General features: G+C 47.9%; 1 protein-coding gene across 12 annotated transcripts; it reads right to left on the reverse strand.

Annotated features, from left to right (window-relative positions):
* Window positions 1-11,410: 11,410 nt before the first annotated feature.
* Window positions 11,411-55,553, reverse strand: Kcnj15 (potassium inwardly rectifying channel subfamily J member 15). Of its 12 annotated transcripts, none has more exons than XM_040750414.1 (5): window positions 55,395-55,553; window positions 54,853-54,995; window positions 17,029-17,115; window positions 15,712-15,854; window positions 11,411-13,257 (listed from the first exon to the last, which is right to left on the reverse strand). In XM_040750414.1, exon 5 carries the CDS (start codon window positions 13,235-13,237, stop codon window positions 12,110-12,112), a length of 1,128 nt encoding a protein of 375 aa, XP_040606348.1. In that variant the 5' UTR covers window positions 13,238-13,257; window positions 15,712-15,854; window positions 17,029-17,115; window positions 54,853-54,995; window positions 55,395-55,553; the 3' UTR covers window positions 11,411-12,109. The 12 variants fall into 12 exon arrangements, with proteins under 12 accessions (XP_040606348.1, XP_040606347.1, XP_040606351.1 ...); XM_040750413.1 differs by having other exon boundaries at window positions 17,017-17,115; XM_040750417.1 differs by lacking the exon at window positions 15,712-15,854 and adding an exon at window positions 18,681-18,867.
* Window positions 55,554-71,669: the final 16,116 nt, after the last annotated feature.

Raw genomic sequence — 71,669 nt, forward strand, 5'->3', positions numbered from 1 at the left:
TGATCTTTCTTCTGGTGTTGCTTAACTCTTGTCACCCCATGAGTTGTCTTTGGACAAGCATTTGCCTCTCCCAAGATGACCACTAGAGTTGAGTGTTCTCTTTTGATCTTGGTGACTGGCATCCATCCGGCCATGTACTGACTTTTTTCTTTTGCTTATGTGCTGTATGCTTGTGAGTGTGTGTGTGTGTGTGTGTGTGTGTGTGTGTATGGGGACCAGAGGTTGACCTGTGTATAACCCTCAGTTGTTCTCTTTATTTTTCTTGAGAACAGTCTCTCTCACTGAACCTGGAGTTACTAACTAGCTAGATGGGCTGGACCTCCAGAGGTCCACCCGTCTCTGCTTGCCTAGGGTTGGCCCTGCCCAGCTTTTTGTGTGGGTGATAGAGTTCTGAATTCAGTACCTCATGCTCTCTCAGCAAGCAACTCACCTACAGAGCTAACTCCCCTACATTCCTGTGTGCTTTTTAACTGACCACTCTGCCTTCTCTATACCTGGGTCCTCAACCCATGCTTCAGGTCCCCGAATAGCACATCCCTTTGAAGATTAGAAGGGCTTCCAAGAACTCCATCCAACTTCCAACCTCATGAACTTACTGGGTAATCCATTCTGCTACCACATACCTCACGTTCAATACACCTCACATGGAAATCTGCCCCACAAGTAGAAGTACACAGCAAACTTAAGTGTCAGGATAACAGGCGATGAGGGAAAGACATGGCCGACTGCCTGTGTTGGTTTTCTGGATTACTCTGGATAAGTGAATCTCCAGGGTCTTTTACAATATGCAACCAGACCTGTCGTACTTCCTCCGCAGGATATAGGATGTGTGTGGTTCCCTGGAACCTTTGGGGCTATAGGAGTTTATTATTTGGGAGCTGGGCAGATGGGTCAGTGCTGAAGAGCACTTGTTGCTCTTGCAAGAGGACCCAGTTTGGTTCCCAGCGCCCTCAAGTGGCTCACAATCGTCTGTATCCCCAGCTCCATGGAATCCAACACCTCTGGCCCCTAAGGAGACCTCCATACTCACCCACCCAGAAACACACACATATTCATAGTTAAAAAAATACACATACAGTTTTAGAAGAATTACAAATAATAGCATAGTGCCAAACTTGAGTAAGGAACAGGTAAGCTTCAAAAAGAATTGATTTCACAGGCCAAGTATTTCCTGGCAAAGTGTGGACTTTTTTTTTCTTTTCTTTTCTTCCTTTCTCTCTTTTTTTTTTGAGACAGGGTTTCCCTGTGTAGAACTGGCTTTAGCTCTTGTAAACCAAGCTGGCCTTCAAACTCACAGAGATCTGCTTGCCTCTGCCTCCAAAGTGCTGGACTTTTTCATTACAAATTTGACAATTGGACCTCTTTGTGATTTTTATTTTGCTAATTGTTATTACTTTGTGTGTGTGTGTGTGTGTGTGTGTGTGTGTGTGTGTGTGGACATGCACGTGCCATGTGTGGAGCACTCCTGCAGGCCAAAGGACAACTTTGTAGGTTCCCTCCTTATGCCTTTCTGTGGGATTGGAAGATGGTGCTGGGATTACCACGGTGGCAAGGCAAGCACTTCATCCTGGGTCATCTTTCTTCCCAGCCTTTGTGTGTGATGTTTCAAGGCTGAAGTCAGGTGAATGAAATCGAGGTTTTCTGAGAGGAGAGCTACCTCTTGGGACTCCAGATTCATTAGACTCAGTACAGGTGAAGTGAAGTTTGTACGGGGAGATCACACTTACACAGGAAACAGATGACTGCTGCAGGTTTCCGCTCCAAGGATGCCGACCCTGCCACACGAATGCTCTGAGCAGGAAGCAAGAGAGAGCTCTGAGCTCAAAGCTAATCCTTACTACTGGTCACTGTTAAGAGAAGCTTTTTCTTTTGCTAGCTGCTTTGGTTTATCCCCCGCCAGTCGCCTGGGCTCTGCTGCGCCAGCCTGTTTCTAGACCCGCATGAGTCCCAAATAAACACACAGGAGGCTATATTAATTATGAAGCTGTTGGCCTTGCTTGTCCCTTACTGGCTAGCTCTGCCTTAAGTAATTACCCCATAATTGTTAATCTAAGTATGTTTCATACCGGAGAATAGTTCCCGGCGTCCTACCCCCATGGCGTCACATGTTGACTCTCTTGTGTTTCCCCTTCCCAGAATCCTCCTCGACTCCTAGTCCCTCCTATCTAGGTTTTCTATTGGCCAGACAGTACTTTATTGACAAATGCACAGGCAAATAACAGGACTTCCCCAACAGGTCACATCCTCACCTGTGACCATGCCCCTTTGGACGTGGTCAATGCTACAGGTGTGGAGGTAGGTATCATTACAATTCCCCTTTTAGTCTAAAGAAGAAGATTTAGACTTGATACAAAATCTTATACAATGATAGCAAATACCAAGTATGCTGTAAGAGAAGGAAAGGTAAAGCATACAGTTTAAGAGCTACTACCAGTGAAGCAACGTAGAGCAATTGGCATGAACTACATATCCAGTCCTAGGGTAAAGGCATAACAGAGATGATTATGAAGTTGTCCTAAACTGGAAGAGTGTGGAGTTTCCAGATTGCTACTCTAGAGTCACAATCTCACAAATTCCTCATCCCCTGTCTCTCAGGGAGGGGTGTATAAAGGAAAATCTCTGTGTCTCGTGTGGGCAAGGGCAGCCCAGTTCTCAGCCGACCACTGAAACAGTAGAGTAGAAAACAGAGTGAGAAATTAGGTGAAAATTGCAGCTCACAGCCTAGCCTCATGACCCTGCTGTGTCCTGTAAAACAGTCTTCGTCCCACTCCAAATGCAGTCCTCAAATTTAACCTACCATCTGCACAGGCTTATTTATTTCCAACAGTCAAATATTCACACCAAGAACAAGACCTCCTCAGCACTAAGAAGTCACATCAGACAAGCTAAGCCTCCCACAGAGAAGCCTCCTGACAGGGACTCACAGTCTCTTTGTTGTGTGTGTGTTTAGTTTCCATGGGAGACTGCTTGGCAGATAGCTAGCAGCTGTCTAATGGATGCATACCCCCGCAATGTGGATTTTAAATAGGTGTGTTGATCCCCCGCGATGTGGATTTTAAATAGGTGTGTTGATTTACAGTTACACCAGTATCCAAACCTTGAAGATGTCTGTCAAGAAGTGTCTTTCTTTAAGTCTATCAAAGAGCCGTGAAACATTAAGGATTTGAGCAAGGGACTCCATGATGAAAGTGTGTCTCAACAAAATGATTGGGTGGATCTTTGATCATAGAAGGAATTAGAAGAAAGAGACGAGACACGGGTTTCACTTTCTGCTCTTGCATCAGAAAGGCAGCAAGCACATTCCTTTAGGCTGATATAAAATAGCACCTTGCACATGTGGAGGGACCCTCCTGGAATCCCAACTACGTAGGAAGGTTGGGAAGTTCAAGCACACTCTGGGCAACTCAGCAAGACCTTGTCTCAAAATAAAACAGACAAACAAAAGGGCTGGTGATAGAGCTCAATGGCATATAAAAAGGAAGAAGAAAAGAAAGAAAGAAAGAAAGAAAGAAAGAAAGAAAGAAAGAAAGAACTTAGAGTGATAGAATGAGTGGGTCCCTGGTTCTGAGCATTGGATAACAGCCCTGCCTTAAATAGTCTTTAGTAACCCATCACTTCCTCATTTCTGTGACTATTATAACTAGGAGCAGTTATTTAGAGTAAGTTTATTCCTGATATTTCTGAGGACAAAATAGAACCCTCTCCACCGCATCATTGACATCCAGTGAATGAAAACAAAATACTCTATAGCATCAGGTTTTCATGGGTAACAGTAACAGAGACATAGGTAACAGTAACATAGTAACAGTGACATGAGTAACAATAACATAGTAACAGTGACATGGGTAACAGTAACATAGTAACAGGGACATGGGTAACAGTAACAAGGACATGGGTGACAGTAACAAGGACATGGGTGACAATAACATAGTAACAGGGGCATGGGTAACAGTAACATAGTAACAGGGACATGGGTAACAGTAACAAGGACATGGGTGACAGTAACATAGTAACAGGGACTTGGGTAACAGTAACATAGTAACAGGGACATGGGTAACAGTAACAAGGACATGGGTGACAGTAACAGGGACCTGGGTAACAGTAGCATAGTAACAGGAACATGGTGACAGTAACATAGTAACAGGGATATGGGTAGTCAGTGTGGTCTTTCCGTTGTGCACTAAACAATGGCCCAACTTTGAGAAACATGCCTTGCTATTCTACTACAGTAAACGCCACCTTCAAACTGGAGGAAAGTGGGGCCATTCGTCTTGGGGCACAGTGCAGAGGTCACGTGTCTTTCTACAGATAACAAGAAACTGGGGTGTCATGATTCGAGAGACAGTGTACACTGGCAGTTGTCCTAAGTAGCATGCTGATAGCTCCTAAATCAGAGTGTCCTTTAGGACTGGATCCCCATTAGCTCCCTGTGGATTTTATTAAGCAGTTTCCTGGAATGCATCCTTTTGGATTACATATTCTGTGTACCAAAGTCTTTTTGTACTTTAGGCTTCCTCAACAGTCTACCGAAATAATCCCTCAAAAATAGACCTGGCTGGCTATCATCCTGCCTTCCTCTCCTAACTGCTGTTTAATTCTCTGTCCGCACACAAACAGAGCTTCCTTTTGTCATCTGGTGGCTTGTTTTTGTAAAAAGCTCCCACGCAGTCATGCTTCCTGTAACAATTCAGTTTAATTCAACATCCTCGCTCCTCAGTGGCATCAGCAGATAGAAGAATGGAGTTAAACTCTGATGAAAGCACAACAGCCCCTGGACTTCCCTCCAGCCCTCATGGTGGATCTTTGCTTTTCCACAACATTAGATAAATGTGTAACTGCTCTTCATGGTATTAAAAAGCAGTGTTGTACATTTTTCATTCGTAGATGGTAACTTTTGAGTTTTTAGCTTGTCAGGGTTAGGTGCAGCTTCACCAATAGTTGTTCCCTTGGAGATTGGCTTTGAGTGAATTCTAACTTTTATTTGTGTGTACATTTTGGGGGAACCAAATTAGATGTCACTAGGCATAGGGAGATAACGTTACTAAATAAAATTTGACCCAGAATCAAAATATAGCAATAGTCAAGGGCTGAACCATATGGAGTAAGCAACTAAACATAGGGAATTTGATTACAGGATTTTACGATAACCCCGTTCTCAAGGTTTTAAATAATTTTTTGGCTACTACACAAATAAATGTGTTTTACTGTGACATTTTAATTTCTTGCATGGATGAAGGTTGATTCTCTGTAGATCTGCCCCTCAAGGGATGGTGAGCAATCTGGAAGCATAGGTCTACTCCACAGCCTGAGGTCTGGGTTTCCCACAGATGTGGAACAGAGACTCAGTCCTCATGACTTAGGGCTATAACCCGAAAAGGCTCCTCACAGCTAAGCAGTCTCCACGCTGGCTAGAAGAGTCATAAGTGGCTCCATTGAAATGCACTTTTTGATGACTGAACGGGCCAGGGAAACATGTTTTTTTGGTTGCCCACTTCTGTGGTAGTGGTGATGTGAACACTCCAACCTCTAGGAAAATGACACAAATTTATGTCCTTTCTAGGGAGCATAGCCTGTAGTTGTGTGAATGCCCTCCATGGGCTTGATGCGTTGGGTAGAGACTTCCAGTCACTCTGAAGGCTTTAAAGTTTATTTTTATTATTTTAAAATCATGAGTCTGTGGGTATGTGTGCAGATGTAGGGGGCTCTGTGTGCTTTAAAGCAGACGTCCGTAGAGTGCAGAAGAGGGCGTCCGATTTCAGGGAGTTGGAATTCCAGGTGGTTGTGAGATGCTGCATGAGATCTGGGAACCAAATTCAGGTCCTTTGCAAGAGCAGCCAATGTTCTTGACTCCTGAGCCATCTCTCCAGCCCCAATTTTTTTCAAAGAAATTGTCTTTTTATTATGATGATCATTAAAACGTATTAGAAAATATTTACAACGTATGGCAAGTATTCTAGCCTCTACATTTGAAGATGTTTTTAAGGTTGACTAGGCAGTCTGGTTGCGTTGGAGAACCACTGAGTACAGGACTTGAAGGGCATCCTCACAGGACAGAATGACCAGATATGGGACACGCCACGGCAAAAGATGTCCAGGCCACCCGGCATCTCCCACTCTATAGTGTTAAGCGTTCTGGGATATTACTGTATTCGCCTTCCTGGGGCAGCCTCTCCATTTGTCAACTTTACATAACTGGGGATCAAACCCCATGACTTCTTGTATAAGCCAGGCACATGCTGTGCCACTGAGCTGCAGACCCAGCCTCACTGGAGGAGGCTTTTATATTCATGTCTCCATTACATCCTCTGATTTTCCAATCTTGGAATTTTATTAGTAGTTGACTATTGACCCTCAACCCCAGTTAACTGCCTTCCTTGGATCTATTCTTTTTTTTTTTTTTTTTTTTTTTTTTTTTTGGTTTTACAAGACAGGGTTTCTCTGTATTGTTTTGGAGGCTGTCGGTCCAGCCTGGCCTCGAACTCACAGAGATCCGCCTGCCTCTGCCTCTGCCTCCTGAGTGTTGGGATTAAAGGCGTGTACCACCACCACCCCTGGGGTCAAGCTCTAGTATGTTCTTTTTGTTTGTTTGTTTTGTTAAACCCATAAAAGAATGACCTAAGTGGGATGGACAGTGTATCAGGTGCCAAGGACACAGAATGTGACTGCAAACAGAAGTTGGGGTGAGAAGCTTAATTTTTACCTCCTCCTCCTCCTTTTATTCTTCTCTCATACATCACATCCCTACTGACGTTTCCCCTCCCTCCCTCCAGCCCTCCCACCTCCCCTCTTCCCCAGGCCCACTCCTCCTCCAGTTCCCTTCAGAAAACATCAGGCCTCCCAGGGATGCCACCAAACGTGACAAACCAAGTCATAACAAGACTAGGCACACACCCTCCTAATCAGTGTTGGACTAGGCAGCCCAGTAAGCGGAAAAGGGTCCCAAGAGCAGGCAAAGAGTCAGAGACGGCCCTCACTCCTACTGTTAGGAGTTCCATCAGCATAACAGGCTACACAACCATAATGTTTATGCAGGGGACTCAGCTCAGACTCATAGTAGCTCTGTGATTGACACATCCATCTCTGTGAGATCCTATGAACCCTGCTTAGTTGATTCTGTGGGTTGTGTTCTCATGGTGTCCTTGGCCCCTCTGGTTCCTACAAACCTTCCTCGAGGGTTCCCCCGAGCTCTGTCTACTGCTTGGCTGTGGGTCTCTGTGTCTGATCCCATCAGTTGCTAGATGAAGCTTCTCTGATTCTTCTATGGCTTGCACACTGACAAAGCGTTGGAAAGAGCCTGGACTGTATCCATTGGTGTTTCTAGGAAAATCCTGGAATTCAGAAGGGCTTGATGGCAGCTTGCTGTAACATGACAGCAAATAACCGTCTTGAGTGGGGTGGGGGTGGGGCATCTGAAGAATGGACGCTGAGGTCAGACTTCTGCCTTGTTCTTTGAGATAGGGTCTCTCATTGGCCTTGAATGCACCAAGTCAGCTAGGCTGGCTGACCAGTGAGTCAGAGATTTGTCTGTCTCTGCCTCCCTATTTCTAGGACTACAAACCCATGCCACCACGCCTGGATCTTTCATTCCCAAGTTGTAGGGATGGAACTCAGGTCCTCATGTAACAGGACCAGCACTGTACTGAGTCATCTCTCCAACTCTCCAGTGCGTTTCTTACACTTTCCTGGCTTCCTTTCTTAGTCTGAAGCCAGAGACCATGTTTCCCATTCCTGTAAAAAGTAAACAAAATGATGGCTCAACCTGAAGACCGGCTGATGGTAGCAACTCAGGAAACCAGGTAAATCCTTTATTCTTTAAAATCCCAGCCAAGTTCCAGCCCCTGTCATTTTGCTACAGATTTGAACTCCGGAGACTTCAGGGCTGCCCAGATGCCATCGTTCAGAAGCAAGTAACCACCCACTGCCAGCCACAGACCTGAAGATCGGTGGACAAGCAATCCGGTTTAAAGGCAACATGGCGGCCACATGGACAGAGTGTGTAGTTAGCCTCCAGAAGTGAAAGGGAGAGCTCTAGGCCTTAAAGGGATATCTTAGAGGGGTGAGAAAACTCAAGTGCACCTCATGGCCGGTCACTGTCCCATGCTGCCTTACAAGTATGAAGGAAGTATGAATCAAGACTTGAGGCAGAGTAGATTTAGTGTTTCAAATCTCATCAGGGAAAACCAGGGTGAGCCAGTCTGAAATGACTCTTTTGAGCAGTGTATATGGAAAAAAAAAACTCTAGGAAGTAGGATAGTCATGCATCCATCCATCATAGCCCATGGTCACCAGGCACAGAATCAACACCTAAGATGAGCCAGTGGCGAGGGTCCTACAGAAACCCACCCCAACCCCAAACCTCTCCCAACACACCATGTTCCCTCACTTTCTCTCCCCATTTCCATTCTTTCTAGTCTTTCTTCTTTCCATGTGTTACAAGGATGTGAGAGAGAATTACATTAGAATAAGAAGGCGTCTGCACACTGGAGTGAATGGCATATATAAATATAAATAAATTATATATATATATATACATATATATATATACACCAATATACCAATTTTACAATTCAGTGATGTCAAAACCAGAGCCAATTCAAAGTAGAAATTTAATTCAAATAAAGATCAAACAAAATGGATGTTTACATTTATCTAAATATTTGGTTCACTAGTGAATACTATTATTTTTTCTTACCATTATGCATCAATTGTAGATATTCAAAGACTGCATTGTTAATCTCCCCATGAATGAAAAGAGAAAAAAAAAGAATCAATTTTTAGCTCCCACCCTCAGCCCAAGGTGGCTCGTTGTGCGGGGCAGAGGGCGCATCTCTCCTCTGGCTTCTGGGGTCACAGGCAGCGAGGCGGAAGAAACGGCTTGTGGTATACACCGATCCGCCGTGGTTGGTCCTGTGGCCTCCAAAATGAAGCCCATTTTGAACAGCCATCGAGAAGGTGGATGCATTGGGTTTCTGCAAATTGCAAAGCTACCCACTCCATTGTTTTGATGACTCATTTACGAGTCTGCTTCTATCAGAAACCTGCCTAGGTAGCATCCAGGAAGTTTACCACTTAACTCTTCAGTTAGTGTATTAACACGAGAACGTGTGAGTCAAAGCAGTAATAACTAAGTGATTCTGGAAATGTTGTTTCGAACCGGTCAACTCCAGAATAATTTATTAAATATGATGTGACAAAATGATTCTTGATCTGTACATTCTTACTGTTTTTTTAAATAGAGGAGCTCATACAGTGTAGGCGTTATGTCATCAAGGCTGGCCTTGAAGTCTTGATTCTTGCGCCTCTATCTCCCGTGTGCTGGGACTATAGGCATGTGCCAGCACACCTGGTCCATACATGGGTTTTGAAGGCACTACATATGTTTGTGTGTATTGAAAATAAATCAAATAATCAGATATTCCAAATATGGGTGAAAATAATATCCCCGGTGATTATACAGAGAGGATTTTCGAGTCCGATGCCATCATTGTACCGTATACAACAGAAATGAGCCACGTTGACTGGTGTTAGTCAGATTCAGATGGCCACCACGGTAGATTTTGGGTGAGGAAGTTCCTAATGCAATAGAAAAGCCACCACGAACAACTCTGTGGTGACATTTTTCCTATTGATCCTACTGTAATATACAATTCAAATGCAAAGGACTAGTAGATAGGGGGACTAGTGTCTAAACAGGCAAACATCCAATAGTTTTTGAAGAGTGGCAACCTAAAACAGCCTGCCATGAAATCAAGAACAGAAAAATATTCTCTCTCTCCCTCCCCCCCAGTTGTTTGTGTGTGTCAGAGAGAGATACAAATGTATGTATGAGACAGAGAGGTGTGTGTGTGTGTGTGTGTGTGTGTGTGTGTGTGTGTGTGTGTGCCTGGAGGCCAGAGGAGTAGGTCACTGTGTCTGTCCGTCAACTCTGCCTTATTCCCCCGAGGCCGGGTCTCATACCCAGCCTGAGGCTCATCTGACAGCCAGTAAAGCCCCAGCGTGCTTCCTGTTTCAGCTCCCAGCAGCATGTGGGTTACCCGCACGTGAAATCCTCCCTGGCTTCTTAGATGGGTATTGAGGATTTGAACCGGTGACCTCATGCTCTTACCACTGAGCCATCTGCCTGCCCTGAACCCTGCCTTTGCTAATAGAAACTATTCCACAAACGTTTCCTCCATGAGTCCCCGACTTTCACTTCATTAGCTCAGCTCCAATCCAAAGATTTTATTTCCACGCATCATTGTTGTTTAAAGGAAGGAGACTTGCAAACGTGGCCACGTGAAGATACGGCCAGATGTGCAGCGGTTCACACCAACAGCTGGATCCAGTTAATGTCTCCCCAATTTCTCTGAGCCCGAGTGTTCATTTTCTTATAGAATCAAATAAACACAAAGGTAACTGTGGTGGACTTTCCTAAGTGTTATGTCTGACGGCTTATGTCTACAAAGCCAGGACACACATTAGCCTATTGTATGAAACTTGTGTGTCTGCGTGCACACATACACACACACACACACGTGTGTGTGTGTGTGTGTGTGTGTGTGTGTGTGCTGACTGCACATTCATGGTCACATGGTGCTTGAGTTAATTTACAGTTTGTCCTGATTTAAACAAAGGAGCACACACCTTTTACATATTTAGCCAACTCCTGGCCACCTACTCTCTTTCCTCAAAAAAAAAACCGAAGGCCTTACACTAGGTTTTTTTTTTTTTTTTTTTTTTAGAGGCAAAGCGTTCCCCTGTAATGCTGGGTTGTATGAGGCATGTTTGGATACTCAGAATGTGCTTTAGGCCCTTGAACAAGGGGTCCTCTCCCTCCACAACTCTTCTTCCCGTTGTCACCCAGCCTCCACAGGCAGCGTCACCTATGCAGACGTCCTATATTGTGACACAGTTTCAATTTTCTTTTGTGGTGACTATAATCAACGAGCCACGTACTTATCATGGTTGTGGCAATCACAGCTCTCAGAGAGCCTAAGACATCAGTAATTTTGCGCAATTTCTTTGTGGCCAAGGTATGGGGGGGTCACTGAAATGTCTGAGAGTTAACACTGACTAACAACACCGACAGGAGTGCAGATCTGGCCGTGTGGATCCTGGGACCCACACAGTCATTTTCCCCATGTGGATCTAGAAAATTGACATTGACAGCATCACTCAGAGCAGAGCTCATGGTACCATTGCTCCACAAGCCTGGCTGGAACCTGACTGTGTCTGCCGCCAATAAGTCCCTAATCGGTGCTGTTGGACTTGTCTGTGAAGGACATTTTGAAGGGGGAAAAAAAAGAGGCTAGTACATGCTTCCCCCAGAAAGGAATGAGGACAATAGGATCAAGACATGGACGTATTTTCAGAGCTCCTAGATCCCGATGTGGTTACTTTCCCTCCACACAATTAAGTCCACGGAAAAATGTAAAAACAAAGTGATTGTATTTTTCAAGCTGGAAGTCCCTGCTTCCCCAACACGTTTTGGCCATTACCAGACAATCATCATTACACACACAGCTTACATACTTGAACATGAGAAGGAGCAGCAGATTCGTAGGCAGCGACAGAAGTGGGTAGTGAATCATGCCTCCCACCTGGGCCACTGGTGACGCCCTTGATATGGGGGGTTAAATAAATACTTTGCATTATAAGCTGATGTTCTACAGACATACATTTCGTTCGCTGTTAACATTGCCGCACGCCCGTCACCGGGGCAGGGATCCTCTCCATCTTTTACATTCAGCTCTTCGATATAGAGTTCCATTTTAGTGGTGTGTGTGTGTGTGTGTGTGTGTGTGTGTCTGTGTGTGTGTGTGTGTGTATCTGAATTTGAGTGTTTATCTCTGACCAGGCACTCTGAAGAAATCCTTTTATATTTAAAGATGCCTGTTCAGCCAACAGAACGAAGAAGAATATGGGCCATGGGTATCTGTGTGGTTTGGTATCAGGTTCACCTATGCCAGTGAATGTCCGTGTGATTTGGTATCAGGTCCATCTATCCCAATGAACATCTGTGTGGTTTTGGTATCAGGTTCCACCCATCCCACGTTCACAGCAGCCACTGCTTTCGAGAGGAGCCCTGGGGGAGGAGACAGCTCTGGAGGTGCCCAGAGACAGGCCGGGGTCAGACATTGCTCTGCTGTAACAGGAGGCTCCTCAGCTCGCGGTCCCTCTGGTCCTCCTGCCTGTACTGCTCCTCTAGCTTCTGCTTCTCAGAATCCGCACAGTAGAAGGTGCAATCCGGGCTCTTCCGGATCTGTTCAAACTGACTGAAGTCAGCCACATACTTTCCGTTTTTGGAGAGGGAAACCACGGGCACAAACTCAAAGCCCCAGTAGATCTCCTCTGGGATGTACGATGTCCGGCTTTGGCAGACGGCGCTGGTGGATTCCACGGTGGCGTTGAGGAGGACCACCAGTTCAAACTCCTTTTCTTTGAGGTTCTGGGGCGTGAGGTCCCGCAGGGGGCTTGTCTCATCCAGCACGTGGTAGAAAGTCATGGGCAGAATGAGAAAGGGGCTCTCAGAAGAGGAGTCCACGTGAAATTTGACGGTGGCCTGGTTGAGGAGGATGCGCTCTCCCTCTTTGGTGATGTGCGTCTGGAGGAGCTTTCCCGAGAGCTGGCACTGGATCAGGAGGCTCTTCCTCATGTTGGCCACCTGGATGACCAGGCATAGCTTCCCGTTCTGCTTGCTGATGACAGCACAGTGGCTGAACTTGATGGTCTCGGCTCGCTTTTTGGGTCTTGCAATTTTGGCCAGGAAGGTCCCGGTAATGAAGATCTCAATCAACGTGGTAATGACCAGTTGGGCAACCAAGAGGAAAATGGCGTGAGGGCACTCCTCCGTGATGGAACGGACCCCGTAGCCAATGGTTGTCTGGGATTCCAGGGAAAAGAGGAACGCCCCCGTGAGAGAATCCACTTCCATGATGCAGGGCGTGTGGCTCGAGTTAGGCTCCCCAAGCTCCAAGTCACCGTGGATGAAAGCTATGGCGTAGTAGACCACTCCAAACAGAAACCAGGTCATCACAAAGGTGGCGGCAAACAGGGTGAGCTTGTATCGCCACTTCATGTCAATGACTGTTGTCCACAGGTCCTGAAGGTAGAGCAAATAGATGCCATCGACCTTGTCAATTCTCACATTGCTGTGCCCACTCTTAGACATGACTCGAGGCCTGTGGGCCTTGAGTCCAACCCCATTGGAATGTTTCACCAGAGGGGCACTGGACATGCCAACGTGCATGGTGTCCATTTTCAGGCTCCTTGGAGCACCTGAAAGAAACAGCAAGGATGTGTCTTACAACTTTTCTTTGGTGGAACTTCCAGGAAGTAGAAAAAGGTAACAGCAGAATCCTTTCATTACATTTTGACTATGATCTACCACATGCGGCAATCATAATTCTATTTACCATCAGGTTGTGAATGCTCAATTGTCCCTTGGTATCTGTGTCCGTTTTAAGTGTCAATTCAACACAATCTGAAATCACGTGGGAAGAGAGTTTCAGCGAGGGATTGTCTGGGACAAGTTGGTCCATGGGTATGTCTATGGTGGACTTTCATAATTATCTTAATTGGGGAGGCAGGAAGACCCACCCACTATAAGTGTCGCCATCCCTTAGGCCGGGGATCCTGAACTGCAGAATACTAGAGAAGGGGACCTAAGCAACCATACATTCCTTGCTCTCCTTCTCCAGGGCCCACCTGACGTGACTGGCTGTACCAAGCCCCTGCGTCTCTGACTTCCCCTCAGTTAAGACTGTAATCTGGAACTCTGAGTCCAAACGAGTCCTTTCTCCACTTTCTTATACCCGGGTGGGGGCAGAAAGGGAGTCAGGTCCCCAGAGCTGGAAGAGTTACCTGTGACTGTGAGTGTGTGACTTGGGAGCTGGGAGCTGAATTCCAGTCCCCTGCAAGAGCAGCTGGCTGTCTTAACTGCTGAGCCCTCTCCCCAGAGCCCCACTCCCACCCCACCCCAAAGTTGCTTTTGTCAGGGTATTTCAACATAGCACCAGGAAGCAAAGCTAAGTCAGTTTCCAGGGACCTCCCCTGTTTCTAGCCCTCAGCGCCCCCCACCCTGCCCTCTGCCCCGCGGATACAAAACTCTGTAGTGGATTATCTGCAAATTATCTGCGTGCAATCTGTGCGTCTCGTTCTCAGAGCTTTAAACCTTGCCTCGATGACTCACGAAACTTAGCGCCATGCGCGTGGTATGCAGAGAGGTAGCTGCTGTGTTGTCTGCTTGGGGGGGTAATCGCAAGAAGATTGCGTGCGCCCAGGACAGGTGCAGCTGTCCCCGTATCTTCAGCCCCTCAGTAGTTCAGATGGACTGAGGAGAACTCAGGAGGGAGAAGGGAAGGCCAGTGTGGACTTAAGAAAGTGGAGCTGTGAAGTCAAGGCTAGCGGACTTGTGCCAGTGTGGCGAGGGCAGCTGAGTAAGGGACCGAGGGCTTCTCGGGAGAGCTCGCACGGGTGGAGGGGGGACCGCCGATTCGTCAGCTGATTAGCTGTGTGACTCAGCTCAAGCCTTCCACCCCTCTAGACCTCGACTCTTTAAAATTTTAAAGTGGGAGCAAGCCCTTTAACGCCTGCGTGGGTTTTCAGCCCACTCTCAGAACCAACTCCTGCCCTGGCTTGCTTTTTTTGTCACTTAAGCGACTAAAAGCAACCTTTTGCAGGAACGGGCTTATTTCATCTTAGAGGTTACAGGCCACCACGAGGGAAGCCTGGGCAGAAACGCAAGGCGTGAACTGAAGCAGAGACCGCGGGGAAACTCTTGTTTACTGGTTTGCTTCCTCTGTCTTGATCGGCTGCCTTTCTCACACAGTTCAGGCCCAACTGCCTAGGGGATGTCACTGCCTACGGTGGGATGGGAGCTCCAACATAAGTCATCAGTCAATAAAACGCCTCACAGATATGCCTACAGGTTAGCCTGGCGGGGGCAATCCTCAGTTGCCATTGCTCTTTCCCAGGTAACTGCGTTTGTGTTAAGTGGACAAGAGCTACGGTTGCCTTACTCCTATATTGCAAGGTTTTTTGATGGTTAGGTTAGCTTCTAAACAAAGCCTTATTCTAAAAAGCAAAATTAGTTACTTTTCTCTTGACTATACAAAAGGTTATGCAAATGTCTTGCAAAATGTTACCCGTATCTATTCATAGTTAGCTTTAATGATTTACCACGATAGTACTTAAAACTTGCTTGACCAGATCCAGAACTGATTTTGCAAATGATCTTACACATGTTAGATCAGCCACCACTAAAACAGTTTTGGTATAGCAGTAGAGAATATTACTGAAAGTCCTCAGAGCCAACGTAGTATTAATAAATACATTTTTAGACCTTCCTTTTGACTAACATTCTTTAGAGCAATTCATTTGCCTCCCCCATCCAATGAATAATTAATATCTATGGCTTCTCTTGGTTCTGATGGCATTTGGGGAAAGTCAAATTATCAAGCAACCACAGCCCCACTAATAGCAAGTAACTAAACTTTCTTAAGGTCTCAGTTGCCATGCAGGTTATTCTTAGACAAGCACCGCCGATATCATTTTAGGTGTGATATTTAGGTATACACAAAATTCTGCCCCGTTCTTCAGATCAAAATAGAACCAGGCGGCGGAGTCTATTTTAAGAACAAACGAAAGGGTATGTAGTGTATCTAAAAACGAAGGGCTATGTAGGGTAACTAATGTAGTCGCAGGGAAAAAAATGAATAAATAAAAACCTACCCAGGAGCAGCCACTGCGTTCCCAGCTCGGCCCCTGGGAGGCTTCACCCCGCATCATTCGTTACCCAACAGCCAGAGAAGAGCTGACTGCGAGGCCACAGAGCATCTTATAGCACCCCGGCTGACGGAGACGGATGATCATCCCTACATTCCCCGAAAAAGATAATGTTGGCAATTGCAGAGTAACTCTACCCGGCTGGCCGTGTCTTTTACCCTACCTCACTGGTATCTTAAGAATAGGTGGGTATTCAGGGGCTTCAGACTCAGACGCTAATCTTCCTGGAAGGGTGGGGAGGGGACATTATGCCAATAGAAGTTCTGGAATGAATGTAGGCAAATCCTTTCACTGAAACAGCAACGGTCCCCATCAGAGGAGCAGCACCTGCTCAGAATGTGAAACGGAGCCCCTGGGCCATCCAGTCTTCCTGCTTCAGTGTGAAAGGCCTACCTCTCACTGAACAATGACCTCTTCCCTTTCTTGGAAAGGCACGGCCTTGATTTCATGGCAAGGAAAGGCCGGGCCTTACTCTGAGCTTTAACTTCTTGACGCCTGCTTCACTCTTCCTGGGACCTGTTATTTAGAAGCCAGGGGCATCGCGGGGGAGCACGGGACCTCCCTTCTTGGGCACAGGACTACGCTTCTTAGTGAGGGGGGAAAAAAAAGCAACACCACTGAGGCTTGGGAAGGTCACGCCGGCACGCCTGAATGTGGAGACAGGAGTGCCCTGCCGAAGACAGACACGGCTTACGTGCAAGTGACAGGATGTACTTAAGGAGAAAGACAGAAAGGAAGGGAAACGGCGGGGGCGGACGCGCCGCGTGCCACTCAACCCACTGAGACCAGAGCAAGGGCTTAAGTTTCCCTGGACGGGTGAAACGCTGAGTGTCCAGCATGCAGGAGAGATGCTCACCCAGCAGCAGCCTCCAGGTCCTGGGGACTGCGGCCTCGTTCCCTGGGAGGTAGCACCGTGGTGCTTCTGTGTCTCCCTTGCTTGCCCTGGCTGGGGAGCTGGCCTGGCTCCGGGATGAACTGTGTGATTTCCTGTCTCTGCTAAGTGCTCGCTGGCTGCAAGCCTGTGCGAGCACCTGGTTCTGGGGTCAGTGGCATGAGCAGGGCTTGCTTCCCAGCAGTCAGGGTTTTGGGAACCGTGGCCTCTTGCAAGCGCACAGCTCAGAAGTGCAGTGGGCCCCTTTCTGAGGGAAAGACAGCAGCCAAGGAACGTGGGCCTCGGGGATGGCCCGTCTCCTCTCTCCTCCAAGCCCTGCCCCCAGTCTAGAACCCTCTGCCCTCCAAGCCCCTTTCTACCTGGTCGCTTACTCTGTAGGTCAGGAATCCTCTGCAGGGCAAGGTGGCACGTCCTCGCTCCCCTTCACCCACCTGGCTACCGTGGGGCTCTGCTATGGCCTGAAAGAAAGAGGGACAGACATGTGTGCTGCTTACAGGTGGATCCAGAGCACCCAGAAAAACTGGCCCCCCTGAAGGTCCCCCTTCCAGGCAGTAGGTGTGGCGTTTTACCTTCGAATCCCTGGCCATCTGGCAAAGTGCCCAGTACAGACTACATGGACCAAAATTTTTCCAAGAATGAAACCATTGCTACCACCACAGCCCTCGCTAAGAATTCCAGCCCCGAGAGAGAGAGAGAGAGAGAGAGAGAGAGAGAGAGAGAGAGAGAGAGAGAGAGAGAGAGGAGAGAGCAGAGAGCTCATTGGCAAAAGGCACTGCAGAGAAAGGGTCAACCCACCCCCACCGAGGCACAGCCACAGTGATCTGAGCAGGAGGCAGGAAGAGGAAGTGAGGAGGAAGTAAACAGCCCACACTGAAGGGGAAGAGTCCGGAATAGTCCCACCACCGGTGGAAATGCATCGCTCCTGTTGACTCAGAGAGAGCTAGGTAAAAAAAAAAAAAAAAAAAAAAAAAAAAGACCGTCAACACTGCCTCAGGGAGTGACAGACTGCAGAAGAGGGCCCTGAAGTCTACAGGGGAAGGCTCAGCTGGGTGCTAGAGGAGGTAGGAGGTGTGAAGACTTTTCGGGAGATGCACCCATGTCCTTCCCAATACACAACACTGCCCATCCTCTCTGCTCTAAGCTGAACTCTTCCCAATACACAACACTGCCCATCCTCTCTGCTCTAAGCTGAACTCTTCCCAATACACAGAAGTGCCTGTCCTCTCTGCTCTAAGCTGAACTCTTCCCAATACACAACACTGCCCATCCTCTCTGCTCTAAGCTGAACTCTTCCCAATACACAGAAGTGCCCGTCCTCTCTGCTCTAAGCTGAACTCTTCCCAATACACAACACTGCCCATCCTCTCTGCTCTAAGCTGAACTCTTCCCAATACACAACACTGCCCATCCTCTCTGCTCTAAGCTGAACTCTTCCCAATACACAACACTGCCCATCCTCTCTGCTCTAAGCTGAACTCTTCCCAATACACAACACTGCCCATCCTCTCTGCTCTATGTGATCTGGTCTAAGTCGAACTGAACTCGAGGCGCCTTTATATTCTTTTCTTTTCTGAAACTCTCTCTCTCTCTCTCTCTCTCTCTCTCTCTCTCTCTCTCTCTCTCTTTCTCTCTCTCTCTCTCTGTGTGTGTGTGTGTGTGTGTGATTTGTCAGTCATTTATCAGCCGGTTATCAATCGTCTATCTTTTACCTACCATCTATCGTCTATTTTGGTAGATGCAACAAATAACCTATTCATCTGCCATCTATCTGCATTCCATCTATCTCCTAACTACTGCTGCCTATGCCCTCCGTCTATCCACCTTGCCTATTGGGCATTTTTTTCTTCCCTATCGACCTGCACACATTTGTCATCAGCCTCAAGCAGGTACTCCTGCTCATTCTTACTGCTGACCAGTCATCGGTTACATAGTTACTGGTTTGCAGTTAACACATTTCACATCGGTTACACAGTTACTGGTTTGCCGTTAATACTTTTCCTCCTATGTGCTCCTCAAGTCTCACCCAGACCAGATGTCAGCGTGGTCAGTGCTTGCTCGGAGGACGGCCCCCTGCCCGTTGCTCCGCTAAGACCCGTCACCTGCCTTGCATTAATCAGTCTGGCTGTTTGCTTCACACTTTACGAACGTGCTCTTGGCTTACTCCGTCTGTTCTCCTGCAGCCTCCTTTTAAGAAGTATACTTCTTGGGAGCTGGAGAGACGGTTCAGTGGTTAGGAGCGCTTGTTGTTATTTCGGGAGACCCACGCGTTTGATTTTCTTTACCCACAGGACAGCTTGCAGCCATCTGCAGCTCCAGTTTCAGGGGGTGACTGGATGATCTCCCCCTTCTGGCCACCATGGGCGATGCATGCACGGTGATGCACATACACACACACACACACACACACACATTAAATGAATGCATAACATTAAAAAAATATCTGCTTCTTACACTCCCGTTTTATACATATTAACATCGTAGCCATTGACTTTTTTTTCTTTTGTGGTTCCGCAACCCACATGGCTTAAATTCTGACGAGACATGAATAGTTTTCCACAAGCTAGATACAAGGGCACTGTCACATGACTTCCTCTCTCTAAACCCTCCAGGTTAATACCCCACTAAAGCCGAATGAGCCTCTGGAAATAACATTTAGTTTCCCAGGTTTTTCAAGCTGTCAAGACTTACAGGTTTGCATTATAAGTCTCACAACCTTGATATCTTCGCTGGAGAATATTGAATAGAGAAGTCAGGATTGCCCTCCCCTGCTTCTAGTCAAGAAAGACACGGAGCATGAACCCGTAAGTTCATTCTGCAGAAGGCCACTTGTTTTCTGCAGATAAAGGAAAGAAAATTCCAGTTTGGGAGCGAACCTAATCAGTAGGCAGAAGGCACTTGGCCGCATGAAGAGGAGAGGATAGTTGCCTTGGTAGCACCGGGGATGAGTCATGAACTGCAGGAAACTGGAAAAGAGTCACCAGGGAGAAACATCTTCTGACGGAGAGGCGCAGGCTCTTGTGGGTAGCTGATCTGGGGAGCCAAGCAGAGCACACTGGGACTATCCCTGTTGACAGTGAGCAACCTGTGAGGGGCCAGGAAGCTGGGGGCCGTTTAGAAGAAACGTGTAAGGAGAGAGCAGGCAGGAATAGGTCTGGAAGCACCCCAGGCGGAGAAGGTGCATGTTATAGATTAAAGTAACGAGTGGTAAGCAATGGTGGTAAAGACTTGGGTACCCGTAGCACAGTAGTTCAGGGGAGAACCAACAGAATCGGCATAGATAACAGAGCATGCTGACGTGGCAGCCACGTGCTCTCCAGCCACACTCCAGCCATACCCAGCCACGTGCTTTCCACACGGTACCCCATCACTGTAGTCCTGCAAGGTGAGCACTCCCGCTTGTCCTTCCAGGAGGACACCTAGACACACAGAGGGGCCATGGAGAAGTGACCCATTCAAGCTCCCAACGCTGACTCAAGGCAGCACTGTACTCCTCCACCAGCCACACACACTGTGTGTGTCTAACAAAATCTCACGTGATGCTGCTTCCGCTCTGGGAGCACACACTACTCCCGCTGTGGTGCAACGCTCTGCTTTCCTCGCTTTAGGATGAGCCCACTCTTTCTGCTTCCTCTCAGCACCCTGACCAGTATTGCCCAGGTGTTGAGTACACCTGTGTGTTTCTTCAGGCATGGCCAACGCCACCATCCTTGTAGATGAAATACCACCTCCCTGTGTCCAGAGCCAGGGGCAAAACTTCTAAACTGTCAAAACTGTGACATGTTGTTTATATTTGTTTTACAGGTATTTGTAAGTCATATAGATTATAGCGTATATATATGCTTATATATATATTATGTATTGCCAAATGTATACCATGTGTATTATACAATTTGTATTAAATTATGTATCATAATATATTAGTTATTAGTGCAGTACCAATAATTCCAGCTAAAATTAATCTACGCTGATTATATAAATGTTACTTATATTTTGGGATAAACAATATTATATCTACATAATTCTGGCCGAAATTAAATACAGAGATATTTTTAACTCTCACAACAATTTTCACCCAACACTTTTGCTGGCCCACTCCTGTTTACACAATATCCTTTTCTTTCCCAATTCTCAAAAATAGGGTCTTCCACCTGCCACGGATCCTTTCTGAAGAAAAATAAACCCATTTAGTATTCACTTTCCCTCCCCTAGTTAGCTCAGCTTAGGGACTTCCTAAAAGTCCGAAATTATTTTTATTGAATTTCTTAAGTTTTATGTGTTTTTATCCTGGGAAAGCATCAGCTTGTTTTCCGTGGCAGAGAAACAAGGTGGGTGTACCCACAGATAAAAAACAAAAATGCAGCTTTTCCTTAATGGGAGTGCAGTGGTCTGCTTTTCAGTCAGGACTCTAGTGCCCCCCTTTCATGAACTCACATAGAGGTGGGCAATGCCTGCCGGGGAACAAAGCCTGACTCCATCATTCCTTTTCTGGACCGACAACATGCAAAGGGGCAGACTTGACAAAATGTAACCTCCTGTTGGTATGAAAAGTGGCTGGAGAAGCTTTCTTGGACATCAGCTGTTCCTAACATGCCGGGTTTTTGTGTTTCTTGTATTTCGATGACCTGCAAGCCCAAAGATTACCTAGCTTAAATTTCACGTTAAGCATACGCAGGCTTAAATATTAAGTAGGACAAAGTGCTTAACAAGAATCCGTTCAGGGTTCACTGAGCTCAGAGGGTTTAAAAGTAATTGAAAAATAAAACCAGCCAGGCTTGCTGTCCTTTGGACCCTGTGACAGGTCACACAAACACACACCAGGAGGTCTTTGCTAAGGCCTTGTACTGAATTCTTCTCCCCTCTCCAAAACCATCTACCCCTTGCCTCAAAGGCTGGCTGAGTCCTGAACCCGGTTGTTAACTTCACCAACACGGGGTAGTTGCTATCCCCATGTACCCCAGCACACTCGTGAGCTAGTTTCCCAGGTCAATGGTCTACACAGGCAGAACCGTGGCGTGTTTCGGTTACTGTGTGTGATTGGATGTTGATTCTGGTTATTCTCAGCATTTTTCCGCTGGATCCTGTAAAAGATCTTTACCTAGGCCCGTCCCTAGGGTTGGTGAGCCTCTACATCCTGTGGGAAGGTTGGATGAGCCTCTACATCCTGTGGGAAGGTTGGATGAGCCTCTACATCCTGTAAGGAAAGGCCATTCTTCTGCATGATGCACGGTAAGGGGCTCATCACACCTGAGCAGAGGCACTGGGCTCATGCAGGGCTCTTGCGGTACTCCTGGGCTGCCCTTCGGTTCCTCGTACTAGGGGAAGGGGGAGGAGGAAGAAGATGCCCAGAGCTGGACCATAGCTGCTGCTAACTCGTGACAGGGAAGGGATGCTTGTGTGAGTCATGGAGGTTTCGGAGTTCTCTGGCTTCCTGGTGAAAACTGGCACCAGAGAAACCTTGCTTCCTGATTTGGTATCGGATTGTATGCTGGCTTAAAAGATACGGAATTTAAAGGAAGGACATAAAAATCTGAAATCACCCTAATGGGAACTCCGAATGCTGGTCTAGGGTGAGAACTCGGAGCAGAGGAATTAATGGGAGTCTAAGCGGACTTCAGGAGGGAGGTGGATCTGTCTGATCTCTAAGCACAGCATAGGGAAGGAGGTCATCTCCCAGTCAGCCCTTGGGTACAAGACACCGGGTGACCCTTCAGAACACAGCGCGCACGGGAGACCCATTCCTCCATCCCAGCCTTCCTGTCATCCGTGGATCTGATGGCTTGGCGACCTGTAATCTCACAGACACACCCAGGGCCCCTGGGCCTTCCTTCACCTCTGTGTCACTGCCTTGATTTCAAGAGAGAGGGACGTTCCAAAGCAACATCATTTCTTTTTTTAATTTCATCGTTCTCTTTGCCAGCTGAAGAAGAAAACCAATGTATTCTCCAAGTGAGGAGCTTAAGAGTGGAGGAATTAAGTAATTTATGCAGATACATAAAGCCAGTAGACAGCAAAGCTTGTCCGGAGAACCCAGTTCTGCCTGCCCTTAGCACTGGCCTCCTCGCCACAACACCATCACAGGGACATGGTGATGCCTGTCTTCTCCAGGTGGCTTGTGATGAAACTGCATGCCGCAGGATCGTGCCCATCACAGAGAATACAGCCATCATCGCTTATGCCCTGCCAGGCCTTCCATAAAGACTGTATCCCACCCTCATGGAGAGCCTAACAGTTTCTACTGTTACTCCCCCCATTCCAGACAGAGACCCTAGGTATGTGTCTGTGAGCCCCCTAACCCCTGGAGAGGATCCGAAGGAGGACGGCTTGTATGGAGCCAGGAGGCCCAGAGGTCTAAGTTCCTAGCTGGTACCAATGCTGCAAATCTTGAGACCACACTTGGAGAAGAGCAGGATACGGGGAAGATGAACACACAGTAGGGGAGGTAGCGGGGAGCTCGTGGGGTTCGGTGTACCGTATGTGTGGGACCTGCCAGGGAGTTGCAATTGTCCTGGAAACGTTCCCAGAGAGCAGAAGCCCAAGCGGACTGTCTTATTAGAAAATAAACAACAACGATGACAAAGAGTTGGGAGATATGGATAGACGAGTCTCCCTTTCACGGCAGCATCCTACAGTGGCCCCCAGTTCCACACTGAGTAAGAACTCTGGAGGCCTGACCTGCAAGACAGCGGGACTCCGGGGATTGGTACCCAAGCATCATCTGACTCAAACAGGGCCGCTGGCCAAGTAGCATTAAAGGCATTTGTAGAAGACCATCTCAGATGTTTTGCTAGTTAAGGACAGGCTGCTAATCAAGAATGCTACAGAATCACTTAGACATAGGCTTTGCTCCACATCTTCAAGTCCGTTCCGCCTTTGTGGGGCCAAGTGCTGCTACCTCCTGTGCCACAAAGGGGTGCTCGTGGCTGCCACACCCGAGCAGAGCCGCCCCGCCTTGATTTGACATTTAGAAGCACTCTAGCGAATGCTGGTCTGGTCCAGACTGCCCAGATCTAAAAGCGGTTCCAAGAGTGCGAATGGTTTGCTGAAGATCCCTCGGCCAGCAACTAACTGGCTTAGGGTTGGAACACACTTGTGCTTCCCAGGCCTTTCCATGAGCAGACGTCACCCCCGGTTAACGTGACATGTCTCAGGGTGAGCCATCCACCTGCTCACCGGATTCTGAACACACAAGGCACCCTCGATGGCAGCGTCAGCCTCCCTCGGGGAGCTCGCCCTCCTCCCCTAGGTCTCACCTCTGAGCTAATGAGCCCAAGTTTCTCTAGGTGCTTCCCACGAATTTGAGCCTTTAAAGGAACTCAGTTTCCCCAAAGATTGCAGGGTGACTCGGTGACCTGGAGAAACTTACCCTTTTACCCTGTGACACACAGGGTAAGCAACAAATGTTCCTTCAATGACTAATAACCAATTTTGCATTACATGTGACCCGGTCAGGAACCCGTGTGCCTCTGTGGTCAAACACTTAGCCTTCTGCCTGTGTCTTTAGTCACATCATTATTCTTTCAAATTCCGTAAGTACTAAAAAAAAATCCCTTTCCATCCTTAAATGTGGTTTGCATACTTAAACCCTTATTCCTCTATGCAGATTCCTCCTAATTTTTTTTTTCATTCCATAGAACATCAACCTCTTCTTTCCCCAGCAGGGACAAGTCTGAACGGATACCACGTTCATCGGAGGCTCACTTTCCATTTTCCATGGCAAAGAATGTGAGCTCTCTAGAGTAAGTCACAGCTATCATTTGCTGTGTATTTTTGTAAAGACGGTTTAATTTTAGGCTCTCTATTTGCAAGAGAGCTAGCTAACCCAAATAAAACATTATACATCTGTCTGTTGTTATGAGTGACCGACTTCAGCTGAACATTCTTCCTTAATAACAGCGGGCTTTCTTACAGACGGGGAGCGTGCAGCAGCTAAGGGCGAGTGGAAATTTCCTTTGGTTTACCACCCTGGATCTCGCTTGCTCCAACATGTGAAGAACGTGGGTAATAAGCATAGTCTCCCCTTTAATCACAGCATGGCTTGGACATGCATTGTTGTGAGGTGATTGGTGGAACAGGAAAATTTATGTCTGGGGGGGGGAGAGAAAACAAGGCACACAGTGTTGTGTTAACTTTCCAAAATGTTCTCTTCGGGGAACGTGTTTCGCCAAGAGGCTCAGGCAGTCTGGCTTGCTACTATTGTCTAGAACAATTCAAACACTGGTAAGAAGACGGATTAACACGGTTCTGTTTGGTGAAGGAAAGAAGGAAGGCAGGACCTTGGGGATTGTTTGACTTGAGTGTATTGGAGTAAGGCAAGGAGGAAGGCATTTGTTTGTGTAGACAGTCCTGAAGTATTTTATCCTGTGTTATTTTAATGAAATTGCAAACTGGGTGCAGTTGGAGCTTGCAAGTGTGCAGCCAGCAAGGGGATGGCTTCCCTTCATTCTTTATCGTCTTGTGACCCAGGCAGGCGTTGGAGGGAGGCGGTGCTGCCTTTTTACCATGCATCCTTACATAATTTGCACCACTTCAGATCGGTCCCCCTAAATAAACCTCCCTTGTAGAGAACCTCTCACCACCCACACGCGTCTGTTTTACTTCTAGGGTTACAAAGGCAGAGAAATGTAGGAAGCACCTTGTGTGTCCTCTCTTCTGGCTTCATGATACTACTTCTTCTTTTCTTTTCTTTTTTTCAAGTGGAATTGTGATCTGGGTGACTTGAGCGGCGATGAGTGGATTTCGGCGTGATTCACCTGCCATTGATTGCAGCTGGATTTCCTTCTCCTGTTGATTTTCCCGTTCGTTATTATCCTAATGGGAATCATGTCCCAGACAAAGGGAAATGACTGACTTTTGCTTGGTTTGGAACCAAGTTATTCAAAAGTGGGACCCGTGTCAAAACGTTTCACAACCCAGTCTCACTCAGTCCATGCTTGACCACATGTCTGTGCAGGAACTGGAGCTTTCAGGTCTGGAGGGGAAGGGGGGGGCATGGACACAGTTCACACCAACAGTCTAACATGGTGTACCATGATTGGACCATGGATGTGTCTGAACTGTTTGCTTCTTGAACGCATAGTCACGTGTGATCTCTCAGTGACAGGGGTGTTTTCCAATTTCAAAAAGCCTCCGTGTTCAATCAAACTCTTAGTCCTTTGGCAGTTAAATAACCTTCATCAGTAAACAGGGAAACACAATACAATGAAGCCATCTGTACTTAATTAGCTAGATGGGGGTTGCCTGGATTTTGGTCATGCTTAGAGGCTGCCAGATATGATACAAGATGCTCAGTTGAATTTTGAATTTCAGATGGGTAGCAAATTCTTTTTTTATAATAGCTATGACAATATCTAATACTTAATAAGAATATACACATAATAAAATTATTCATGGTTGATCTGAAATGCGTGTATACATACTCTCTATATACGTGCTGTGTATAGACATATAGATAGCACACTGTTCCTTATTTTCATTTGCTAAATCTCATATCCTTAGGGAAGATAAAAAAAATCTACCCTCCAGAGTAGATCAGAAGGCTCAAACAGGCAAAGACGAAGTGCTACACACAGACGATGTTCTTAGAAACACAGCACTCTGGTACTAGGAACTCTGGAAACAAACTGTGGCATTGTGGGATAGAGATGCAGTCCTTTCCTGCATGGTTCTCAGAAGCAGCCTGGAGGCTGGTAATTGAGCCTTATCTTTTGTTTGCTTTAGGGATTGTAGGCGTGTGCCACCATGACGGGTTTGTGGAGTGCGAGGGCTTGAACCCCAGGGCTTTGCTCGGGCTGTGTAAGCATTCCATCAACTGCACCACATTCCACATCCCTACTCTCATTTTAGACAAGCTGGTTCGGGAGTCCTGAACCACTCCCTCCCCCACTCCCACCCCTGAGACCGGGTTTCTCTGTGTAACAGCCTGGAATTCACTCTGTAGACCGGGCTGGCCTCGAACTCACAGAGATCCGCCTGCTTCTGCGTCCCGAGTGCTGGGATTAAAGGTGCGTACCACCACGACTGGTTTTGAACTACTTTTTTGAATTATGGTCGTTTTCTTGGTAACCTAGATAAGATAATGATTGCCTTCTTGGAATAAGACATTGGGGTAGATAAAAGGGGAGCCACAGAGATTACTAGCCACAGCGTCGCCATTAGGACACACACCTACAGTTCTGAGATAAGCTGCTGTGTAAGGGTCATTTTTATAGCCATTAAGTAAAAGCTATTGTTCTGACGTGCAGTAAACAGAAGTGGTCATTAAAAATCACCGGGAAGCCAACAGAGTGGCGCTGCGTGGCTGTTACTGTGACAGGGTCACCGTTGGCGCTGGCATAGCCATAGTCTGATGCACCCGTTGAGAGCGCGAAAGGCAGAAAGTCTAGTGCGAAGTCAACGGAGACCCTCTCTAGTTCACCAGGCACGATGGACCTGGATTTAAATTAGGTTATACATTCCAAATGCAATCATTCCAATAATGTCAACACACACACACACACACACACACACACACACACACACATACACACAACACTAAAGAAATGTAACAAAAACTTTTAGAATCAGTAAATAACCACAATCAGTCCCCCTTCTAACCCGGGGCGTGGACATTATGTCAACATGTGGGGCTCACACCCAAGAGAAGCAGTCCCACCCATGCTGCTCTTGAAGCCATGGCACCCTTTCTTCTGACATGGACACAAAGGAGAAATGGCAAGAAGACAGCTGCGATACGTACGTCATCATTGCTCTCCGCCGTGTCACGCGGTATTTTCTAAGAACCAGGGAGCCGTAGCTTTAGCTAACGTACCCAGAGTACCACTCGGGTTTAGATAAACTATAGTTGCCTCCAGGCTCTTACCGGGAAGGAGAAAGCATGCACCTGTGCACCTGCCCCTGCTCTTCACAAATCTTCCAGTGGCTTCCACTGCCGGCAGGGAAGATCCCAAGAAGAGTTTGGAAGGCACTGTGCCTGCCGCTCAGCCCTCCCTCGGGCTCACTTTTCAGCTTTGCTCTGTCTAGGATGAGCCTGGCTTCCAGCTTTGGGCTCAGCCTCTTCCAGAATAGCTCGGTGCCCTTGGGGGCTCCATGTCAGGGAACACTTGGTTCTTTCCTGGAGGTTCTCTTTCTTCTGCTGTTGGCTCATCCTACCTCTCTCCTTCAGAAGTCAAGTTGAGCATAACATCCTCTGTGCTTAAAGATACGTTGAGCATTGTAGTGTAAAGGACAGAGTACTGTGTTCCTTGTGATACTGGCTGTGAGGCTTTGGGGCAGATTCTTAACCCTTTTGAGACTTGGTGTCCTCAAGCACAGAACAGAGGCTGTTGAAGGCTAAAATCTATCTGCCATACCGGAGTATCTCAAGAGAATTGACTGTCCCTTTTAATAGGCTCACAGTGAAAAAATCACACAGGAGACCGCTGGCCGAAAGAAAATCACATTCACCACAGAGAAAGTGCAGCAGATTCTATTCTGAGTCTACAGTAGGGTTCTCACGGGCCCACAGGAACCATCATCTACAGCGTCTAGAAACACACAGGTCAAAACGCAGGGCAGGCCGAAAAAACAAGTCAGCTCTTCAGTATTTGTTCACCTGCAGCAAGGACTTAGTACCTACTGTGAGCTGAGCACTGTGTGGGACCCATCAGTGAACACAAGTCACCACCGTCTTTATTCCCTGGCTTAGAACGGGACAGGGGAGTGGGGCCGTGCACAAGCCATTAGACAGCCATTCAGAGACATGCATGGGTGCGCTGGAGGAGGGGGGAGTCCAGGCTGGAAGACAGAAGAGAGCGTGGACGTGTGGTGTGTTCTAGTCTGGGGTTCCTGGAAGGTTGCCCAAGGAGGGATGAAGAAACGGAACAACTTCAAGAAGTCAGGTTAAGAACGGGGTGTTGTGGCAAAGCCCCTGGTAGACAGAGCTCCACACCTTCCAGAAAGGAAGGAGGGCATGGGGCGGGCATCCAGGTGAGAAGTCAGGGCCTGTGAGCTCTTTGAGAACTGTCACGTCTTCACCTTGGGTGAACGAGGAACTTGTCAGGTTTTATTCAAAAGGAGGAGAAGATTTACCGTGCCCACCAGGTGATTGTTTTTGACACCGTAGAGAATGGTCTGGCAAAGCTAATGCTGACATCCTACTTACTCAGCACTTCCCGTAATCCAAGCTGACGCGACTGATGTACAGACCAGGCTGGTGCTAGCAGCTGGAGAGAAGCGAGAACCTGTGAGCGGCGGTTCCCATAGAGTCAGCGGGTGATTTGGGCACAGTCAGGAGACACAGAATGAGGGAGAGGAGGTCTCAGAGACGATGAGACAGGACCTCATTCTGTAGTCCAAGCTGGCTTCAAACCCACAAGGTGGACCAGGCCAGCTAGCCTTAACTTGTAGTAATCCCCCTGCCTCTACATCCTCAGTACTGGGAGCAGCCATGCACCAGTAAGTCTGGTTCTAATATGTCTTTTTAAAAGCAATCGGTAGGGCTGAATGCATAGTGTTCTCTCTCTCTCTCTCTCTCTCTCTCTCTCTCTCTCTCTCTCTCTCTCTCTCTCTCTCTCTCTCTCTCTCTCTCCAGGTAAGATTAAAGTGAGATGGCTTTGCGACACCCACTGCACTCATCTCTTCAAAGGAAACACAATTAGAAAGGATCTCCAGCCAGACTTTCCATTTTATGCCGCTAATCTGAAAATTCAATTTCCCCGGCACGGCTCCTTCTCAGTCTGTCCAGATATCACCATAAACGAGATGTACTTACTTACTTGCAGCGTGCAGCTGAGAAACTTTCCACGCCCTGCCACAGCCAAATCTGTGGAATCGTTTACTCTCAGACATGTTCCAAGTGTTCAAGTCCAAGAGCCTAGTTTGCAGCGAGCAGTGAGGACCTATTATTTCGTGTTAGCTCGAGGCTTCCTCTAATTGGCTGAGGAGTCTGCACTTGGCCCGGAGGGGCTGCTGATAGAGCAGATTCCTGCTTGCCGCCCTTGCTCGGGCAGGTCAGTCGCTGCCACAGAGACCTTTCTGCCTCCTGCAAACTCCTATGCACTCCTCGCAGCCCCGCTGAGGCGTGGCCTCTGGCTCTTGGCAGACTTTCTCTGAGAGCCCCTTCTTTACCGTTTGCATGTTGTCAGCGCCTCGTGGCGGCTTTATTCCGCTGCCATAAGACTCAGCTCTGGAATGTGTCTTTCCCACTAAAAGATGGGCTCTGGATGGGTGGTGTTCAGTTCATCGTGTGGGTGTTACATGCAGGTGTATGAGTGCATGTGTGTGTGTTATATGCAGGTATGCACGTGCATGTATGTGTGTATGTCTATGTGTGCTACATGCAGGTATGTGCGTGTGCATGTGTATGTGCACGTGTGTGTGGGGGAGTGTGTGTGCTACATGCAGGTGGGGAGTGTGTGTGCTACAAGCAGGGGTGTGGGTGCATGTGGGTGCATGTGTGTGTGCATGTGTGTGTGTGCTACATGCAGGTGTGTGCACGTGTGTGTGGGGGGAGTGTGTGTGCTACATGCAGGTGTGGAGAGTGTGTGTGCTACAAGCAGGGGTGTGTGTGTGTGCTACAAGCAGGTGTGTGCACGTGTGTGTGGGAGAGTGTGTGTGCTACATGCAGGTGTGGAGTGTGTGTGTGCTACAAGCAGGGGTGTGGGTGCATGTGGGTGCATGTGTGTGTGCATGTGTGTGTGTGCTACATGCAGGTGTGTGCACGTGTGTGTGGGGAATGTGTGTGTGCTACATGTAGGTGTGGGGTGTGTGTGTGCTACAAGCAGGGGTGTGGGTGCATGTGGGTGCATGTGTGTGTGCATGTGTGTGTGTGCTACATGCAGGTGTGTGCACGTGTGTGTGGGGAATGTGTGTGTGCTACATGTAGGTGTGGGGTGTGTGTGTGCTACAAGCAGGAGTGTGGGTGCATGTGGGTGTGTGTGGGTGCATGTGTGTGTGTGTTACAAGCAGGTGTGTGGGTGCGTGTGTGTGTATGTTACATGCAGGTGCGTGTGTGCGTGTCTGTGCATGTGTATCAAGTGCAAATGTTGGTGTTGTATGTCTTCCCCAATTACTTCCATCTTACTTCTTGACACAGTCTCTCTCTGCACCCAGGAGCACGCTGACTCCGCTCTCTGAACTGGTCAGCAAGCCCAGGGATACTCCTGTCTCTACCTCCCAGCACCAGAATTACAGATGCAGATCACTAGCCCAGCTTATTTTTATGTGGGTCCCGGGCATCAAATCCAGGTCTTTGCGCTTGCATCACAAGAACTTAAACAGGAGTGAGACCTCTATCCAGCCCGTTATCCATTTTCACATCACCAATGCTAGAGAAAAACCTTGACGCGTATGAGGGTCTTAACGCTTAAGGGAGGAGCGAGGTGGGCAGCGCGGCTGCCCAGCTGAACTCAGAGACCCCTGGTTCATAACCCAGCCTCTCATTCATAGAGGCCACGTCCAGTGCTTCAGCTCAGGGAGAACATGGATCCCACAGCAAAGCTCTCGGGGAAACCCTTCCACTGACCCGGATGATCAACCAAAAAAGATGATTTAGACTTCATATGTTGACTGACAGCACAAGCACATGTTTGGAGAGCAAAAATATTTGTATATTCCTCAGATTGATTGGCATGAGTGCACTCAGCTTAACCCGACGAAAGTCTGCTTATCCGTGCTCCATGAAGATCACGTACACGGCGTGTCAATCCAGAGAGCTGGGGTTCTACTTTGAGTTCTGCCTGCCCTAGCCCAGGTGTCTCTAGCGTGGAGAAGTCTAATGCAGGTGGATAACAGAGAAAACTCCTGTTCAGCCTTTCTTTATCCCTTTAAATGCTTACACATGGTATATAGCTTAAAGTGGACATACATGGCTTATACACAGTGTGTAGTTTTAAGTGGAAATACATGTCCATTAAGATAAGAATCTTCGTATGCTATGTGTGTGTCCCATATCTTGGTTGGGGGAGATGGATGATCATAAATATTTGACTCACATGTGTATTTAATATTGTGGGGTCTTTTTTTGAGATAAGGTCTAGCCGTATAGCATAGAGGGTTATGAAACTGAACTCATGGTGTTCCTCCTGCCTCTGCCTCTTGAATACTGGGATTACAGTCGTGATCTACTAAGAATGGTGAATCCATTGCTTTTGAGGCCAATGACCATTGAGTTCATTGATTTTCCAACGCATATACACATTTCCTGGGGAATCGCTTACCATGAAAATTCTTGTTCAGACATTCTTGGTTGAAGTCTGAGATTCTTCAGCTCGCACTAACTCCTCAAGATCCCACCCAGGGCTGAGGGGACACAGCGCAAGCTGTGTGGCAGTAGGCCTGGGTCCTTTTTTGAACCACAGCACACATGACACAGGAAGGGGCCAGAGTGTCTGACTTCCCATTCCTCCTGTGGGTAGAAGTTACTGGTGTCACCCTGTCACAAAAGAGAAGGTTGCTCAACCTATAAATTATGGCACAGGGACACAAAGGTTGGCTTTGCCGTACATCCCTGCAGGACGGGTCTTGAGGAGAGTCTGCTTGAACTGAAGGCTTTCCCTCTGAGAGGGTGTTAGGGCTGAAAGTATCCTTTGAACATCCCGAGCCTGTAGTCAGCAACTCGTTCCCAGTGCTGGCTCTAATCTAAAAAAGCTTTCCTGCTGGGAGACATAGCTGGAGACTGAGGTCTTGACCTCCCCTGGTCATGCAGCTCCTGTGGGGCTCACACTGAGCTGGAATTGCTGAGTTAGGACAGGCAGCTCTGGCTTGGTCACTCTGACTAGTGCTAGCTGCCAAAACTCACCAGATGTTACTCACACACCATGGGAGGGAACATGGGTCCTCTTCATCAAAAATGAGAGAAGCATCATGTGCATGTCTTGTGAGCACACACACACACACACACACACACACACACATACACACACACTGTTCTCTCAATTACAGTTTCCCAAAAATTTTTTTGTCTTGTTTATATGTACTTGCTAGCTTTTGAGCCAGCTTGTATTATGCAAAAATCATTGCAAATGTGTGTGTGTGGTGTTTGCGTGTGAGGGGGTGTGTGTGCACTTGTGTGCAGGTATGCATAGAGCCCAGGGAACAACACTGCTTGTTCCTCAGGTGCATGTACCTTGGGTTTTAAGACAAGATTTCTCAGTGGTCTAGAGCTTGCCACACAGATGACGCGGGTTATTCAGAGGTCCCCAGGGATCCTCCCGTTTCTGCCTTCCCAGTTCAGAGACTGAATAAGCCACCGTGCCTGGCTTCTGGGGGGTCAAACTCAGATCTCTATTTTCACAAGGCAAACACTTAAGCAACCGAGCTACCGCCCTAGACCTGAAAATAAGTTTTGAAATACAGTGCATTCTCTACTATGGAGCTGGTTTTAGTGGAAAACAGTATGGGATTAAATACCACCAAAGTCAGGTCCACACCTCCGGGAAGCTGAGTCAAAGCAGAGGAACCCCACGGGATTGGCTGAAGGGCAATGAGTTTACTGGTTGAAATGAGTTAACTCTGACAAAAAGCTGGTTGGTCAGTGACCGTGTTCTTGCTTGGATCCCACACTGGAGATGGATCTGGGAATGGGACTGAGGTTGAAAACCCTTGACAGCGCTATCACATTGTTTCTGTGTGAACCCATACCTTCCTGTTGGTCTCGCCACTGCCAGACCAACAGACTATGAGATGAAAAATAAAACCCAAGATGCCTGTCTTGGGGCTGTGAGGACTACCAGTAAGGGAAAAGGAAGGACTCCCAACGGAGGTTCCATTTGGGACTCTCAGCTCTGGGTCACCTCCTGTCCTGAAGGGAACGGTTTTGCTTTTTCCGTAGATCAGCCTTCTGTCATTCCCAGCTGTTTATTCTTAGTATGCCTCACAGAATGAACTTGGCAACCCCCTAGACAACTGCCAACACCCCCTTTATACTTCTGCAAACTTCCAGTCATCTCTGGCCGTGTGCAGTTCTGGTGAAACTCCAACAGGCTCATATTTGAGGTCCCTGTCTCAAGCCATCTTCTTTCTAGAATGTTCTATATAGTGAAGCTGCAAAGATCCCTCTAAACGCCCCCCGACTGTCTGTATTAGGGCTCTCTGTTAGCCAAAACATCACTCCTGACCTTGTGAACATAGATCTATAGCTGACTCTGCTGGCCTGGTTTTGGTTCTAGAAAATAGTTGCCCTGCATTATTAAAGGAATTATGGTGTATGGAGAAAAAAACCCATATGCTTCAATATAGAAACAAACACTTCATCCTCAGTGCACAGCATAAGGAGAAGAATCAAGGAGAACCATGTTCAGGTGTTGTGGGTCAAAGATTGGGATCTATGAGTTGGGGGTGGGGCTACAACCTTCAGGAGGGTGTGGCTACAACTCCCTTCACTCACACAGATTTCCCCACAGGGCTTGGCATGTGGGGCACATTCAAGTCTTGCATTTTGGAACTTTCTACATTTTCCTTTTAAACCTCTTAAGTCCCTCTGTTAGTAGAGTCTTCTGGTGCAAAATCCATCACTCGATCTGATCACTTCTTTGATGATGACAGCTTCACACTTGAGGTCCCTGTCTCAGGTTATCTTCCTTCAAGAATATTCTGCAACCTCAGTGGCCCCTGTGAAGCCACCTGCTGCCCAGCTCAGCAACATCCACCGTCCGTTAGTCAAAATCTCACTCCTGGGCTTTAGAACATGGTATTGAGACGCCCCCCCATCTGCTGGCTTTGGCACCAACCATTCCTCAGCCTCTGCCTGCGCAAGCTGAGTGACTCACAGCTGCCCGATGAGCTCTCCCTGTTGACTAACAATGCCTTTCACCCTTTCTCCATGGTCTCCCTTCTGCAAGGCCCTCCTCCTCCTTCCTCCGCCTGCCCCTGATTTTTTTTTCAGATTTTGCTTTGAGACACTGATCATTCTAGGCAGGTGCTTTTCTTAGCTGTGGCTATAGGTCCAGTGATTTCCCTCCCTGTTTGACTGCACTTTTATTTCCAAGGGCCCTTAGCTCAGCACGTGGAATTGCTTGCTTCCATGCCTACACATAATAAAGCTAATTAGCAACACAGGAGGTGAGAATATGTATGCATCCAGCACTGTGTTGACAGTGTAGATGCTTCTAACTTTAAATTTCAGAGTGACTTGTGAAACTCTGATAAAAAATAAGTAAATAGAGGCCCAGATAAATTTAAGAGTTGGCCTGAGATCATGTCTAGACCGTAGTCTGTCTGTCTCCAAAGCCAGACCTCCACCCATCATAGCTCAGAGTTTCTAACTGGAGTGTAAACTACTTATCCTACATGTGCCTCAGCCCAGGACGCAGCAGGGCTCTAGTGTATGTTGAGTGTGCACATGTATGAATAAAATAAAAGGGAACTGGAATCTGCCAGTTGTCGACAAGTAGCGCAGGGTCTCATAATGAATGTTTCCACATATCAGCTGCAGCCAGGAGCTGAGTCAAGGGAATGTCTGATATCTCTGCTTCTGTACCACAAGTACTCTTTGCAGATGGGAGACGTCAGTCTTGCCTGGAGGCTACAGTGTGACCTCATCAAAGGGGAAGTCATCAACCTTTCCCTTGAACCTAATATTCTTCTGTGTTCTTTGAATGGCCCCATGGTCATACAAGCCAGAAAGAGAAGTCCATCTCTATCTCCCTTCCTTGGGATCTGTCTGCTTCCAAAGTCAGACCGCTCTTCATCATAGCTCAGGGTTTCTCCCTGGAGTGTGAACTACTTATACTGCATGTATCTGGGCCCAGGACACGGCAGGGCTGTGCTGTGTGTTAAGTGTTCCACCTCACTCGTTTTACCTCCTGACTCATCCGTCTCCATCCCTGCTCCTCCTCCGTTCCTTTGAGACTGTCCTGATGCAGACCCCATGTGTCTGCTCTGCAAATCATTTTAGCATGTTGCCTGCTGCTCCTCCGGCTTCAACTGACCTTCTCCATGCCATCCCCCTTCTACAGTCAATTTTTCAAAACTGGGAACCTCTGTGTGGATACAACCTGTAGCCTCCCATCCCATTCTACCCCTGGATGAAGTCCCATCGTTCCTCATTTCCTATTTTATGAACCCTGGACTTCTGGACCCACATTACAGGTCTCTTTTACTTAGCTCCCTACCATTTTGGCCATTATCTCTGGAGTTGCCTCTCACAGTCCAGGTCACCTTGGCTCTTTAGACCTGATATTTCTCTCTCCTACTGTCTTCCCTGTGTTAAATGCCAACCATTCTGATATCAAGCCCCTTCAGGCTGTAATTGGTGCTTGCTTTCCCTGGCTCCCAGTGCAGTCAGTAAAGAGTTCTCCTTCCCATTCACCACTAGGAAGTGTGACATCACCACCCTTACTCCTGAAGCCTAGTGCTCTGGAGCTTTGCGCCCCTCCCTTCTGGATGGCAGGGGACCCACACTTCAAGGACATGGGTTGGGCTGAGTTCATCCTGTGCTCTTAGTAGTAGACCCTGGCAGAGGATAGCTGTCTAAAACTGTTTTTATGACTCATGACTCTAGAAATGTGTCAACACACGAACCAGGAAATAGATCATTAGTCAGTTCATAAGATGAAACATAAAATACCACCGAGAGCATGACCAACAACATAGGAGTGGTTCCTATGCCCTCATCACTACATGCACAGTCTCTCCGGGAAATGAGTTTTCATGGTGTTGACATCCTTTGAATTAAGAAGCACACATTTTTATCTGTCTTGACTAAGACACTCTTGAAGGTGTCATTGGATTTCTGAGAGAGCACGTTAACATTTAGAGGTAGCTTCTCTCCCCGAGAATGTTTTGCTTCTTAGGGAATGTTTGGTCAGAGGTTTTGACTGGAGAAACCAGCATGACACAAGTTCATTTTTCACTTAATTTGCATGCCCCAACCAAAAAGCACACCTACAGAAAATTAGCACAGATAATACTGCTACACTCATTGGTGACCATTAAAATAGCCTTATCAATAGCACCTTTAAGAAGTACAAGAGTTCAATTTGGAAATTGTGTCAAGGTCAAGGGAGAAGGAGGGAAGGCTCATGGGTCTGTTGGGTGGGTTTCTCTTAATGTCCCTCAATTCTTTTCACTACCCACCTAAGTATCACTTTTCATTTCCAGCATTTATTTCCTAAAGTCAAAGGAGGTTTTGACCTCTTAGTCCTTAGAAATGCAACCTAGTTTTAAATGTGCTAGTCTCATTCTCACTTTAAAAACACTATAGGAAGGCGGGAGGGTGGTAGAATCTGATATACAATTTAGTACTGCATATTATGATATGAATCTTTGAGCCATCACAGAACCACTTACCACTGCCTCAAACTCTAAACTATAGTGCTATTTTTCTTGGAAATTCCATTCTTTCCCAATTAGATCTCACCTCCAAAGCATTATCAACTGGGTTGCTCTTCCATTCTTTCAGGATTTAACAGTTTTTTTTACTTTCAAGTACATGAAAATGAGTGTGACCAGGTTCAACCATACACCATCAGATGGAGGAAATGTTCTGTAGGACATTGTTTTTATACCCAGCACAACAGACCCTTCATTTCTAAATAGTTCCCATTTACTCATGAATGCTTCTATGATAAAATTCAATATTCCCTGGTTCATGTCTTTCACTCATTTCAATAGACTGTGAGCAAGGACAAGGATCTGGACTTCACCTCCACATTGCCTGTATCTGACACAGAGTTGCCTGGGCACACATGAATGAATGTGATCAATAGTGAAGACTGGGGGTTTCCAGGAGAAACCCAGATAAGTTTCAAACCAAAGAGTCAAAGAAGTGTTTGCAAATGACCTGCAGCAAAGAAGAAATAGGATAAAGAGTTCTTCCACAAGGGAGAAACCACCCAGGCAAAAGTTTGGGTTGGTGAAGGGCACCCAGAGTGTTTTCTATGGCTGGTAATAGGGTTCTTCAGACACCAGTATTTTTCAGCTATGCAGAACCGAACCACACAGGGACATTTCAGATGTGCTAATATCTAGGCTCCAGCACAAGCCAGTCAAATTAGCATCTCCTGGAGAAAGCATGTGGTTGAATATGAGTCCTGCTCATTTTTTCAAAAGCTCTCAATTTGTCTCCCATGGTTAAGAACCACTGAGGTTCCACAAACAAAGGGAGAACACAGCTGGGTTGAGGGCACGACACACTGGTAATGGACTTTCTAAGAAGATGGAGGCCAGGCTGAGAAAGAATGGTTTTCATAACTGGGTGGACCGAGGGCCAGGAGAGTGGCTTTGGGAGATTATCTGGGGGATTTTGAACTTGGATGAGCAGTGTGTGAGCCCAGGTAGACCCCACCACCACCACCACCTTGGTTTGCCATCAGATAAAATTCACACAGCTGTTATACATGAATTGGTGATGAGTGACTGGATGTCGGAAGGATTCTGGTTGCCGATTAGATGAAGAAACCTGGAAGAAACACAGAGGGATCTGAAGGTGAGACAAGCCCAATCATCATCTTCACCAACCGGACGGATGAGGACTATCCAGAAAAGGATAAGAACAAAAGCCTCCAGAGGGTTTATCCAAATAGATAACTAAAAAGGTAGTGGAGAAGACCCATCGCTTGAGGCTTTGATGGAAGATAAAGAGGAAAGTTTTGGAGAGGGAGAGTCTCTCGACTCAAAGAATAAAGCCACTTTGTGCACATTGGTGCACAGCTTAGACAACGGGATACAATGGACAAGCCACATGCTTGCTCTCATGGGATTCGTGTTCATGTGAAATGACAGAATATCACACTGAAGAGAGATGGAGATGGGACTAAGCTCGACAAGTAGAGTCCTCGCCCGACATGACAAAGCCCTGGCTTTCATTCCTAGCACCACAGCAACCAAGCTTTGTGGCACGTCTCTGACACTGGAGCTTGAGTGGTGGAGGAGAGAGATTCAGGGGTTCAAAGCCATCCTTGACTACATAGCTGGTTTGAAGCCAGGCTAGGCCACCTGAGGTCCTTCCCTGAGACAGACCAAGGAGGGCAGTAACTCACACTCAAGGGTGTGAACACAGGAACCTCTTTGGTGAAAGAGGGCCAAGGGATCCAGGACATTGGACAGACGCAGGCTGCCTCCTGAATCACAGGTAGAGGAGGCAACAAGTGTGAGGAAAGGCTTTGGCCAGGATCAGGGCCGTCTTGGGATGGTTCCACAGCATGAACTTGTAATTCCACCTGTTGTACTGCACAGATACTGAGCAGCCTCGAAATGCTGGCTAAGGATGGAAGAAATGAGCCACTGTGACTCGGAGGCCCCCCAAAACCTTAAAGGTAAAGGTCACTGCAGCAGGAGACTGCAAACCCCACGTTAGAGATGTAAACACTTGCAAGCCACAGAAGGTGGATTTTCGGGAATCATAGCACACTCGTCAGCTTGTGCAATCTCTAAACTAACGGAACACACGGAAGAGCCTGCTGGCCCTGCTATCTGGCTGGAGGAGAGCTGTAATTTGGCATCACTGACTATCAATTAGTCCCATTTTCTTCATCTATAAAATGAGAGGTTTGGACGAAATGACCTCAAGGTTCTCTTCCAGCCTGGTGAGTGGTGAAGGTGAAAATCTGAGAGTTCACTGGTATCTTTAATGGCTGTTTTGATGTCCAACTATCCATATCCAGAAACGCAGCACCGGGCCTATACCCTCAAAGCTCTGCATTTTAGGAACCTACCTTATTTTAAAATAAATTGCCCTCTGGGAATATGCAGTCTAAATTCTGCTGGGGGAAATCTCTAGGGATTGGGAGAATTGCCCATGATAACTGGTAGTTGATGGATTGGACATTGAAACAGTATTTGCAAGGTGGCAGATTGCTTGGTGACGACTAGGAGCAAAGGGACTTCTCTTGTGTTAGGATGCTATGCCAATGCTGCTCTTCCCCAGGAGCTCAGATGGACTCAGAGTAATACACAGACCCCTGATGGGGGAAGTCCTTCTGTACATATGTTGTCTTACTGGCCAATAGGGAAGCAAGATAGGTGGGACTAGGAGTGGAGGAGGATTCTGGGATATGTAGTAAGGAGAGTCCCCATGTGGTCCCAGGAGAAGAGGACACATGAGGCTGGCGTTGTTGGTAAGATAAGTCCTTGTAAAAATATACCTATTAGTAATCACGGGTTAATACTCAAGACAGAACCAGTCAATGAGAAACCCTCGACATTGGCCGACAGCATTGTAACTAATAGAGTCTCTGTGTGTTATTTGGGGTTGACACAACACTGGGAGCTGATATAAGACAGAAGAAAATAAAATTAGGGACTGTTATCTGTGGATTTCTTTTTCTGAAAAGTCTATTTTCCTTCATGTTTACCATCTTCCCTATTGTCACCTCTTCCGGTATGCATACATATAAAAGTTAAAATATTTCTTTGTTAACATTAATGTTTGAGTTTTCCAGAGAAGGGATTTCCTGACAGCAATCTTCAACTGCTTCAGAAAGAGAATGAGGATCCACTTCTTTGACTTCACCTGATTCGACTGGAGGCATCTGAATGCCCCACATCGTCGACTCCACCTGATAAGCACTATCCTGAAACTGGCTTGAAACTACATCACTCTACACAACTCCAGACCAAGGAACTGAAACAGCACACCTTCTACAATCTGGCCAGAGCTTCAAGATGAGAGCTTCAATCAACACCAGAACCCCAGTCAGGAACTTCAATCAAGCATCTCCTGCCATACAGAGACTGTCTGATCTACTGAGATTTTATTTCACTAACATTTTTCTTCTCACAGGTCCCCATGAGATAGATTATCATTGTCCCATCTCAGCAGGAAGTAGTTTTGAGAATTCCACGCTCCCTCTCCCTACTATTGATATTATAGGATAGCTTATACCTGTTAGTGTTAGTTTTCAATTATTTTAGAGTTGGGATTGGAAGGAGGTGTTCAGATTTGGGTGTTTCTTTCAGATAAGTTTAGGTTTAGATGGGATAGATGTTTGATACATTTTGATCATTGACACAAGTTAATTGTTTTAAGTTTAAATATCCTTTTTAGACTAAAAGGGGAATTGTAGGAGGAAAACAATGCTGCCATTAACCATGTGACTTACTAGAGGCGCATACAGATGAGGTAATAAAAGAGCGGTTTACCACACCGCTAACCACACCCACTTTAGGCATGACTAAAGACATATACGGATGGACGTAAAGACGTATATGTACGTAGGCAGTGAACTACGTCACTAGCCAGGCCCACTTTTGGGCATGGCTAGGGGGCGTTACAGGGGAAGATATAAAAGACTGAACAACGGAAGTCTAGCTCTCTTTTTCCAGCTTCCGGCTTCCATTTCGACAGCAGAAAACTACTCGGCTCATCTGGGTTACTTGTTTGGTCTCTTGTGAGTAATTTCTACAATAAATACTTAGTTTTACTTTCAGTAAGTGTGCCGTTTATCGTTGCAGCATCAGGGAGCAGGCTGGCAGGAAGAGTTAACATAATAGACCCCCTCCTTTATCCCTCTCAAATATTGGAAATAAGGACTGGGGAGATGGTCAGGCAATTAAGAGCACTGGCTGCCCTTCCAGAGAACAAGGTTCAATTCCAATTATTAAACCCATGAGGTGGCTATTAATTGTCAGTGCCTTCATTTCAAGTGCACCCAATACCCTCTTATGGCCTCCATGGATGCTGCACGCACTTGCGCGCACACACACACACACACACACACTCTCTCTCTCTCTCTCACACACACACACACACACACTCACACACACACACACACACACACACCCATATCATAAAGTTTCTATTGCTGTGAGGAGACACCACGCCCAAGGCAACTCTTACAAAGGAAAACATTTAACTGGGTGGCTTGCAGTTCAGAAGTTCAGAGGTTCAGTCTGCTATCATCTTGGCGGGACTCGGTGGCATGCAGGCAGACACGGTGCTGGAGTGGTGGCTGAGAGTTCTACATCTCGGGCAGGCCAACAGGAAGTGGTCTGAGACCTTGGGCGTGGCTTGAGCATATACGAGACCTCAAAGCTGCCCTCCACAGGGACACGCTTCCTCTAACAAGGCCACATCCAACAAAGCCACACCTCCTAATAGTGCCACTCCCTTTGGGGGACCATTTTCCTTCAAACCACCACAAAACCCAGGCACACAAAACTAAAATATCTTTTTAAAAATTAAAACAGGAAATAAAAGCTAACCAGGCTTTCATGAGTTCTACATGTCCAGTCCCACAGGGTCCCGCGCGGATGGCATAAAGGCAGTCTGCATGGAATGATGACAGCTGCTAAGGACTGTGGACACTGAGGTAGCAACTGCACATTCCAGAGGGCTACCTGGCTCAGGCTTGTGGACCTCTGCTTTCCAGAGACACCTAACGGCTTGCTCCACTGCAACGCGAGTGGACCTTTCCCATGTCACCGCCTCCAAAAGAGGGAGCTGAAGGGAGACCAGACTTATCCTGAGCCACTGCCCCGGCCCCTTCCCAGTAGGTCTCTCCCCTCCATCTTTAGGATGGCTCAGGCAGCAGGCAACCTTCAGTTCCTACCTTCCAGGTTTCTGTCTCAGCTTCCCTTCATGACAGACTGTCTGTAACCCAGATAAACCTGTGGGCAAACATTGACTCACACCCAGCTTTGATGCAGAACTAGGCCCTGCAACAAAGATAACAGGTCCTGTTGCAGCCAAGCGCAAGATGTCATCGGTCCTCCCGTGACTTTCCATCTCCCAGGAATGTAAAGGTGTATGTACTCAGATGCAGACCAGTGACCACGAGTTGCAGATAGCTCACAGACATACTGAGATCTTGCTCAGCCTGGGGAAGGTGAAGTTCGGGGAAATGCAGAATTAGTCGTGGTTGGTGAGGTTTGGAAAATCAGAGTCAGGGGACATCAGAGGCTTGGGGAAATGGGCCATGAGGCACTTATAGAAAGGCAAAGGGGAGCCGGGCGTTGGTGGCGCACGCCTTTAATCCCAGCACTCGGGAGGCAGAGGCAGGCGGATCTCTGTGAGTTCGAGGCCAGGCTGGACCGACAGCCTCCAAAACAGAGAAACCCTGTCTCGTAAAACCAAAAAAAAAAAAAAAAAAAAAAAAGAAAAGAAAGGCAAAGGGGTATTGCAATGATATGGGAGAAAAGAACCCTTCGACAACTGAATAGGACCTCACACGGGAGAAGCAGGTACCAGGGTGATGGTGATGAGTCTGGAGAGAAGAGGCCAGCCTCCCCTCCCCCATCCGCCCAGTGGTGGCTTAGGCTACAATGGTAGGCGCCTTGGATGCTCAGGGGGCCCAAGAAATGCATCTAAGCTGTTTGCCATCAGCCTCGTTCTGATCCCCAGGGTAGCAGAGAGGTTCCCGGAGAGCAGGAGGAACGTGGTGTTCCCTCTTCTCGTTTCCCAACGGCCTTGAGGTTTCTCTCCATCCCAGCCCAAGCCGAATGCAGCCAGTTTATAGTTTATGGGGGTTTCCTGCACACCCATCTATGTTTTCCACTGAGGTCTGTGCTTTTTCCTAGACCCACCCGGATTCCAGAGCACGGCTCACTTGCGTGCCAAGCTCAGGCTTTTATTCTTTGTCACTCCTTTCTCCAACTAAAACACTGGAGAGTTACCTTTCAAAACTGTCTGCGCACTCTCCGCAGGCTAGGAAGAAGGCTCCCAAGGAACTAGAAGAGTAACGTGTAACTCACTTCTCGAGGAAGTCAACAAGTGCTTCTAGAAATAAGCCAGCTAACCAGTGCTCTCTCACCTCAAGACTTGTTCGCCAGCTTCAGTAGCTATGTGGGCGCGATACCTCGTGTGTGTGCGTGTGTGTGTGCGTGTGTGTGCGTGTGTGCGTGTGTGTGCGTGTGTGCGTCTGTGTGTGTGTGAGAGTGAGTGTGTGTGCGTGTGTGTGAGAGTGAGTGTGTGTGTGTGTGCGTGTGCGTGCGTGTGTGCGCGCGCGTGTGTGCGCGTGCGTGCGTGCGTGTGTGCGTGCGTGTGTGTGTGTGTGTGTGTGTGTGTGTGTGTGAGACAAACTTGGGTGTCCTTAATCAGGCACACTGTTATTATTACCGTTTGAAACAGGGTTCCCCACTGGTCTAGAACACTCCGGTCAGGCTAGACCAGCTAATTGAGACAGAGAACTGCCACTCCCTCTCTGCCTCCCAGGAATCATATGCATGCTATCACGTCCTGGCTGTTTTTACATAGAACTCTGAGGGTAAAATTTAGGTTTCCATGTTGCAAGGGGAGCGCTTTACCAAGAAGTCATGTCCCCAGCCCTGTGATACCCTTTGTAGGTTAAAGGATGCTTCTTAAAAACTTTGTAAGTAGTAACTTAGACACCAGAACTTGGGATATCCTTGTGAGATAACCTTTTTTCCTTCCTTCCCTCCTTCCTTCCTTCCTTTCTCTCTCTCTTTCTTCCTTCCTTTTCTTTTCTCTCTCTTTTTTTTTTTTCAGAGCTGTTTAATAAGGGAACTGGTCCCTAGGAGGAGGAAGTTAGGAATGTTTTTTGGTCATGCGAAGGCATTTGCTCCCTATCAGTTTCCTATAACACAAGACTTGAGGCTACCAACGCTTTCACTGAAGTCGTCACACGAGGCTCTCGTCACCCGTGTGTGGGGGGCATCTCTCTGGGATTTTCAGGTAGGGGAAGTTAGGTAGCTCACCCTGACGAAGACGCCCTGTGAGTGGAGACCCAGTCCGGGCCTCCCTCCTCCAAGTCCCACCATCTCCCTGAAAGTAGCCCAAGGATCAAGCATGCGCTCTGCTTGTCGGGAAAGGAAGCCGATGGTGATGCGAAGGGTGGGTGGGGCCCGGGGTGCTGGGTGAGTGGGGCCCGGAGTGCTGAGATCCGCCCTCTGAGAGCCACTCCCACTTTTTCTGGAACACCTGTCTGCTGCCTGGTGTAGTCACGCCTGGAATTCACATGGGGATGTCTGGACTCCAAGGACCAGAAACTGCATGAGGCTAGGTCGCCTGTCTCCTCGGAATGATCCTCAGCTGCTCTTCCTCCACTCCCTTGGGGGGGGGCTGCTGCTCTCTCTCATTTTCGTGTCTCTCTCTCTCCTCTCTGCGCCCCCTGTCTCATCTCTGCCTCTCTCATTTTCGTGTCTCACTCTCTCTTATCTCTGCCTCCCTCTCATCTCTACACCTCTCTCTCTCTCATCTCTGTATTTCACACTTTCATCCCTGCACCTCTCTCTCTCTGTCTCTGTCTCTCTCTGTCTCTCTCTCTCTCCCTCTCCTTCTCTCTCTCTCTCTCTCTCTCTCTCTCTCTCATCTCTGTACCCCCTCCCTCTCTCTCATATCTTCATAATTCTAGATGCTCTTGTCATACGTTTGTGTTCTCTGTCCTGTCAGGAAGCTTTCGAATTGTGTGTTACTCCTTTGATTAACCTCTGTCCCTGCCTCCCCTCTTGCTTTCCAACCCATACGTCGCCCAGGCACACCTAGAACCGGCAGATCTGTCTCTGTCTCCTGAGAGCTGGAGAAGGTTCTGGACCATGCCCGGCTCTCATTCCACCTTTTCTAAAACAAACAAACAAATTCTTAAGAAGCTTTGATTACTTTTTCAAGCTGCCTATGTGGTTTTCGGTTTTGCTGCCACGTATCCTGCTGCCACGTATCCTGCCGCCACTCTGCATTTGTCACAGCACAGTTCTGAAAACCCAGAAGACAGACCCAGAAGCAGGAACTGTAAGAGGGGCCCGGGCATGGCCCGCGGGGAACCGGCATGGCTTTCTTGCTCCGACTTCCTTGGCGTCACTGACTTGTGGGTCCTGTCTGTGTTCAAAGGTCGTCGATGTTATGAAAGAATTAACATGAAAGGTCTTGCTTTAATCGCGGCAGTAAATTAGCACGTTTGGATCCAGCAGTATCTTTCCTCTTTTTTTTTTTTTTGCTTCGTTTTGTTTTGTCTTTTAATTTATTGGAAACACATTCAAGAATGGGCTTGTAGCTTGTGTTCAGTGTCTTGGAAAACTGAAGCACATCATTGGCCAAAGCCAGGTTCTCACCCAGGCCGTGTCTTTCGCTAGTCAGCTGCAACTGACAGACTTAGGCTCCCCTCCCCCAGTCTCCTGCTCTCATGACCCCTGCACCCTGCTCATTGACCTCTACGGGGGCTGATGGTAAGGTTCCCTGTATGGGTTGGAAGTGTTTACCCCCCACGTTTGTTTCCAGTCATCTGTAGGTTGTAAAAGTCACGCTGACCGGCATCATCACTCTCCTGTCTCTTCCCCACCACAAACTCAAACCCGGGGCACATGGCAGTCGCCCTGTGCATTGCCTGACTAGCCTTATTTCATTCACGGTGCTCTTTGACCTCCGATGGTGTCTCTCTACCCTCACTTTTGGAGTCCATTCTGTTCTTCATGGCTTGTCTCAAATGCCCTGGCGCCTTCCCCCCCAAAGTCTTTCCTCCCTTTGACGTCCCCCAGCCCTCATTCAGGTCTCCTCATGTTCTGCCACGCACCACAACTGTTCCCAGGCTTTGGGCGTCTGAACTCCATGCCCACCCCACCCCCCCATCCACCCACATCTGCCCTCAGTAACATCCAGAATTTCTTTGCGCTCATGATCTAAGTCTTGGGGCAGCCAGATTAGTTTGGTGGGTTTTGCGCTTGGCACCAAGCCTGACAATCTGAGTTCGACCCGCACAATTCGTGTGGTCCAGGAGAGGCCTGACTCCTGCAGGGTGTCCTTCCAATCTCAGCACATGTATAGGAACACACGCACACACACACACACACACACACACACACACACGCACGCACGCACGCACGCACACACACACACACTAAATAAATGCAGTTTAAAATTTTAATTACAAGGACTCAGTCTTATCATCTGACTGGATAGAAGACTGCTTCACTTCCAATAGAGGAAGTTTTCAGCAAGAGCCTGACGGGGAAAGGGAAGGGAAGGTCAGAGCTTAGGTACTCAGGATACAAAGGCGAGCTGATTTAAATCTCATTTAACAAACATTCCTTCTACCAACTATAGAGTTACAGGTATCGGAAAGTAAACAGACGGCTGCATAGACAACACAGTTTAAGGAACCTCCCCAGGACTCTGGACTGGACAATTAATATCTGCAATCACAAGAATTTGTGTTTAAATGCGCATGTCCTCAGGGAGCCTTAGAGAGGCCTGGTCCCCTCCTGGCTGGAACAAGCTGCATTCGATCCTCCCCACAGCAAATCCGTTCTTCAGACTTTGGGTCTGGAAGAGTATTTCATGCTCTAAATGGGAAAGCCTAGGAAACTCCTTTTGATGTAAAATCTGAAGACCTGTGAGAGTCAAACACCTTTAATGCCATGCACCCAGCACGGTTCTTATCAGACAGGGCATCTAAGGAAGGCTGAGGAGTGCTAGTTAGTTCAGTAGGCTCCCGGGTGCACCTTGCTCTGGATGGAGTCACCCTTCACACCCCAGGCTGTCTGTAATTCTTTTACTTTCTCCTCTTCGATTCCTGGGGTTGGAATTGCAGCCCTCACTTCCCTGCTGCACCCGGCTGGCTCTGAGTTCCTTCTCTGCTTTACCTCAAACCTCTCCACACTCTTCTTCCCAAAACACCCTGGAGTGTTTCCTAGCTCCCCTCTTTGGGGTTGGAGCCTCACTGTATGGTAGGGACAGAATGTTGGTTCCCTCTCACTTACGGAAAACAACCCCCTCCCCCCTCGTCCCCCACCGGTCCAGTTCCAGCAGCTAGGCCATCTAACTGCAGCACTCACCAAGGGAGATCAAGTTTCACTTACTAGGTCTCAGAGGCGTATTTCAAAACATCTCATATGGGAGGTCTGTGCTGGGAGGGATGTAGGAGGCCAGGAAAGAGGAGAAGACGCTGGTCTATCTTCACGCTCAATGAGCATGGCTCAGGGTGAAACGTTGGCAGCAAAGAGGAGGGTCTGTAAAAACCTCCCTTGCCAAAGCAGAACTGCAGAGAGGGGCAACTGGGCCATTAATAACGTCAATGAAATGCCTGCATCCAGGAATGGGAGGAATTTCTGGAGGGTTCCAGCCCCAGTAAGCCAGACATGTTGTCCTCATGCTGAGGCTAGATCTGCATGTAAACCAGTGGGGAAAAGTTTAGACCACCCGTGTGGGCAATCAGCTAAAACGTGCATAGCAGAGAGTGCACATTGCCTTTCATAAGAACTGTAAAATATTGAGTATAAAATATTGAATGCAAAACTAGTTCTTCACGGGGCCCACAAGACGGCTCAGGTAAAGGTACTTGCCACCAAGCCTGAGGACCTGAGTTTGATCCCCAGAGACCACATGATGGAAAGAATAGGACACCTCCTGCAAGTTGTCCTTTGTCCTGCACATATGTCACACGGTACACACACACATGCATGTACACACTCATGCATTCATACCCAAAAGAAGGAAGGAAGGAAGAAAGAAAGAAAGGAAAGAAGGAAGGGAGGAAGAAAGGGAGGAAAAGGAAGAGCACCAAAAACAAAACATAAAACTAGCTCTAGAAAAATTCCCAGTTATTCCCAGATTCAAACACAAAGCATGTTTCAAAGCCGTGTTTAATTTGGAAGTTACTAACTAGATCCTGCTGCTGTGGATATCGGTGCAGTCAGCTGTGGTTCCTAGAAAATGCCCACGTAAGAGAACTAAATCAAACAGCTTCTCTGGAACTTTGGAATCAACTGGCTAAAGAGAAATAAATGGCACTTGGCCCCGAGACAAAATGTAAAATATGTAACTTAGGCCACTATGACACAGCTTACTGTAAGGTCATTGCACAAGGCTCTCCGAGAGGTCACATGACTCCTTGCCATTCCACACTTATCACTGTCCAATCTCCAGTGAAGTTATGTGATAGTGAGTCAAAGGAGTGAATAGTCTCGGGGGTGGGGGGAGAGATGAGTTTTCTGTCTAATGCAGGTGTACAGCAGAGTGTCCCGGTTAAAGGCCGCTCTGTTGTCTGTCTAGGGCATGTGCAGAGTAGGGCTTCACAGTTAAAAGCCACTCTGTTGTCTGTCTAGAGCAGGTGCAGAGTAGGACTTCACAGGGAAAGGCTGCTCTGATGTAGAGTGTGGAGATTTTAATATGCTAACACCCAGGAGGACCTGCAGGCTGGGTAGGACTTCCTGAATCCCACAGCAAACTCCCTTGTTTCCTGTAGAGTTGGAGCTGCACAAAACCCTCCTTGGGCTCTGCACACCAGTTCAACAGACCAGGAAGCTCTTTATGTGGAAGTAGACAAAACAGAATTAGTGTCTAAGAGGGTTCTCGACATGCCAGGAGCCTGGAACTTCAATGCTCAGGGCTGGAAGCCGCATTCCTGAGTGTCTGTCGGTTGGAGGACTCTAGTAATGTTTCAGCTAGAATCATTTACCGCTGCTCATACATGTCTACACCACCGTGGTAGTGCTGAAAAAAGTGGCCTAGAGGACTTGGTTCTTCACAGTTAGCCTTTACACTTTATTTGTTGGTTTACTTTTGGGACAGGCTGTGTGTGTCCCAGGCTGGCCTTGAACTCACTGTGCTGCTGAAGATGACCTTGAACTCCTGTTTTTCCCGTCTCTGCTTACTGAAGGCTTGGTTTGTAGGCTTGGGCTATTAAATACTGTTTGTGGGACTGAGGATACATCTCAAGGATTTATGCTTGCTAGACAAACACTCTGTCACCTGAGCAACTACAATTAGCCTTTAGTACAGACCCTCTTAGAATTTCAGAAGCTGCAGAGACAGCTCCGTGATTAAGAGCACCTGCAGAGAACCAGAGTTTAGTTCCAGCCATTACATCAGGCACCTCACAACCACCTGAAACTCTAGCTCCAAGGGACCTGATGACGTTTCCTGGCCTCTTAGGGCTGCACTCGTGAGCATAAACTCATACCCAGGCACACACATACACACATAATTATAAAGTAAAGAGAAATTCTTTTTAAAAGTCCAGACTTGATGTGTATTAAGCAAGTTATTGAAAACAGGGTGTAGCCACGTAGACATGGCTGACATCAGAATAGGCTATGCCTGCATAATTTTAGTTCTCTTATCAGTGTTCTAGCTGAAAGCTCCCATAGCTTGTCAAACTTGCACACACACACACACACACACACACACACACACATATATATATATATATATATATATATATATATATATATATATATATATGCAAGTGCATGGTAGAGCCTGCTAGCCATCTGTAAATTCTTTCCATGGACTTCACAAAATACAAACACCGGGCTCTTATTTTCTAGTATTCCATCATGTCTGATACGCCAGACATCCAGGTGTGTCCAGACTCTTATGCTTTCCTAACTCCTAGTGAGTCTGCAGGAATGATTGACAGGTGGGTTCACCAGATGTGGACTTTTTTTTTTAAATAATAAGAATAGATAGGAAGGGTAAATCCAGGAATTAAGACAGCGAGGTTTGGACCCCGACCTTGTATTCTTTAGTGTAGGGGATAAGGACGGAGCAGACACGGAGACCACAAACATCATCGAGCACAAGCATTGTCTGACAGGTGTGAACTTCGCAAGCATTCATCCCAAGAAACGAAACGCCAGCTGACAGACTTAACGCAATCAGAAACACCGCCCATTCACAGAGACCAGGCTTGGGAAGGAGGGTCTTGGCATTTCGGGAAAGGAGGCTCCATCACGGCTCAGTGGTGAGGCATGTGGCGGAAAGCCCTGGGCTCTGCCTCCTGCCTGCAGGAAAAGTCAGGAGAGGGTTGAACTTGAGGAAGGCAGCGATAGCTGTGTTGGGCTTGATGTCTTCATTCATTAAGACAACCACAGGGCATCTCACCGAGGCAACTCCTGGGAGTTCCCTGGCGAAGATGTGCCTCGGGACGAGTCTGGTGTCATTCCGTGTTCTGGGCTCCACAGCCGCAAAGTGTTCTTTGTCTCTTGAGTTCGGGGCTTTCTGGGTAGAAACTGTGCAGCATGGTCTTGATGCATGTGACTCTTCAGTAAGGGGGGGACGGAGACACTGATTTCATCTCACCCTGAAGCCTGAATGTGACCAAGGGGGGCCACCCATCATATGGAAATCTGCCCATGGTCACAGGCCAGTGACGTAAGAAGCATTCCAGACATCACGAGGTTGAATTTTCATGCCGCCGGTGAGCAAATGTGTTGAGGCACAGGTCCAGAGTTCCTCACGAGGCAGCCATCGGCCACCATTTGCATATGCCCATCTGTCCCTTCGCCCAGGAGTCATACTGAGGCTTCATGACAAAAGACCCTGAGTGGACTTATCGTGAGTTGATGGGACTCCAGTTCTTCACATAAGCCAACCTTCTGATTTTACAGACATGGTTTTGAGTTTATGTTCCCTAAAGGAAAGCCCTGTACTGTATAATCTTTGAGCTCCCGAAATCTTGACCAGCCTCTGCTTTGAGTAGTGCGGGTAAAAAAAAAAAAAAAAAAAAAAGCTTGAGAACTCCGTAACTGTCAGCCTGACACCAAGATGGATCTGACTGGAACAGGACCTCACAGGTCCTCTGGACGTTCCTCACTGGCCCGTTCCTTCTCTGTGTCAAATTCACCCACCTTGAGCTTCAGTGGATCAGCGTGGTTGAGCTCTCCAGGGGCACGGTAGACTTGAGGTGCTATTTGCCCTGACCCCTGACCCCTGACCCCTGGGCGAAGCAGGAGCATCCAGGGCTGTCACTCACTGAGACTTTGAGCATCCTAGGATCAAAGGCGGTCCTGCTGCTGCATGTGGGTGTGTGAACTGTGGGTCATGGTAAGGGGGTGGGTCATCCAACTAGACCCAGCTCACTCCAGTGATCATTCTTCCTATGTGTCTCTCGTTACGTCGTCCTCAGCTGGGGTGGGGCACAGGCACCTGCCCTTGGCCCCTGGGTGCTTTCCTGCCCCAAACCGGGACCCTGTTTTCTTCTCGTGTGTCTTTTGATGTGAGCACGACCAGACGACCTTGAGTCCTTCTGACAGTGTGGCTATGTATCACAGAGCATGGGGCAGAGAAGCACCCTGTGCTCTGCCATTGGGTTTTGGTTAAGCCTTGGCTCGCTGAAGCCCTTCCCCCATCGGGTGGAACGCAGCAGGGCGCTGCATTTCTCTGACCCTGCTGGTTGAGGAAGGGCACCAGTGCCTGTGACTCAAAGTCCTGGGAATGCGTGTGACCCTCTGCAGGGATCTTAGCTGTCGTGGCATTCTAAGAGGACACACCCCTCTTAGTGAACCCAGAGAGTGAGCGCCTTCACAGCTGTGCTCTCTCAAGTTCAGCTCTCTCCTGACTCTTCCTACAGGCCGGCAGGAGGCAGAGCCCAGGACTTCCCGCCTGTTAGGCACAGGCTTTACCACACCGAGCTGTGCCCTCACCTGGCCTTTCTTAAGGGATGTCCACGTTCCCATTTGGTTTCCATCTCAACAAAGCAACGTTTAGCCAGTGACACACTTCCTTCTGGGAGTCCTTAGCTTGCTGGTTAATTGCTTTCTCTGCCCACTTCTCTGGGATGTAAAGAAAAGGCTGGTTCCCTCCTTCCCTTAGTCTAGAGAGAGCTCCAGGACCCTGTCTTTCCTGAGCTTGCCTGTAAGCCCTCTTACCTGTCAAGGGGAGCTGGCACCAGGAAAGCCACCAGAGCAACAGCGTGGAGCCAGGAGTGTCGGGTCACACCGGCCTCTTTGCGGGGTACTGTGTCCTTGAGAGGCACAGCACCAGGCCTGTCTGTGGCTTACACCTGCCACCCCCTCCTTCCAAGGTACCCAAGATGGCTCTGAGGAGAGGGATGCCAAGGAGGGCGGGGCACCTGGGGGGAGCAGCCAGCAGCCTTTCTGCTTTTCTTCTTGCTGTTGCCCACCGAGGAGCAACGGCTTCCTTGCTGGTGTGGAACCCAATATTAATCCTTGCAGGAACCTCCTGACTGTTTTTTTTCCTTTTTTTTTCTTTCTTTTTTTTTTTTTTTTTTTTTTTTTGCAGTCGGGGAAGTTAACTATTTTCATTGGAAAGGGTGTAAACCAGGAGGCCCTTGCATTTCACTGCACTCAGGAGAGTGCAAACTGTTGTTTCTGTTAGAAAAACCAGAAAGCAACCCCTCCCCCCAGGTGTCCACAGCCTCCTACAGGTGCCCCCCCCCCCCGCCCCCCACGACACTCATGTTCCCTTACCACTGTTAGTGCTCACCCTGGGGTTATTTACAAATTCATTCTAGCCTCAACTTGGGGTTACTACAAAGTTCAAGCAGGCAGGCTCACTACCTAGGAAAGGCTGTGTCTGACATCCACTGTGCAAGTCTGTACTTGCTGCCAAAGCCACATGGGTGGGCTTTCTGGTTCCCAGCATGTCCTGTCAGCATACACACACACACACACACACACACACACACACACACACACACACACACATGCACACACATCCACACGTGCACACACATTCACACGTGTGCATACAAGAACACACATGTACATGTCCACACACAAACACGCCTATATGCACGCAGACACGGCACGCATGATACGCGCATGCATGCATATATGTACAAGCCTTCCCTCAACAAGCCCAGAAGGCCTTTGGAGATTTCTTTCTTGAAGAGAGGGAGGAGGCTATGCCCTCAGCCCTGAGGGAAGAAGCCAGAAAAAAAACCTGTTTTTGTTAGCTCTGGGCCTGCTGGCAGGAGATGCCCGTGGTCTCACCCCTCTGCCCACCAAAATGTGAGCTGTCCGCACCGGTTACAAGCCTGAGGCGAGGGAATTGGGGAAGTGACACTCTCTGTAAAGTGGCCAAGGGTGTTGGCGGGAGGAAGCAGTAGTAAGAGGGAGGGCTCCCGTGAACCAGCAGAATTGCACACTTCAGCTGAGTCTGTTTTCTTAAGACCCTCACAGTACTCACGTAACTCACACAGTGCTCACGCATGTAACTCAGGAGACCGGCTTCCCTCTGTTACTGACACGAGTTTCTGGGGCTAGGACTATAGGCAACCCAGCTAAAGTTTGTCAGTCTCTAACCTTGGTGGAAATCCCACAGGAGACCTCTGGGTCGTGCTCCGTGGCCATGTATTGTACTTCAAGAGGGGAGCTGTTAGGAAATCTAACCCCAGGCAGGTATGGAAAGAGCATGAGGTGAGTCTGCAATTAATTTTTCATCTTAAGTTACCCTCATCTGCAGTGTTCACACATGGATGGCATTTAAAAGCACACTCCAGTTTTATGTGACACTTCCCTTTGATTTTTTTGTTTGTTTGTTTAAGCGCAGTTGTGAATTGGAATTTGTCACCTGTGGCTATTACTGATGGCAAGCTGTTTGTGTTAAACCTTCATGAGCGAAGGCAGAACAGAGACTGGTCCGAAGCAACAGAGGCTGCTGTGTGAGCGTGAGCCTGCGATTTCAGGTTGCCCGGAAAGGGGAACTTTGAAGCTCACTGATAACCTTGACGATGAGCTGGGGTTTGGGGTGGAGGGGTGAGCATGCTCAGAGAACAGGAAGGGAAGTTGAACATTTGGATTGTGCGGGGCAAGGTTTGGACTTCAGTTTCCCAAAGTTAAATTTCCACATTTGCTGTAAGTTTTCTAACCTGTGACTTAAAGCATCTGTGGGGTCATGGAATGTCTAAGAGACAAGTTCTCACTTCCTCCAGTCGACTGAACACGGAAGTGTAGGGAAGAGACAAAAGCAGGCTTTGCGGGGTGGGGGTGGGGGGCGGCGGCGGGAGACTTCATGTGCTCATTAGATAAAAACTGTTTAAACCCACATGAAATTATAGGTCCATTAGGGAGAGGAGCTTTCTCCCCGTGGGCGGTGAGCACAGCGGTTTCTCGAAGCAGACACCTTTCACTCCTTAACCTGCTACAGAAACTTCCAAAGCCCTTTCTGTTTGTTAGGATAGGTGACAGGTTTGTTTTTGTTTTTTTAATAAAATGTTTCCCTGACTTCTCCCTAAACTGACTTCTCCAGTGACAAAGGAAAATGACAGCCAGGGGACTTAAGGAGGAACTATATAGTCACTGAAAACCAGTAACACGCTCGCACAACACAGGAAAACATTGCAAGGAGCACACAGTAATTCTCAGGCTCTAGACCCCTTACCCCCTCAGCATGCTAGGCAGCATCTGCTTGCTTTATTTTATGGATTTCTGCAGAGAGGGTATAGCACCCACTCTCCCCTCCCATTGCCCCATCATTAAGGAAAAACCTTTTCCCACATGTAAACAGCCCTTGTAAGTCGTCACCCCTCCACCCAGAGAAGCTTGGCAGGCTTGAGCGATTTAAGAATGTTTTAAAAGAATGACAACGCTTTCATTACCTTTTAGAAGTCAAGTTTTCCGGAAAGCTGAGTTCCCCCGCCGCTTACCTGCAAACAGTGCCCAGTGCAGGCTCCTGGGTGGATGGGAAACTATCTATGACCAGGCAAGGAAATCGTCAGTCCATGCTGGGTGCCTTGGAAAAGATAGGTGCTGAGGGCTTTTCAAAGTGAAGAAACGCTCTGGCTGTTCGCTGTCAGTCAAAAAAAAAAAAAAAAAACAAGTTGGTACAAGTTTCTGTAAGAATTACCTGAGGGAAATGAAGAGAGAGAGAAAGAGATTGGAAGTAGGCTGAGTGGGGAAGGAGGGACAGAGAAGGAGGGAGGGAAGAAAGAGGGGGAGAGGGGGGAGAGAGAGAGAGGGGGGGGAGGGAGAGAGAGAGAGGGAGAGGGAGAGAGAGAGAGAGAGGGAGAGAGAGAGAGAGGGAGAGAGAGAGAGAGAGAGAGAGAGAGAGAGAGAGAGAGAGAGAGAGAGAGAGAGAGAGAGAGAGAGAGAGAGAGAGAGAGAGAGAGAGAGAGGGAGGGAGGGAGAGGAATCTGAGAAAGGATCCCATGATGTCATGGGACTTAAGGTCTTAAGGAAATGTACAGACCAGCACCAGCAGCTCTGGGCGGCTGGGAATGGCACTGACTCCCCAGATCCCCAGGCACCTGTGTGCAAAAGAAACTCAAGTCCTTATTAAAGAACACTGGCTCATTTCTGGAGAAACTTTGTCCCCTCTTATCAAAGTCCCCTTTTCAGGTCCCTTTGCCTAAGTAAACTATAAACAAACAGATTATCTTTCTTAAGGAGCCAGCCTGAACTCCTGCTCCCCCTCCCTCCCTCCTCTCTCTCCCCACCCCAAATGAATACTTATCAGCACCCTGGCTCCCAGGGAAAGCAGGGGACAGCAAAGGCACTCAGACCATGTCTACCACAGATTGCACCAGCCCGAGGAGAATGTCACCATGGGGAGGGAACTGCTGTTTTCTCTTCTGCCCTCAATGGCCACAGTGATTTTTTTTCTGGGGGTGGGGGTGGGGGACTGATTCTGTTTTCCTTCAGGTAGTTGGAAGGATCAGGGTCAAGCTGGGTGGGTTCTTCTAGACCAGATGGTGGGAGCTGGGCTGGGGTTCTGGGTTAGAGTTAGGGTTTTTAGCATTCCTTCTCAGAGCCTGACTTTTTATTAATTATTACTATTAAGAATTAGTCAGACATACTGGGAGAGTTCTGGGCTGTCAAAACAGAGTGAGTGTATCCTAGAACCCGTCTATGGGTTTGCGTCCTTCCTGCACTTCTGCTAAGTCCAGGGAGGGAAGATCGCAGCCTCTGTACCCTCTGCCGTCTTACAGCAGTGTGTATAGGAGTCCTGCAGCATCCCTAGAGGGGCGTGGCGTTAGCATTCAGGCACCTGTCCTTGGGGTCCTGACAGGATGCGCCCTTAACCGCAGCCACTAAGAGCACCACCTGTGTGCATTCACTATGTTCCCTCTCTCTCTCTCTCTCTCTCTCTCTCTCTCTCTCTCTCTCTCTCTCTCTCTCTCTCTCTCTCTCTCTCTCTCTCTCTTTCTCTGTCTGTCTGTCTCTGTCTCTCTCTCTCTCTCTGTTCTTCTCTCCCTTTCTCCCTCTCTTTCTCTCTCCTTCCCCGCTTTCCTCTTTCCTGCTGCTCCTGTCTCTGGAGACTGGTTTCCACTTCCCTTTCTGCTTTTTATGATCCCTTTCCCTAATTAAAAAGCAAAAAAACCCTCTGCTTGAACCTTGTAGCATGGTGTCTTTCTCTCAAGGCTGATCTTCTCAAATTACAACAAGGTGTTTCCCGTGGGGCTTCCTGCTGGTCCAAAGGCAGTCCCAGAAGGAGCAATGGCTGCTTGTCACCACGATACACTTGTCACGTCGCATGACCCCCCCTCACTCTGCCAGGGTGCCTACGCCTCTCTTCTTGTTCAAGGCCCACGTGGCTATCATTGGGCAGGTCTTGGCCCACGTGGCTATCATTGGGCAGGTCTTGGCCCACGTGGCTATCATTGGGCAGGTCTTGGCCCACGTGGCTATCATTGGGCAGGTCTTGGCCCACGTGGCTATCATTGGGCAGGTCTTGGCCCACGTGGCTATCCGCATCCCCAAGGTGGTCCTGAGCTTGCAGCCTTATCCCAACTCTGGATCTCCATTTTCCTTGCTATTTAATACGTCAGTTACCACTACTGGGAACTGCCCTGACTCACGCATGTGCTGTCCGCGCTCCGTTTTCAAGTTCCTCACTTGTCTTGGGTATTAGATATGTCTTTCCAGGAACACCCGACACCGCATTAGTCCGCATATACTGGCTCCTTGTGCACACTTACATATTATTGGAGCTATTGTATGTGTCATGACATCTAATACGTGTGTATTCTCCAAGTAGATTGTAGAAAGGCCATGGCTGGAGGAGATATAGTTATCGCAACACGGCTTCAGTACTTACCGTCTTGTATTTGATGCTTGTTTCCAGCCTTGGCTTTGATTATTTGAATATTCTTATTTAAAAGTATAAAATGCTCAACAAAAAATTCTGTCTGCTAGATGCTTAGACCACAATGTCAGCGTGATTAGTTGTTGCTTATGGGGAAGGAAAGGAATACCAGAGAAATTGAGCTGCCCAAAGCCGGATCTCCCAGGGTGCAGACGGACGATCAAGACCGGTCTTTCCACATCTCGGTCCACGCCTGTTTCATTGCTCTGCGTTTCTCTTGTTAGCCCACGAGGGATATTCACATGCAGGTATATAGGTCCCTTTGAGCAGCATATAACCCACCTCATGCAGTTTAAAGCAGCTGCAAGTTTGGTTTCTTGCAGATTCATGGTCTAGTAGAGCCAAAATACATTTATGTAAATAAGGAAAATGGTAATAATGTGTAACATAATAATAATGACAGTGAAAGAAGAAAATTAATCAAAAGTAGTACGAATACATTTGAAAAGTTAAATTCTAAGACAGTAGTCTTCATTGTGGTAATATTTACCATCTTGTCCTTTACAATGGTAACTCATCAATAATCAGATCCTGTGGTTGCAGATTTGACAGAATTCACCAAATGAGGTGAGGCATTAAAAATACACAACTAGCTGGGCAGTGGTGACGCACGCCTTTAATCCCAGCACTCAGGAGACAGAGGCAGACTGACATCTTTGAGTTCAAGGCCAGCCTAGTCTACAGAGAGAGTTCCAGCGCAGACTCCAAAGCTACAGAAAAACCCTGTCTCAAACCCCCTCCCCACTAAATACGCAACTGGAGTGCTCACAGGGGAAGTAAGAAAATTCTAGAAGAACCCTCCATGAGACCAGTCACCAAAGACAGACTCTGTTTTGCGTGACTTAATAGCTGAATGACTTGTCTAGGTATTTCTGGAAATTTTGGAGGCTAAATGGAATAGGAATACAATCTCTTTTTTACCCAGTGAATAAAATCTGCTCCCCTTCCTGGGGTTAAGGTGCAGAGTTTTAAGTGGCAGGGTCTGGAATTGGCTACATAATACAACACAACTGATTGCTGTCATCCAAGTTGGTTGAAGTAATTGATCTAAAACCCAGTAAGAGTGACTTGTTAATAATTCCGATATTCACCCTCCCTCCCTCCCTTCTTTCCCTCCTTCCTTCCTTCCTTCCTTCCTTCTGCCCTTCCAGTTAAATGAAAGCAGCAGATGTGTCTAATTGCATAGAGTATAATCTAGAATCTGTATTTGCATCTGGCGTTTTCAAGAGACCCAGCTCCACAGAGTAGGGCAACGTGAAAGCCACAATGCTTTCCATTCTCCTCTGGGCTTGAAGAACCTTGAAGTGTGAGGAGGGGAGCAAATATATATATATATATAATTATTATTATTATTATTATTATTAACTTTGCGCAGTTTCTGTGAGTCAGGTTAGCCGTGGAGCAGGAATCACAAGGAATGTGGCTTTGTTCTCAGAACACCCTGTCTGAACCGATGGCAACCATTGGGCTCTTAGAGAGGGTGTGCTGAGGCTCCAGCACCGTCCACAGCAGAAAGGTTCCCCTCTGGAAAGCAGCGGGCAATGTTAGGGTTGGTTCCAACTCCGCTTTAGCCAGATGGCACAAAACCTTCAACAACACAAAAGTGTCGCCTCCAGGATAGTCTCTGTAGTGTGACCAACAACCTGGGCTCAACATTAAAGATGCTAAGAAATCCCTGCATCCTGGGCAAACTGCCACTGTGGGTCACCCTAACTCCAATGTGGATATTTGGCTTTTTTTTTTTTGGTCAGGACTCACTATGTAGTCTTATACAGCCTTGAACTCACAAATAACGGGGATTAAAACTATGCACAGCCATACCCAGTCATCCTCTCTCCTCTTTTTTTAAAGTTACCTTTTAATATTAAAAATTAATTTGAAAGTAAAAATTGTTTTTCTAATATCCTAATGTGATTACACTAACTTGACAGTGGCCAACATATCTGTAAATGTTAGTCCAATGGGAAAATACATGCTTAAAAAGTTAAGTACATGACACATGGATCTCTGCTCAGAAACTGCTCACTCTTTAACCCTCTCCTGAATTATTTGGTGGCTCTAGGTCCCTCTTGTTTGACAGTCAGTGTCAGTGAATAGCATAGCACCTGCTGGTCCCAGCTGGGTGGTGGCCATGTTTCCTCCTGTCTCAATCACGTTAGACTTCACAATTTTTAGCTTCTGTCGGTGCAGCCGACGGCTCGTGCTGAATACACAGCGCTGAGCTCAAGCACATTTCAGCAACGGAGCTGCTTCCTAGCAGCTCTCATCAAGAAGAGGTATGAGCTGGAATGACCAGGTCTGGCCCACTGAGCCCACACCCACCCTTTCTCCCGTGGATATCCTAACCTGAGCCTTCATCTGAGGACGTGCTTGCGTGCTGACCTGTGCTAACTCTTCTTGTTATTTAACTCTGCATTGAGCAGATGGGTCACTCCCTAAGCCAGACAATGGGGCATCCTTCATGTGTCCCCACCAGATGGCCAAGTGGAGAATGTCACACACACACACAGCAGGCTAGTTCCCAGCCCGGCGCTCCTAGGATCATCTTTACACGTTGGAAAAGAACATTGCAGAGCTTGCGGTGGTCAGCCTGTGTCGCTTAGAAGACGACTGGAGATGTCAGCTGTAGATTGTTTTACGTCTTTCTCCTTCCTCACGCTTTCCCCCACGGGTCCTTACTTGGTGATAAACCGGATATTGTACCGGGGAACCTCTCTCTCTTTGGGTTGGTGATAGCAAAATCCTCGGGGGAGGCATTTGGTTCTATCCACTGAGTGCAGCAGCTACTGTCCTCTGCCACCCGCAAACATCACATTGGCAAAGACCCCTCCCGAGAGGTCTCACCTGTTCTTATATGCCTTTTTATACTTCTACTCCTGAGCACAGGCAAGGCCTCTTTACTGCTTTTTCGGGGTTAGTGCTTGGCTTCTGTCAGAAACTATGGGTTCGTATTGCAATTTGGGGGGTCATTGTTTAGCACACAATGGTACAACCACGCGGCGACCCTCACTGAAACAACCTGTGGATTCCTTGCAGTAACCCCAATTCTTCATAAGCACCCCCATTCCCACACTGCACAAGGCAGAAGGAGCTTAGGAGCCCCCAAGCACACCTTCAGCAGTTATTAGAAGCGAGGAAGGGAAAACACCTGTGCTCTCTGGGTTTTGATGCTGGAAATTTTCCCCATTGCACAGCTGTCACTCCTTGCCAAACATTCCCAGTTATTGTGGAAAAACTGAGCAACAAAAACCGGCCAAACGATGTCAAGTGACAGCGCTCGCTCAGCCAAGCTGTCATTAAGGTCTCCAAGAATGCACGCTGAGGGAGAAACAAGAGTGGGGGAGAGGGCAGGGCGCCCCTGCCTTCCAGATCCCTGGCTGCAAGCCCCACCTAGTTCTTGTCTTCCTTAGCTAAGTCATCGTGGGAACTAATGGGACACTACTCGGACAGCAACATCTACACGGCAAATGAAAGGGTGAGCCGAGAGGAAAGCCGTGCACGGCAGTTTGCCCTGCCGGGCCAAACCCGAGGTCTCCTCACTAGACTCAGTCCCACATACTGAACGAAGCCCCCTTGGGGACGCCCTGGGGAATACGTTTTTGACTGTCCTTTTCCTCAGCAAGCCAGCGTGGGAAAAAAAAAAGCAGCTAAGAAGATGTGAACGAGCCGAGGTCAGGCTCCCAAAACTGACCAGACTCCGTTGATCACGCAGACTAAAAGGGAGTGGCTGATTGACTCAGCTTCCCCATTAACAAAGAGGTCACCTTGTGTTCATTCTCTCTGTGTGTCTCTGTCTCTGTCTCTCTCTCTGGTGTGTGTGTGTGTGTGTGTGTGTGTGTGTGTGTGTGCATGCATGCGTGCGTGCCAGAAGTCAGCCTTACATATCACTCCTCAGGGCATCCACTTAGATCTTTTGAAATGGGGTCTCTCACTGAGGTGGTATTGGGCTCATGAATTAGGCAAGGCTTGCTGGCCAGCAAACCCCAGGGATCCAATCGTCTCTGCCCCCTACGTGCTGGGATAACAAGTGTGTGCTACCGTGCCTGACTCTCCACACTGGTGCTGGGTGCTGAGCCCAGGCCCTCACGCTTGTAATGGCAAGAACTGCACCCACTGAGGCGTCTCCCGCATCTTTGCTGCGTCCATTCTCGGTCACAGGCAGGGAGAGAGAGTTTCCGCCTCTGTCACCCTTTCCTTTCCTTCCGAGGCTTTGCTCTTGCGGTCACCCTGACTCACAGTGGGAGTGTGTGATGACTTGCCCTTCTCCAAATGGCTTCCACTGAGGAGCTTCCACTAAATCTCTGGCTGTCTGGGTTCAGCTGACTTCCTTTCTGGCATCTGTGTGTATTTGGTATTTCCAAGGGCGTAGGGTTCTTGGTTTATGAATGAGTGAAGAACTCACACTGCTCCATGGAGAATGCACCCCAGCTAGAGTGCTGGGGTTACCAATTTGGCCTCACTTTAACGTCTTGAGGAAGCGTGATTTTTAAGTTGTCTTATGGGGTCAAGTCTCAACTACAGTGCACAGAGTCCTTGCCCAGATCGTTGACGTGCTAGTCCTTCTTGGAAAGAAGTTGAGCAGACCTGGGGGAGTGGAGAGGAATATAGTTTTCTCTTAACCATTGGTTCAGAGTCTGGAGACGCTGCTGGAGAACCGTGACCTGGGAAAAGTTAACCCCTTATCTGAACTGATTTTTTTGCACTAGTCAACTGAGCACAACAAATTCACGTCCAGAGCTCCTGTACGAGCTCAGGTCCAGGAACCTCCCTGTGCAAATCCTCATGGTTTTTTTCTTTTTCCATTTGCACACATTCCAGTCCCTTCAAGATCTGTGTGCTCACCATTTTTAATCTATGACCCTGAGCTATCTTAAAAACACTTCTAAAAATCTGCACTCCTTCAAAGAACCAGAGCTTGTATAAGAAGAATAGTGGGGAGCACTGTGTGGGGAGCATTGTGGTTTCCGATCTTACTCTGTTGCTTTCGGTGAAGGGAGGGGTCAAACCATCTGAGCGGTTAAATAGGTTATGTTACTCAAATTAATAGACTTACTAGCTTGTTCCTAGGAAAATGAATTTAATCAAGCTAATTTTCCTGGAGTGCCTTGTACTGTGACATTAATTTGAAGAGTTTATGCCACTTGGTATGCTTGGCATTATTTTCTGACTTTGGTCATATGATTGCATTTTGGGAAATCAAGTGCAAGAATCTATCTCCTGTCCTAGTTGTGGAATCTAAGATAATATCTGACTGTGCTTGGAACAGCCTTTCTGTTCGTTTGCTGACAGAGTACTCCCCCTGTCCGACCCTGACTGAGTCAATCAACGGACAGGAACGGCGTGCTGATCTCAGCAAGCGACGCGCGTGTGTGTATATAGTGCTGTCTGCCGTCCTCTGTGTCCCAACTGCCATCTGAATTACAGAAATCCACGCGGGCAGAGCCAGCATGACCCACATTTAGAGGCAACGACATTTGACAGGTCACTGAGTCCTAGAGATGGAATTTTTAGTTAAGACAGCAGCTCTGCGTCAGCAGAGCTCTTTCGAGTGTTTGCTGGGTATTGAGTTTCTTCCTCAGAATTCGGGGAGAGGAGAGGGTGGGGGGGATTGGCAGGATGTGGAAAGTACTTCTACGTGCTGGACATGTGCCTGTGAGAAAACAAAGAGCTCAGGTAGAAGATGAACTGGAAATGGTAAGAGGGAAGCCGGCTCTCCGTGGTAAAGTGAGCTTGGCTTGGAGTGGCCTTGAAGGGCCAGGAGCATTCAGGGTTGGTGTCACACCAGTGACTGACTCTAGTCAGTCATTCCATCAATGCTGCCATCTTCCCTTTCATCGATCTACCTGTATCATTCCCTATGTACCAACCTCTGTGATTGGGATACCTAAGAGAACCAATCTGACGGAGAAAGGCTTCTTGGCTCGTGGTTTTAGACAGGTCGGTTCAAGCTCGACAGCCTCATGCACTCGAGCAGAACATTATGGTGGTGGCGGCCGGGGTGGGGGGGTGGGGGGGGAATGTGTGTCCAGGCATGTCTTCAGCTCACCACAGGGAGGAAGTAGAGAAAGACACCATGAGGAGCCACAGATTTCCAAGGATCTTCCCCTAGCCCCAGCGGCCTACTTCTTATAATTAGGTCCCATCTAAAGTTTCCATAACCTTCCAGAAGTACTATTACCTAGAGAACCAAGTCTTCAAAGTATGAATCTTCCAAAAGTACCATAAGCTAGAGAACCAAGCCTTCAAAGTATGACTCTGTCAAGAACGTCCTTATTCAAATCATGACAGCATCCGTGTAGACATCACGCATCTTCCATTTTTCTAGTTTTGTTATCTGACTTGGCCTTGCTCTTGAAATTCTTGCTGAGGATAATGTCTGACAAGAAAAACCTGCTGTCAGAACGGCTCTATTCCAGTTGGGTTTCGTATGACAGAGGACGAACTTGAGGTGTCAACTTCGTAGACCAAGGTTTATACTCTTACTCTGATTAGCAGCCATTACCCTCATCGCCGTGGCTCACTTCCTCATGGGACTTTTCACATGCTTCCTCCAGGTTGTCCTGGAAACCATTAGTGCAGAGGAGGAAGCCCATCAGGGGCCACGACCCTCACACAATAGTCAAGAACTCCAAGGAAATCAAAGCCAGGCCCAGAGTGATCTACCTCAGGTTGTAGAAAGACGCCATTAGTATCTGTTGTCATACGCCAACACTGACCGACAACAAGGATAGGGTGGAGTTAGATTTATCATTGGCTCCTGACCCCTTGCCCTTTTCCCCAAGCCTTCTCACGGCCTCGGTTTCCTTATGCCCTTCCCTGGTCCTCAGACTCCATGACGACAGTACCTATAGCAACCTCTTGTAGCCACAGAGGTGGCTCTGCCATTTCCCATCAGCTGTGGGCCAGTCACCACCCTTTAAAGAGTGTATTAGACCAGCAGTGCCGGTGTGGTCGTGTGCATCAGGATGTTCTAAGCGAGTCATCTGGACTACGCCCAACCCACGGTCCAATTACTGAGAACATCTTTTCTTAAGGAGGAAAAAAATATGACGATTGGTTCAGAGGACTTATTGGTAGCTACGTTCTATAAAATAAATACCTTAAAAGTCAACAAGGCTGGGGCTGGAGAGTTGGCTCAGCAGCTAAGAAAGCTTGCTAAGCAGTCGGTGAGGATCAGAATTTCGAATAAGCCTGGCATCCTGTAAATGCCAGGTCCAAGGGCAGCAGACACAAAAGGGTCTCTGGGGTTTGCTGGCTTCCAGGCCAGCAGAGAAAAACAGTGACATGTCAGTCTCAGGGTCAGTAGAACCCCTCTCTGAACTGAATTGTCAGAGTAATAGAAGAGGACACCTGATGCCATCCATACCGAAACACACACACACACACACACACACACACACACACACACATACACACACACCTTTAAAAAACAAATCAGCCCAACCCTGACTATCAGTGTTATTATCCACCCTCACCGCTGCTCATGGTGCTTGGGGGAATGAACAATTTTTCCGGAAGAAAATTCTGAAACTCTACAATATTCAGAGCCAAGGTTGGAACCAGAGGTACCGATCTCTTTGGAGCTGCTGGAGCCTAGAAAGGACAGCTGGAGAACCAGAGAGATTCAGGGTGTCCCATACTGCCAGGGAAATCGTCTCCCATGCTTGTGGAGGAAACATGAAATCCGCACAAGTCAGACACACACGCACTAAGCACAGACAGCTTGTCCACGCTCGGGTCCTAAGGTCCAGTTCTGCTGCAGTGTCTGCGTTCAGCCGGGAATGCGGACTCTGCTCCCTTGCTGGCTTTGGAGTCAGCAGAGGTGAGAGGCAGAGGAGGCCTGCGTCTGTCTGGTCACTGGATAGAGCATTGTTAGAGCGTCGTAAAGATCTGCTAGAACCAATGCCCTGTTAGCAGAAGCTCTGTCAGTTCGGATTGTAAGCACTCTGCCTGCCATCCATTTTTCTTTGGGCAAAGACGATAAAGAAGGCCTCAGCAGCAGCATTGCCCAGCCTCCCCGAGCAAAAGGACTATCAGTTTAACCGCCAGACTGTGCTATGCCGGCACTGGGTATCTTAAGCTTTCCTTAAACACACCCAGAGACAACTCTGTAAAAACCTGTGTTTGTTTGCCCTGGATCTCGAAAGTTCCGCCCCAGTCGGCACCGGTGGAAACAATTTAGACCAGCTATTTTGCGGCCTTAACTCTCAAATAACCATGTCCACCTTATCCGGGGCCTGGAGGGGGGGGCGCTTCTTTCTGTGAGTGCTGAAGGACAAGGGCATAACCCGTCCAACACACAAGCCTTAATCTCTGTGGCCGGCGCTAAGGGGAAAGGCTGTGGCTACGGTTGATCCAAAGACCCCTTCCGGGGATGCACAGTCAGGCTGCTTAAACTCACTGGGTGGGTTGGCGGACAGACACGCTGCTGGGCTACTGCACCTGGTACTGTAACAGTAGGTAAATGAAGACTGCCTTGGGGTGGGCTTGCCCCCCCCCTTTAGCAAGGCAGGCTGTGTTGGGAAGCTTGAGGAAAAAATCACAGAGGAGACAAAGGTTTCTTTAGCAGTTAGGCAAGTAGGGCCTTGATCCCACAGGCTCTGTGCGAACGGGGCAACGTGGACACTGCCTGGTGGTTGGACAGCTGGAGATCCCACGGCCATGTGAGCACATCATCGGGTGTCACCCACAGATCCCGGACTTTCCTCTTGTCACGTGAAAACTCGATACCACCCTCTACCTCAGTGTTTACCTGGGTAAACACTGGGCAGCCCCACTTACACGGGAGCCTGGTTCCCCGTTTCTGGTCCCTGGCTGACCAGAGAAAAGCACCGGCAATGTTTCTCAGAGCTGAGGCCTTCATACACCTGCCTGAGGGCTAAAGGAACTGCTGCCTAGAGAGGCCTTGGCCCACGCAGCAGCAGCAGGAACCTGGTGGATCCTGACAGCCTGCCGATTCTATCCGGACAATCCCGTACACCTGCCAAGATCCTGTCCCCGATGGGAGGGCATGTCCACAAATGAGGGGCTCTGGCTGAACCTGACACTGGGTTACTGGTTAGCATCCCCTGCTGGGCGTCCACGACTGTATCCTGACTTCCACAGGCAGAACTTACTCTGAGGCCAGGGAACCCTGAAGGAGACATAACTCAGCTTCTACGTCCCCTGACAGAGGTTTCTAATCTGCCCTAGGCCTTTCTTTTCCTTTCTAGAATCTGGTGGTTGAGAAACCAGTTTAACCACAAAGAGCTCAGGAACCCTACACCACGGGCTCTGTCTTTGTGGTTTAAGTAAACAAGATGTTCACAAAGACAGGGGAGGGGGGTCATTTTTAAAACGTGAGGCAAAAAAGGAAAATATGCATGTGTGTGTGTGACTATGTATGTAATATGTATGTGTATGTGTGTGATTATGTATGTAATGTATATGTGTATGTGTGTGTGAATTATGTATGTAATGTGTATGTGTGTATGTGTGTGACTACGTATGTAGTGTGTATGTGTGTGTGACTTTGTATGTAGTGTGTATGTGTGTGACTATGTATGTAATGTGTATGTGTGTATGCGTGATTGTGAATGTGTATGTAAATGTGTGTGTGTGTGTCCTTCCTTTCACCCCAGGTGTCTCCTCCCAGCTTGGTCTTGATTGAGGGAGTGTACACGTGCGTGTGTGTGTGTGTGTGTGTGTGCGCGTGTGATTGTAGAGTGCATTTCCACTGAAGTCCTGACTCACAGGGAACCCGGGCGAGCGCTAACGTGGCAGGAGCCAGCACTAGGGAGGGATGTGTGAGAAGAGTGTCTACTGGGAACAACTTTAGGTCAGCCTGGGAAACACACGGCCATCGGGTGCCTCCGTCTTTGGCTGCACTTTCTGCTTGGGTAAACATCCAAGAGAAACCAGGAAAGCATACCATGGTCTTGCCTGTGCTGAGCACAGTGAGGAGTGAGCAGGTGGGTTAGAGGTCAGTAGACCCCGGATGGCTCCTGCTAGTCATCAGCCTGCTGCAGAGTGTCCTTCGTGGAAGAAGAGAATACCTTATTAAGCAGCAACCAAGCAGACAAGGGGCGGGGGAGTGGTGATCAGAGAGCAAATTAGTCCCCCAAATCTTTGACTCCAAGGAGGTATTGTTTGAGAAGGGTGAAAAACCCACTCTCGGCTCAATAACATATTTCCAGCCAAGTTCGTTTAAGGCATCATTTCAACACTTCATTTAAGATGTTAGCAAGTTTGTTTTTGATAGAAGAGGACTCGGCCAGGAGAAAGTTCATTTACACCAGATAAAAATTCCACCAAGCTGTCCCAGACTTCCATGTCTGCCCACAGATCAGTAGTGTCCAGCAGGCAGCACCCCAAGTCTGTGGGCTTGTCCTGCCCACCTCGGTTTTGAATCCCACTATGCTGACCATGTTTTGAAACATCTGGAACAAAAGCAAAGCCCCAAATACGTGGAGAGGCGACCCGAATGCTCTGTGCTCACTCAGGGGGAAATGGCAAACCTGAAAATTCACAGCAAGAAAAACATGTCTTTACCAAAGTGCAAACCAGACACTTGGCATCCGCTGTATGTGACGCAGGGCTCCCCGACTGGCAGGAAAACCACAGTAAAGAACTGATTATCCTGTGAGAGCACATTCCACAGTCTGTCCAAGGCTATTTTTGTTTTACAATAAGGTACAATATGTTCCATGATGTTCCCGATCCTGGGCACTTAAGAAAATTCTATCTGTATACTCATTAATTCCAGTAAACCACAGAGAATCCATCAATCATGTAAACGAACACATCATGTTCGGGGCATTCATTAAATTCCATAGCAGTGATAATACATGTGGACTGCTCATGCCTGGTCCCACCTGTTGTTTGTGGGGCCGGTTTATAAAAGCTACAGTTGAAAGAGAACTCAGACAGATAAACTGACTCTTAGGCACCAGACACCTAAGTATGATGTTCCCTAGCCAAAGAAATGTATTTATTTTAAAAAAAATGAAAAGTCAGTTTTGAAGATTATGTTTATCCAAGTGTTAGTGAATATTAAAAATGAAAATCAAGAAACCCTAAGTCCCCTCGTAGACTTAACTGGTGAGAAATACATGTTTCTGCTTTAAGTTAGAGTCTGTAAACTCTAAAACTGCTTCAGAAAGGGGAGGGGATGCCCAGTAGCACAGACGCATTTGAGAACAGAGTTCCGTTCACCTCCGAGGGGAGAGCAGACAGCAGACTGTCCTGCTCTGCACTCAAGTTCAAGCGCTGCTCCTCCCTGAAGCTTAACTTGTTACCACAGTCACTTTCGCTTCTCTGGACCTGCCTTCCTAGCTACTTTGTAACCATTTTAGACCAGGAAGCTGGACAGCGTGGACTGGCATCCGGAACTCTGCTCCTACGGAAGGTCTCAACTTGAGAACCCAGCAAATTCCTCTTTGTTTGTGTTCTTTGCAGACTTGGACAAGTTCAGAGGCCAAGAGAAGGTTAGCCACCTGCAACGCCTCCACCAAAGTCTGCATCGTATGTGTGGGGGTGGGAGAGTACATGTGTGTATGCATGCATATACTTACGGAGGGAGCAGAGGTCAAGGGCGGGTGTCTTCCCCAAATTCTCTCCATTTTTAGAGACAGGGTCTCTCATGAAATCCAGTTTGCTATTCAGTTAGACGGAGTCCAACAAGTCCCAGGGATCCGCCTGTCTGAGCTGGGACTACGGTGCCCTGCTGTTTACAGAGTGTTCAGGGTAAGAACTTGGGTCCTCGTGCTTATACATCGAGAATTTTCTGATTGGGCTGTCTCCCCAAACTCTGCTCTGTGGTTCTTGATGGCCTTTTCATGAGGAAAGGGGGGTTGCGTTTTGTCTGTTCCATAAAGCATGCTGGCACTCAGAGAAAGGTGACGGGAAGGTACGATGAAACAGCACATTGTGTAAAATACATGCGTGCGTGCATGTGTGTGTGTGTGTCTGTGTGTGTATGTGAGTGTGTGTCTGTGTGTGAGAGTGTGTACGTGTATGAGAATGTGTGCATGTGTGTGTGAGTGCTTATGTGTGTGTGTGAGTGCATCCCCTCGTATGTGTGTGTCTGTGTGTTCTTGTGTACGTTTGTGAGTGTGTGCCTGTGTGTGTCTGTGTGTGTTTGTCTGTGTGTGTGTATGTGTTTGTCTGTGTGTGTGTGTAGAAGATATAAATTGGAAGTTCCTTCTGAAGCTACAGTTAAAAAAAAACAATGCTCATTCTACAAATTCACACCTCATAAGAAAACATAAACAAGCAGGGAGATTGTTTCAATTCTTTTTAACATCAGCTTTGCTGACAAGATCACGAAACTTGAGCCAAACATCTGCATCAAATGACAAATCCAAGAAAAAAATGTCCTTTTCCACTGCAGGGTAGTGGCTGTCACAGCAGCAGCGTGGACGCGGGAGACACAGACTCTGCTCTCACTTAGGGCTGAGAAGGGCATCCAAGCTGACTGCCTGGCTAGTGCTGGCATCAGCATCTTTCTCTCTCTCTGGTTGTTTGAGACAAGGTTCCTCTGTGCAGCTTTGGAGCCTATCCTGGCACTAGCTCTGTAGACTAGGCTAGCCTCAAACCAGCATCTCTTTTGGGATCCAGATTTGTATTATCAGATAAGCCGGAAAGCCGGGGCCTTTCTCTGTCCTTGGCTTGCTCGGTGGCCTGCGTATGTCTGGTACCTCTCTGCAGTACCTCTCTCATAAAAACAAATGCAGAAACTCAACCATATTACTTTTATTTAGCTTTTATAGGTACCAGAAATGTGGTTTATAGGTCAGTACCTTTCCTGTTGACCAGTCTGCAGTGGAATATTTTTCAGTGCTTCAAAGAAAGGGGAAAAAAAAGTGGAGAAAATAAAAAGCGAGTCAAACCTACTGTGCACAATCTCCGTTTGTCTTGGGGACGGTCAGGGGAGGGAGGCAGGACACCTTAGCTGTTTGTCCTATATCGGTTGTTGGTGGGTTTTTGAACTTAGACGACAGCCTTGAGGAAACACAGACGTGATTAAACACATCAAAGTTGTAAAGGAAAGGCCAAGCCAGAGATTTCTGGCTGAGTCCTTCTAGGCGAGTGTGAGCACGCTGCCAGGAACCTGTACCTCACCGGGATAGCCAGCTCTTTGACTTCTCCATCCACCGGCCCCACGGAAAAAAGGGTGTTTCCCCTAGCACGGGGCCGATAACCGGTGTCTGTGACTCAGGGGGACAGAACTGAATTCTGCAGATGAACCTGGGCCCTGACGCTGGATGTCATATCTGCATACCTATTGGGAGGCTCCCATGTCCCTAGATTCCCACTCTCGGGGTCATTTTTAACTGGAAGCAACAATTGTGTGTGGAAAGTTTCACGAGGAAAGGTGAGGTAATGGCGCGGGAAACTGGAAGGAGACACGCTTTTTCCTACACTCTTGTTCTTCCACGGCGGGCCCTAGACAGCCATGTATTGGAAAACTTTTTATCTAATTCTTCTGACATTTTCCCCCTCCCTTCTTTTCCTTCCATTGTGGAAAATTCTTCTTGGGAATAATCTTTTAGATGATGCTCCATGTAAGGTTTAGAACATTACACCCTCCAGCCCGGAAGCCAGAGTTAGACACACTCTGTCTGTCTGTCTGTCTGTCGGTCTGTCTCTCAGACTATGTCTCTCTGTCCCTCTCTGTCTCTCTCTCTGTCCCTCTCTGTCTGTTTCTCTCTGTGTCTGCCTCTCTGTCTCTGTTTCTCTCTGTGTCTGCCTCTCTCTCTCTCCTTCCCTCTTCTCTTTTTCCCTCTCTCTCATGTGCGTATGTGAGCCAGCGTGCACGAGTGTGTACTCGGGGGCACCCTTGTGCGCTCATGCAGGTGGAAGCCAGAGGTCAGTCGACTTTGAGTGGCAGTCCTTGGAACACGGTCTACCCTGAAAATATGTTTCTTCCCTTTTAACCTGGAACCGGATGACTGGGCTGACTGACTGGTGAGCCCCGGGGATCTGTCTGTCTTCCTCCACTTCCCCAGCACAGGAGTCACACTGCACACTACCCTGCCCTGCTCTCTTATGTGGGTTCTGGGGTTTGACCTCAGATCTTCACACTTACAAAGTGAGCGCTGTCCCAACCGAGCCCTGCTCCTAGACTGCCTTTGTTTTGTTTTGTTGAATTGCAAGTTTTTTTTTGTCTTTGTTCTTCAGCAAAGAAAGGAGCATCTGAAGCACAAGTCAAGATGCCTGCATCTGTATGTTTCCTTTCACAGGAGGGTCCTGATGCTGGGCTGCCACGCCCTTAGCTCACCTCTGCCCGCCTCTCTTCCTCCACTGGGGCAGCGAAGCCCCCTCATTCTCTCTGCCAGGAGTGGTTCACTGACACATGTCAGTTACTTTCCCTTGCTGTCCTGGGTAAACAGTCAAGGG

The sequence above is a fragment of the Mesocricetus auratus genome, unplaced genomic scaffold (genome assembly GCF_017639785.1).
Source record: "Mesocricetus auratus isolate SY011 unplaced genomic scaffold, BCM_Maur_2.0 Super-Scaffold_100008, whole genome shotgun sequence".
Lineage (NCBI taxonomy): Eukaryota > Metazoa > Chordata > Mammalia > Rodentia > Cricetidae > Mesocricetus > Mesocricetus auratus.

Excerpts from the sequence above, each read along its gene's own strand:
- Kcnj15 (XM_040750420.1), bottom strand. The coding sequence starts at position 13,237 with ATGGACACCATGCACGTTGGCATGTCCAGTGCCCCTCTGGTGAAACAT.